This window comes from Triticum urartu, chromosome 1A (assembly GCF_056163025.1).
Source record: "Triticum urartu cultivar PI428250 chromosome 1A, HENAU_Tu73, whole genome shotgun sequence".
Taxonomy (NCBI): domain Eukaryota; kingdom Viridiplantae; phylum Streptophyta; class Magnoliopsida; order Poales; family Poaceae; genus Triticum; species Triticum urartu.
Genome location: NC_141873.1, coordinates 581,160,004 through 581,232,092, shown reverse-complemented (window position 1 = coordinate 581,232,092; position 72,089 = coordinate 581,160,004). Strand labels below are relative to the sequence as shown.

Here is a 72,089-nt window from a genome sequence, read left to right as displayed (position 1 = left end):
TCCAATTAAGCGTCTTGATCTATCTCTATAGATCTTAATGCCCAATATGTAAGCAGCTTCACCGAGGTCTTTCATTGAAAAACTCTTATTCAAGTATCCCTTTATGCTATCCCGAAATTCTATATCATTTCCGATTAGTAATATGTCATCCACATATAATATCAGAAATGCTACAGAGCTCCCACTCACTTTCTTGTAAAACCAAATGCTACAGGCTTCTCCAAAAGTCTGTATAAAACCAAATGCTTTGATCACACTATCAAAGCGTTTATTCCAACTCCAAGAGGCTTGCACCAGTCCATAAATGGATCGCTGGAGCTTGCACACTTTGTTAGCTCCCTTTGGATCGACAAAACCTTCCGGATGCATCATATACAACTCTTCTTCCAGAAATCCATTCAGGAATGCAGTTTTGACATCCATCTGCCAAATTTCATAATCATAAAATGCGTCAATTGCTAACATGATTTGGACAGACTTTAGCATCGCTACGGGTGATAAGGTCTCATCGTAGTCAATCCCTTGAACTTGTCAAAAACCTTTTGCGATAAGTCGAGCTTTGTAGACAGTAACATTACCGTCAGCGACGGTCTTCTTCTTGAAGATCCATTTATTCTCAATTGCTTGCCGATCATGGGGAAAGTCAACCAAAGTCCATACTTTGTTCTCATACATGGATCCCATCTCAGATTTCATGGCTTCAAGCCATTTTGCGGAATCTGGGCTCACCATCTCTTCTTCATAGTTCGTAGGTTCACCATGATCTAGTAGCATGACTTCCAGAACAGGATTACCGTACCACTCTGGTGTGGATCTTACTCTGGTTAATCTACGAGGTTCGGTAGTAACTTGATCTGAAGTTTCATGATCATCATCATTAGCTTCCTCACTAATTGGTGTAGGTGTCACAGAAACCGGTTTCTTTGATGTACTACTTTCCAATAAAGGAGCAGGTACAGTTACCTCATCAAGTTCTACTTTCCTCCCACTCACTTCTTTCGAGAGAAACTCCTCTAGAAAGGATCCATTTTTAGCAACAAATGTTTTGCCTTCGGATCTGTGATAGAAGGTGTACCCAACAGTCTCCTTTGGGTATCCTATGAAGACACATTTCTCCGATTTGGGTTCGAGCTTATCAGGTTGAAGCTTTTTCACATAAGCATCGCAGCCCCAAACTTTCAGAAACGACAACTTCAGTTTCTTGCCAAACCACAGTTCATAAGGTGTCGTCTCAACGGATTTCGATGGTGCCCTATTTAACATGAATGCGGCCGTCTCTAAAGCATAACCCCAAAACGATAGCGGTAAATCTGTAAGAGACATCATAGATCGCACCATATCAAGTAAAGTGCGATTACGACGTTCGGACACACCATTACGCTGTGGTGTTCTGGGTGGCGTGAGTTGCGAAACTATTCCACATTGTTTCAAATGTAGACCAAACTCGTAACTCAAATATTCTCCTCCACGATCAGATCATAGAAACTTTATTTTCTTGTTACGATGATTTTCAACTTCACTCTGAAATTCTTTGAACTTTTCAAATGTTTCAGACTTATGCTTCATTAAGTAGATATACCCATATCTGCCTAAATCATCTGTGAAGGTAAGGAAATAACGATATCTGCCACGAGCCTCAACATTCATAGGATCGCATACATCTGTATGTATGATTTCCAACAAATCTATTGCTCTCTCCATAGTACCGGAGAACGGCGTTTTAGTCATCTTGCCCATGAGGCACGGTTCGCAAGTACCAAGTGATTCATAATCAAGTGGTTCCAAAAGTCCATCAGTATGGAGTTTCTTCATGCGCTTTACACCGATATGACCTAAACGGCAGTGCCACAAATAAGTTGCACTATCATTATCAACTCTGCATCTTTTGGCTTAAACATTATGAATATGTGTATCACTACTATCGAGATTCGTCAAAAATAGACCACTCTTCAAGGGTGCATGACCATAAAAGATATTACTCATATAAATAGAACAACCATTATTATCTGATTTAAATGAATAATCGTCTCGCATCAAACAAGATCCAGATATAATGTTCATGCTCAACGCTAGCACCAAATAACAATTATTTAGGTCTAATACTAATCCCGAAGGTAGATGTAGAGGTAGCGTGCCGACCGCGATCACATCGACTTTGGAACCATTTCCCACGCGCATTGTCACCTCGTCCTTTGCCAGTGTTCGCTTAATCCGTAGTCCCTGTTTCGAGTTGCAAATATTAGCAAAGAACCAGTATCAAATACCCAGGTGCTACTGCGAGCTCTAGTAAGGTACATGTCGGGGATATGCCCCGCGGCGTAAACCGGCCGGAAGTTAACCCGGCCAGGACTTGGCGGTTTATCTGAAGACCCCGCTGACACTTGGCGAGTTACTGGCGACCCGCCCTGACCTGGCGGTTTACAAGCAACCCACCTGGTCTTATGACTCACTGGTGATCCGGCATGCGGGACAGACAGATGACAAGGCCCAAGGCCCAAAAGGCCGGTTCACGTTTAATGGTGGGCCGGTTTAAGAGGAAAGGCATGAGGAACGTTTATCTTACAAGGAGTTAAGACCTGGACTTGTATCCGGTTTGTACTAGAGATAGACTAGTCCTAATCCTAATAGGACTCCACATGTAACCCGCCCCTCCAACATATATAAGGAGGGGCAGGGCTCCTCAAAAGGGACAAGATTCACAAGTTCCACAAGTTGGACAAGTTAGGTTTAGACAATAGCTCTCGAGATAAAGCACTCTTGTAACCGTGATCATCATCATCAATATCAATGAAGCAGGATGTAGGCTTTTACCTCCACCGTGAGGGGCCGAACCTGGGTAAAACATCGCATCTCTCGTCCCGCTCAACCCCTCTCAAGCTACCACATAGATGCGTTGGCCTCGCGACTAAGTCTTGACACTAAGGACATCTGCCGTGACAATTCCACGACAGTTGGCGCCCACCGTGGGGCCTCCGCACGGTGGTGTTGAGTTCTTGAAGGGATCTCTCCCAGGAATCGGGAAGTTTGCATTTTGTCAGAAGAGCCGGTTTGAAAGGATTTACATCAACTTCAAATTCATCAATCCAGATGTAAATTTGTGAGGTTTGAGGTCAAAAGAAAATTAGGGTTACGTGTGGATGAACGTGACCCGGCGATCCGACGAATCCGAAGGTGAATCAATATCTATTACAGTGGCTATTATGCGAGCCAAGACAAACATCAAATCGCCGGGACCCTGCTGCTGCCGCATCCAAACCGGTGTTCCGTCTCGGTAAGGTCCTGCCTGCGAGCCGCTGCTTGAAGATTCAATTAAAGCAAGCGTATTAGATCAAATCGCTACTGAATAGTACTACTATTAGCACTCCGAGTCAAAATCAAAGCCATCCAAAGGAAGCATCCTGGAATAGTAAATTGCAGGCTACCATGTGGACTTGTCAACACACCCGAGATAGTACGAGCCACTCTGGACGGATCTCCACAGTCGTCGCCCCGAGAGCCGCTGCTACCTGGCCGCGGCCCGTCTTGCCGACGCCCCTCTGGAGTCGCTGGGTTACGCCTCTGCTGTTGCTACTTTTTTGGTGTAAAGACCGAGTTGTACAAGTCAAATTGCACTTTTTAAATTGGCAATTGCTACTAGGAGAGGCTGATGTACGTAAACAATACGTCTACACTGCTGCCAAATTATCGTCAGTCGGACGAAGGAAAAAACAACAAGGATTTCAGTGGACACATGGATCGAGGAGGGTTTTTTGCTCTGGCTTCTGTGTGACCACAGTGACCGCCGTGGACACCTCTGTAGCTGTTGTGGTTCACCCGCGCTGAGTTGCCAATTCTCCGGCCTATAATCCGCCATCACCATGGGGCTGCACTGAGCCGCCCCGACGAGTCTCCCACACCGTGAGCCGCCCCGGCCTACGTTGTTACTCCGGGCCGCAGAGAAACGAGGCTGCAAGTTTATCATTGCTGGAATATGGCGTTCACCTGACACAACATCAGGTTATATCTTTTCTCTGTGTTCTCTCTGTATATTAATTCATCTGAGGACAATTACTCTGGTATGTGGTATTTTTTCATAGGACCATTGTTTATCACAAAGGTCGCCGCCCCCGCTACGTCCGCACGCGTGACTGACTCATCGTCTGCGTCCGCGTTTGTTTCGCCCGAGTCCGGGCGTTTCCAACGTTGTGGCCGTCTCTTGCTACCGCACCAGTTTACAACGCCACGGATGACTCGCCCATCCACTCCCGTGGCCGGATCACGCGTCCGCGCCGGCTTATATGTCGCGACCGGATCATCTGTTGATCCCACAGCTGACTCATTCGTAGTTGACATCACAACGGATAATTTCCGGCTAAACATATCAGGTGAAATCCATCCAATATATTTTTATATTATATATTGCCTTCTTTAAAAGAGCAATTACTCTGGTTTGCAAAGTTGTTTAATGCGGGACCCTAAACCGCCATATTGATGCAAATTTAAAGGTCGTCGGAAAATTTCCGGTTTAAAAAGAAGGATTCCGGTTTAATATCCGGCTCAAGGGGAAGATGTCTCCCACAAAGCTTTGAAGCTCTCAATATCCGGTTTAAGAAATCCCGGTTCAAGAAGAATTTTTCTCTTGCAAAAAGTTAAAGGGTGCCAAAGAGGACCTGCTGCCATGATGCACGGTTCAAACATGGGTATCCTGCCTTATTGGCTTATCATATTATTGATCACTTGGGGGCTTGGTCGTATCCGAACCATAGCAACACCTTTTGATATGCGTAAAGCCACAACATCACTTGGGGACTTGTGGTCACGCCTGAACCATAGTCACGCCTCTTGATGGGCGAGAGCCACCAGATCACTTGGGGACTTAGTCACGTCTGAACCAGTCATGCCTCCTGATCGGCCTAAGGCCACATAATCACTTGGGGGCTTGCTCGAACCCGAACCATTGCCATGCCACTTGATCGGCATAAATGCCACGGTTTCATTTGGGAACCTGGCTGACTTGAACCATAGCTACACATATCGGGAGCTTGGTCGTGTCCGACCATGGTAACGCCTTTTGATCAGCTCAAATAAGCCTCCTTTTGCAAATGGTCTTATCATTGCCTTTGCTTCAATATTTTCCTTGATAACTATTTCTTTCTTTTTGTTGCTTTTTTTAACCGGCAAAATTTTAAACCGGTTCACACTGTCAATTGACGGAACACAGTCCATTTTAATCCGGAGACTATCTGCCCGGTTTGATTTTCTGTTACCATCCTATTATGGAGTAAACCGGTGTTTATCACAGCCCGGCACGGTTTTATCATAAACCGGCACATGGAAGGAGTTATCAGTACTCAAGATTGGGGTTATCACCTTTACTACAAAAAGTTGGTAAAACCAACAATGTGATTCAATGTCACAGGTATGATCTATTTCATATTTGATTATTCTTAAAGGCAACCTTGGTTATAAACTCGGGTTATATGTTGGGCATTATGACCCGTCCGGTGGTAAACCGCCAGGACACTTTAAACTTGTTGTATGCAGAAATAGGTTTGTTAAACCGGCCTGGCTTTGGACTATAAATCGCCAGTATATATATTTGGATTGCGCCATTGGAATCATGCGCTTATAAATCATTGGGTCATATTATTCAAATAGCCAAACTTGGCTGAATTTTCATTATGATATTGAATGAATAAGGTTTTCATACCGGATTATATTATCTTGAATAGCCAACATGGCTGGATTTTTATGGTTATTAATAACCGGTATTATTAAGTTTTCAAAGTCGCTTTAGCGCAATGGCTATTATTTTATCAAAGGATATGATTTATTCTACAATGGAAGGAATAGTCCCGAGTTGCTGCAGGCTTACAACCCGGCACTTGGGGGCTACATTATTCAAATTGAGATTACATGGAAGTCTCATGTCGCTGCAAGCATGCACCATGACACTTGGGGGCTAATGCAAAGTCATTTTTACTAGTCTTATGGAAGACCCGACTCATCATATTATAATAAGCCGGCCCTTGGGGGCTACCAATTGCTCCTGTCAACAATTCAAGGTACACAAGTTTTCGTCCATAATATTGAAGAATCCATTGCTCAGTTGGTAAAGCACAAAGCTCTTAACCTTGTGGACGTGGGTTCAAGCCCTACGATGGAAGCTACATTATAATATGTTATTTTCATTAAAGTATATATATCAAGTCCCGGTTCAGTATTATCTTACTAAGCCGGCCCTTGGGGGCTACACGTTGCTGTTCAAAGTTTACAAGATTATATTTACAAAGTCCCTGCTCATTATTGCATAATGACCCGGCCCTTGGGGGCTACACTGGTTGAAGTTTTTATGAGCATCAAGCAATTACAAGTCCCAGGTTGCTGCAAACATGACAACCCGGCACTTGGGGGCTACATATATGGAGTATTCAGTTTTGAGATGAACAAACCGGATTTCTTCAAGGTTGAAACACTTATTGGAGCAAGTCTTAAGTTATCACTATGTTCTCCTCTTAAGACTTGGGGGCTACAGGTATTATGCATATAAAGGAGGAACATCTTCATTTTATCAGTTTTGAGCAAATCAGGAAGATCAATTACATGACCCGGTGTCGACAACAATTATGACCCGGCGCCATCAATATTTATACACCGGCTATTTTGGTAATATTAAACCGGCAATTTTTACATCTTCAAACCGGTTGAATATCAGATAAGTATTTTTAGACCCATGTTTCTTAAACCGGCGCTTTGGGAGCTGAGTCAAAGGAGTTATTCTTCAAGATATTTCTCTGTGACAAACCAAGGTCGGCAAATTGATTATGAAGCTGGTCTGTTGACCCAGATTTCTCAAAAGGGGGAAATAACAAGGACTTAAGGATGATCAGGTACCGGTTTACAAAAATTCTTAACCCGAAGCATAACCTGTCAAATTTGTTCTTGTGTTTATTTTGCAGCATAAGTTTACCATGAATAAACCAAGCTAAACTTGGGGGCTAATGTCGGGGATATGCCCCGCGGCGTAAATCGGCCGGAAGTTAACCCGGCCAGGACTTGGCGGTTTATCTGAAGACCCCGCTGACACTTGGCGAGTTACTGGCGACCCGCCCTGACCTGGCGGTTTACAAGTAACCCACCTGGTCTTATGACTCACTGGTGATCCGGCGTGCGGGATAGACGGATGACAAGGCCCAAGGCCCAGAAGGCCGGTTCACGTTTAATGGTGGGCCGGTTTAAGAGGAAAGGCATGAGGAACGTTTATCTTACAAGGAGTTAAGACCTGGACTTGTATCCGGTTTGTATTAGAGATAGACTAGTCCTAATCCTAATAGGACTCCACATGTAACCCGCCCCTCCAACATATATAAGGAGGGGCAGGGCTCCTCAAAAGGGACAAGATTCACAAGTTCCACAAGTTGGACAAGTTAGGTTTAGACAATAGCTCTCGAGATAGAGCACTCTTGTAACCGTGATCATCATCATCAATATCAATGAAGCAGGATGTAGGATTTTACCTCCACCGTGAGGGGCCGAACCTGGGTAAAACATCGCGTCTCTCGTCCCGCTCAACCCCTCTCAAGCTACCACATAGATGCGTTGGCCTCGCGACTAAGTCCTGACACGAAGGACATCTGCCGTGACAATTCCACGACAGTACACATCAATAACATGTATATCACATATACATTTGTTCACCTTGCCATCCTTCTTATCCGACAAATACTTGGGGCAGTTCCGCTTCCAGTGACCAGTCTGCTTGCAGTAGAAGCACTCAGTTTCAGGCTTACGTCCAGATTTGGGTTTCTTCTCCTGAGAAGCAACTTGCTTGTTGTTCTTCTTGAAGTTCCCCTTCTTCTTCCCTTTGCCCTTTTTTTGAAACTTTTGGTCTTGTTAACCATCAACACTTGATGCTCCTTCTTGATTTCTACCTCCGCAGCCTTTAGCATTGCGAAGAGCTCGGGAATTGTCTTGTCCATCCCTTGCATATTATAGTTCATCACGAAGCTCTTGTAGCTTGGTGGCAGTGATTGGAGAATTCTGTCAATGACGCAATCATCCGGAAGATTAACTCCCAGTTGAATCAAGTGATTATTATACCCAGACATTTTGAGTATATGCTCACTGACAGAACTGTTCTCCTCCATCTTGCAGCTATAGAACTTATTGGAGACTTCATATCTCTCAATCCGGGCATTTGCTTGAAATGTTAACTTCGACTCCTGGAACATCTCATATGCTCCATGACGTTCAAAACGTCGTTGAAGACCCGGTTCTAAGCCGTAAAGCATGGCACATTGAACTATAGAGTTGTCATCAGCTTTGCTCTGCCAGATGTTCTTAACGTCGTCAGTTGCATCAGCTGCAGGCCTGGCACCCAGCGGTGCTTCTAGGACGTAATTCTTCTGTACAGCAATGAGGATAATCCTCAAGTTACGGACCCAATCCATGTAATTGCTACCATCATCTTTCAACTTTGCTTTCTCAAGGAACGCATTAAAATTCAACGGAACAACAGCACGGGCCATCTATCTACAATCAAACATAAACAAGCAAGATACTATCAGGTACTAAGTTCATGATAAATTTAAGTTCAATCAATCATATTACTTAAGAACTCCCACTTAGAAAGACATCCCTCTAATCTTCTAAGTGATCATGTGATCCAAATCAACTAAACCATAACCGCTCATCATGTGAAATGGAGTAGTTTTCAATGGTGAACATCACTATGTTGATCATATCTACTATATGATTCACGCTCGACCTTCCGGTCTCAGTGTTCCGAGGCCATATCTGCATATGCTAGGCTCGTCAAGTTTAACCTAAGTATTCTGCGTGTGCAAAACTGGCTTGCCCCCATTGTAGATGGACGCAGAGCTTATCACACCCGATCATCACGTGGTGTCTGGGCACGACGAACTTTGGCAACGGTGCATACTCAGGAAGAACACTTTTATCTTGAAATTTAGTGAGAGATCATCTTATAATGCTACCGTCAATCAAAGCAAGATAAGATGCATAAAAGATAAACATCACATGCAATCAATATAAGTGATATGATATGGCCATCATCATCTTGTGCTTGCGATCTCCATCTCCGAAGCACCGTCATGATCACCATCGTCACCGGTGCGACACCTTGATCTCCATCGTAGCATCGTTGTCGTCTCGCCAAACTTATGCTTCTACGACTATCGCTACCGCTTAGTGACAAAGTAAAGCATTACAGGGCGATTGCATTGCATACAATAAAGCGGCAACCATATGGCTCCTGCCAGTTGCCGATAACTCGGTTACAAAACATGATCATCTCATACAATAAAATTTAGCATCATGTCTTGACCATATCACATAATAACAAGTTAGACGTCCTCTACTTTGTTGTTGCATGTTTTACGTGGCTACTATGGGATTAGCAAGAACCAATCTTACCTACGCATCCAAACCACAATGATAGTTTGTCAAGTTGGTGTTGTTTTAACCTTCGCAAGGACCGGGCGTAGCCACACTCGGTTCAACTAAAGTTGGAGAAACTGACACCCGCCAGCCACCTGTGTGCAAAGCACGTCGGTAGAACCAGTCTCGCGTAAGCGTACGCGTAATGTCGGTCCGGGCCGCTTCATCCAACAATACCGCCGAACCAAAGTATGACATGCTGGTAAGCAGTATGACTTATATCGCCCACAACTCACTTGTGTTCTACTCGTGCATATAACATCAACACATAAAACCTAGGCTCGGATGCCACTGTTGGGGAACATAGTAATTTCAAAAAAAATTCCTACGCACACGCAAGATCATGGTGATGCATAGCAACAAGAGGGGAGAGTGTTGTCCATGTACCCTCGTAGACCGAAAGCGGAAGCGTTATAACAACGTGGTTGATGTAGTCGTACGTCTTCACGGCCCGACCGATCAAGCACCGAAACTACGGCACCTCCGAGTTCTAGCACACGTTCAACTCGATGACGATCCCCGGACTCCGATCCAGCAAAGTGTCGGGGATGAGTTTCGTCAGCACGACGGTGTGGTGACGATCTTGATGTTCTACCGTCGCAGGGCTTCGCCTAAGCACCGCTACAATATTACCGAGGATTATGGTGGAGGGGGGCACCGCACACGGCTAATAGATCAATGATCAATTGTTGTGTCTCTAGGGTGCCCCCTGCCCCCGTATATAAAGGAACAAGGGGGAGGCCGGGCGGCCCTTGCAGGGCGCGCCAGGAGGAGGAGTCGTCCTCCTAGTACGAGTAGGACTCCCCTCTTTCCTACTCCTACTAGCAGGGGGAAAGGAAGGGGGAGAGGGAGAAGGAAAGGGGGGCGCCGCCCCCCCTCTCCTAGTCCAATTCGGACCAGAGGGGGAGGGGGCGCACGGCCCACCCTGGCCGCCCCTCTCTCTCTCCACTAAGGCCCATAAGGCCCATTACTTCTCTCGGGGGTGTTCCGGTAACCCTCCGGCACTCCGGTTTTCTCCGAAATCACTCGGAACACTTTCGGTGTCCGAATATAGTCGTCCAATATATCAATCTTTATGTCTCGACCATTTTGAGACTCCTCGTCATGTCCGTGATCACATCCGGGACTCCGAACAACCTTCGGTACATCAAAACATATAAACTCATAATGAAACTGTCATCGTAACGTTAAGCGTGCGGACCCTACGGGTTCGAGAACAATGTAGACATGACCGAGACACGTCTCCGGTCAATAACCAATAGAGGAACCTGGATGCTCATATTGGCTCCCACATATTCTATGAAGATCTTTATCGGTCAGACCGCATAACAACATACGTTGTTCCCTTTGTCATTGGTATGTTACTTGCCCGAGATTCGATCGTCGGTATCTCAATACCTAGTTCAATCTCGTTACCGGCAAGTCTCTTTACTCGTTCCGTAATACATCATCTCGCAACTAACTCATTAGTTGCATTGCTTGCAAGGCTTAAGTGATGTGCATTACCGAGAGGGCCCATAGATACCTCTCCGACAATCGGAGTGACAAATCCTAATCTCGAAATACGCCAACCCAACATGTACCTTTGGAGACACTTGTAGAGCACCTTTATAATCACCCAGTTACGTTGTGACGTTTGGTAGCACACAAAGTGTTCCTCCGGTAAACGGGAGTTGCATAATCTCATAGTCATAGGAACATGTATAAGTCATGAAGAAAGCAATAGCAACATACTAAACGATCGGGTGCTAAGCTAATGGAATGGGTCATGTCAATCACATCATTCTCCTAATGATGTGATCCCGTTTATCAAATGACAACTCATGTCTATGGTTAGGAAACATAACCATCTTCGATTAACGAGCTAGTCAAGTAGAGGCATACTAGTGACACTCTGTTTGTCTATGTATTCACACAAGTATTATGTTTCCGGTTAATACAATTCTAGCATGAATAATAAACATTTATCATGATATAAGGAAATAAATAATAACTTTATTATTGCCTCTAGGGCATATTTCCTTCAATATATGCTTCCGTTTTCGGTCTATGAGGGTACGTAGACACACTCTATCATGCACAGAAGTAACAGAAGCTAGGGCTGAAGGTGAGGAGGGTGGAGAGACTGTGGTGGTGGAGGAACAGATCATGGCGGATTCAGATGGAGAGGCCGCCGTGGTGGAGGTGTCAAGCCAAACCAGACACCCCTTGGATGTTGTGGAAGGTGATCAAGTCATGACTAATGACGAGGAGTTCGCTGAGAGTCACCGCGCATGCCTCCAAGTGATGTTGGCGGATTACGATCATCTCAAGGCACGTGCCAACAAGTTGCTCACCAAGCTTGAAGCCATCCGCACCAAGCAATCTGAGCCCTCCGCACCGATCGATGTTCAAAAATCAACGTGTGTGGTATGCATACATCCGTGGGTGTGCACCAAGTGTGGTTTCCATGGCAATCGTACAATTTTTCTTTGCGTGAGATGCAGGCTGCCGACTACAAAAGAGTTGCGTTCTTGCGGCGTGTGAGGCAACCATATTCATCCCCGCAATACTTGGTGCAAAGATTGTGCAACGGTTGCGGCGTTGGATACAGCAGGGTATTGTATTCTATGTGGTCGCAACCCCACCGGATTTTCAAAGGACGATGACAACGGTGTAGTCGCGCCCAATACCGAGGCGAATTAGTATGGAGGGTCGATGAACTTATATTATCGAATTATGGATCATCTATGTTAGTTTGAGTTGAAGTGGGCATCGATAAAAGTTTGAGTTGAATGCATTATCTATGTAAGTTTGAGTTTAAGTGGATCATCTACTCTTATATAAGTTCGAGTCGAAGTGAGCAGCAATGTAAAATGGGCCATTTACATTTGTGCCCGTAACTCAAACCCACTACTCAGATTTACCCCTAATTTCGAAGCATGCTCAAATTTGCCCCTCCACCGTTAGGTGACCTTATAGAAATGCCCTTCCATTCCATTTCTATCGTGAATTTCTCACGGCAGATGTCCTTAGTGTGAGGACTTACTCGCGAGGCCAACGCATCTATGTGGTAGCTTGAGAGGGGTTGGGAGGAATCAAGAGACACAACATAAGACAAGGGTTTAGACAGCTTCGGGCCCCGGGAAACATCATCCGGTAATAGCCCTGCATGCTGTTTGTGGCTAGGTCTCATTATGCTCATGAGAGAGTCGTCGGTAAGCCGGCTCTCTTCTAGTTGTGTCTAGCCCTAGAGATTGTTTCTTCTTGCTTGTCCCTCTTGGGGAGCCCTGCCCCTTCTTATATAAGTTAGAGGGGTTTAGACAGCTTCAGGCCCCGGGAAACATCATCCGGTAATAGCCCTACATGCTGTTTGTGGCTAGGTCTCATTATGCTCATGAGAGAGTCGTCGGTAAGCCGGCTCTCTTCTAGTTGTGTCTAGCCCTAGAGATTGTTCCTTCTTGCTTGTCCCTCTTGGGGAGCCCTGCCTCTCCTTATATAAGTTAGAGGGGCGGGTTACATGTGGAGTCCTAGTAGGACTAGGACTAGTCTATCTTCTCTTACCAGTTGAATACAAGTCCGGGTCTTGCTTCCTCGTAAAGGAAATATTCATCACCCTTTCCTCTTAAGCCGGCCCATCATAACTTGAGCCGGCCTTCTGGGCTTTGGGCATTGTTGTCCATCTGACCCGCCCGCCGGGTTACTAATAAGTCGCCAAGATCAGGCGGGTTATCTGTGAATCGCCAAGCTCCAGGCGGGTCACCAGTGAGTCGCCACGCTCCAGCTGGGTCATACATCCGGCGGGTTACACCGCGGGGTATATCCCCGACATTAGCCCCCAGTTTAATTTGGATTTATCCATGTTAAACTGATCCTGTAAAATAACTCAAAAACAAATTTGACATGTTGTGGTCCGGGTTAAATATTCTTCTGAGCCGGGACCCGATCATCCTTAAGTCAAATTGTCATTTCCTTCTTCTAAAAAATCCGGGTCAATAAGAAAGCTTCATACTGAATTTGCTGACGTTGGTTTCTCCGAGAGAAATATTGTGAAGAATAATCCACTTGAGTCGGCTTCCAAAGCGTCGGCTTAAAAAATATAGGTCTTGAAATACTCATATGATTTTCAACCGGCTTAAAGATATAGATCTTGCCGAGTTATAATTTCCAAAATCTCTGGGTAATAGAAGACTGATGATGCTGAGTCATAATTGTTGTTGACACTGGGTCATGCAATTGATCTTCCTGATTTGCTCAAAACTGAGAATTTGAAGATGTTCCTCCTTTATATGCATAATACCTGTAGCCCCCAAGTCTTAAGAAGAGAACATAGTGATAACTTAAGACTTGCTTCAATATAAGTGTTGCAACCTTGAAGAAATCCAGGTTATTCATCTCAATCATTTAGTCATAAACTGAATATTCCACATATGTAGCCCCCAAGTGCCGGGTTGTCATGCTTGCAGCAACCTGGGACTTGTAATTGCCTTATGCTCATAAAAACTTCAACCAATGTAGCCCCCAAGAGCCGGGTCATTATGCAATAATGAGCAGGGACTTTGTAAATATGATCATGTAAACTTGAGCAGCAACGTGTAGCCCCCAAGGGCCGGCTCCGTAAGATATAACTGAGCTAGGACTTTGTATATGATTCATTGATAATAACATCATATGATGTAATCTCCACCATGGGGCTTGAACCTGCGTCCACAAGGTTAAAAGCTTTGTACTCTACCAACTGAGTAATGGATTTTTCAATATAATGCATTAAGGCTTGTGTACCTTGAATTTTTGACAGGAGCAATTGGTAGCCCCCAAGGGCCGGCTCATCTAGAATGTGATGATTCGGGTCTTCAATAAGTTAAGCAAAAAATGAATTTGCATTAGCCCCCAAGTGCCATGGTGCATGCTGGTAGTGACATGGGACTTGCATATTTAATGTAATCACAATTTGAATAATATAGCCCCCAAGTGCCGGGTTGTAAGCCTGCAGCGACTCGGGACTATTCCTTCTATTATAGAATAAATCATATCCAAAATAATAGCCATTGCACAAAAGCGACTTTGGAAAACCTCAATCATAATACTGGTTTATTGATAACCATAAAATCCAGCCATATTGGCTATTCCAGATTTGAATAACATAATCCGGTATGAAAACCTCAATCATTCAATATCATCATGAAAATACAATCAATTTTGGCTATGAAAAACGTAAATACCTTATCAGTTGACAAGTAAATTTGGAGTTTAAATACTCAGCGGCTCTTGGCCGATGGAGACTTTAATGCGCATTCATTGTAAGCCAGAATTTCTGTAACCCGGCGGCTTATAGCCTTTGAGAAAATCCAGAATGGATAACCCTTTTGAAGCATCAATTTTGATGATGAGTTTGAACTTAAGCATTTATATAAGTCATAGTTCTGCAAATCCTGCATAGAGTTTAAACAACATATGTCCTGGCGACTTAACATCAAAAGCCAGGGCGGGTAACCACCCAAATGTAGCCTTATCCTGCACACAAGTAGATCACAAGAACCCTTGGCGGTTAACCGCAGGGCGGGTCATAATATCTGTGATATTGAATTTGCACTGCCGGTTTATGTGACCCGCACAGTAAGGGTGATAACCCAATCTTTAGAAGCCAAGACTTCCAAATGTTTTAATGATTGTCATATGCTGGCGACTTATCGTCCAAAGCCAAGCCAGGTTAAATAGAAACCACATATATATGCTTCAGATATGAGAAAAAGATCTCAAGACAAACCCAAAAGACTGTTGTCAAAAAACTTAAATCAAACAGAAAAATTTGAGGCTTCTGGTTCGAATACGATCAGTAAACCGGACCAAAGGGATTAAGCTAGGATTCAAATACGATCATGTAGCCCCAGTGGCTTTAGCGTTGCCGATCAAGAGGGTACCGACAACTATGTTCTCTTTGGTTCGAATACGACCTATGTTTGAACAGGAAGCCCCCAAATGACCTTGAGAGTTGTTTAACGACGCTGATTCGAATACGATCCACATCGGACCCAAAAGGGGTTGAGCTATGATTCGAATACGATCAAGAAGCCCCCTAGTGAGTTTGGCATTGTGCTGATCAAGAGGGTACCGACAGCTATGTTCTCTTTGGTTCGAATACAACCTATGTTTGAACATGAAGCCCCCAAGTGACCATAGAGGCAGGGTACTTATATGTGAGTTGTGCCTTGCAACAGACTCTCTTTGGTCCCTTTAATTTTATCTGGGAACTCGAATTTTGTTAGAGATAAATTTTTGAACCGGAAAATCTTAAACCGGATATTGGGAGTTCCAAAGCTTTGTAAGAGACAAATTTACCTTGAACCGGATTTTATTCCGGAATTCTTCTTTTTAAGCCGGACATCTTTCTAACGGTCTTTAAAATTTCATCGATAGAGTAGTAACCTCCGGGGCCGGGTTATTTTTCCCTCCAATGACCCGGAGTTCTTGAATGCATTGAAACCGGCCAACTCTGCCGAGTCATACCATTGTAGCCCCCGAGTCTCAAGACGACTTGAGGTGTTGGCTTGAGATTCTCCATATTTGACCATAGCAGAAGGTGTATATCATTGGCATTGATAGCTCGATGTGAATCCACAGAAGGTTGAGGTGACTGCGGCGGGTTTATAAATGATCCCGTATGAGCCGTGTCCGCAACTCGGCCAATGGTTCCTTCCAACCGGCTGTTTGAAGTTTAACCAAACTGTAGTGGCGGCGACTTGTGCACCTGCCCATTGAGCCATCTAGTGCAGACGGCGGCTGATAATACATGATAATTTGCCTCCAATTTGTTAGAAGAAAACCGACCTTCCCAAGCAGTAACTTGCTCATACTCAATAAACAACTCATGCAGACAGGTGCGGCCCGGTGTGTTGATGTAGACCAGGTCGTGAGAGACGGACGGTAAAGACGACCACAACATCTGAGCCGGCACAGACAGATGAACCGGCCATGGCGTTGTAAGCCGGTGCGGATGGGCAAGTTGTCCTCCTTGTTGTAAGCCGGTGCAGTCGCGAGAAACGGCCACAACATTGTAAGCCGGTGCGGGAGTCCGTTGAGTAACAATGACCACCTGTGCCCAAAGATATTGGCGTGCCTCCATCTCCGCGGTTTAATATGTCATGAATAATTGCCCTGCATAAACAATATTGCAAACCAAGACAAAGACAAACTTGTTCTTTGACAAAAAACAACATGTGCTGATAAAACAAACTCGGATGGATATCACCTGATTTGTTTGGACGACGGATGATCCGTCTATCGCGACAGAGGTGGCTCAGGCAGACCAGCGACTCAATATAGTTCCGGTGGCTCAGGTAGACCGGCGACTTAATATAACCCCGACGGCGAGGGCGGCTCAACGCAGCTCCAGCGGGTTGATGTAGATTAACCTGCACGGGCGGCGACTTGCGCACACATGTTCCATCAGTAAGCGGGCACAGACGCCGGTGCATGATGGTGCTGACGTACATTTCATAGACACAATATCGCACCACCTTTGCTGCACATAAAAATATACAAACCAAAGTAATTGTTCTTTGATAAAAACAACATGTTTAATAAAATAAACTTGGATGGACATCACCTGGCTTTTTTTTGTCAGACAGACAGAGACGGAGCAGCTCGGATGGCTGCAGCAGAAGCGAAGGCAGGCGGGTCCGTGGAGGCGGCTCCAAGCGATTCAGAGCAGCGGCGGTGCCATAGCCGTGAGGAGTGGTAGTACGCCGGTGCTGCGGCGGCTCAAAGCAGCATGGCAAAAGGGCTCAGCGCGGCAAAGTACGACTCACCACAGCGGCTCATCGCTAAGACAACGGCTGTGGGACAGCGGAGGCAGCACAAAGCAGAGTTGGCAGCTCAACGAGAACGGCGACGACTCGATCCCGTTTGACAGAGGCGGAGGTGTAAGACGGCGGACTGGCGCCGGCGAGGCGAGCCTCAACAAGAACCGCAGCAGGAGGCAGGCCGGCTTGAGGAAAACCACTGTGGCGAAACCGGGTCGCAGCCGTATCCGCATCTGGGTCTTTTTTTTAAGGGTATCCGCATCTCTGTGGGATTACAGCAGCGAACACAGGGAACAGTAGCAGCAACTTTTCGGGTAGCAGATCGACGCATCGAGCCCAGTTGGAAATTATTTCTGGACTCTTTTTTTTAAAAGCCAGGTATAGTATTTAAAGCCGGAAGCTGACGTGAGCAGCCACTTGAAAAGCTTTATGTGAAATCAATTGTAAGGTAATGATTGGCCTAGGAATCTGCACCCTTGAGGGGTTTGCTTCTCCACGTGAGCTAGTAGCACCTGATTAAGGCTCGGTTAACCCGGCTATCATGGATACTTCTGTCATTATATTCCGCTGTGTATCACGTAAGGAAAAAAGGGATTTGTGGTTATTGTAGTTGTTCGTCACGTAGCGTCCGGGCCTGCAGCTTTTGAGCGCATGCTGCTGCCCCACATGGCCTTCTTTGCAAGTTTTGTCTTAGCACGTGTGGCTGTGCAGATTCAATAGTCCGCCCAACCTCATGTAGCAGATGCAGACAACGATGTATCCTTGCACTATCTCCTCAGGACTTGATACGAACTGTAGCAGGCTGCCCCCTCGTACAACAGCTCGTATCCGGTGTCGACTGTAGAAAAAACGATCTGCCCTCGGATACCCAGCGACGCGTGAGGTGGCACACGAAAACCCTAAAAATCTCTCCGTGTTTCTGATGAATCTCGCATCTGTCATCTCCCAAGTTAACCATAATTCTGATTTCCAAACGACAAATTTGCCGGCTTTCTCATGGTTGTTCGGCGGCTCACGCGATCATTCCATGCCGGCTCTTCTTCATCCGGTCAATCGCAAGTTGCTCGATCCTTGAAAGAGATCCCTCCAAGAACTTAACACTACCGTGCGCGAGTCCCACGGTGGACGCCAACTGTCATGGATTTGTCATGGCAGATATCCTTAGTGTGAGGACTTAGTCGCGAGGCCAACGCATATATGTGGTAGCTTAAGAGGGGTTGGGAGGAATCGAGAGACGCAACATAAGACAAGGGGTTTAGACAGCTTCGGGCCCCGGGAAACATCATCCGGTAATAGCTCTACATGCTGTTTGTGGCTAGGTCTCGTTATGCTCATGAGATAGTCGTCGGTAAGCCGGCTCTCTTCTAGTTGTGTCTAGCCCTAGAGATTGTTTCTTCTTGATTGTCCCTCTTGGGGAGCCCTGCCCCTCCTTATATAAGTTAAAGGGCGGGTTACATGTGGAGTCCTAGTAGGACTAGGACTAGTCTATCTTCTCTTACCAGTTGAATACAAGTCCGGGTCTTGCTTCCTCGTAAAGGAAATATTCATCATCCCTTTCCTCTTAAGCCGGCCCATCATAACTTGAGCCGGCCTTCTGGGCTTTGGGTCTTGTTGTCCATCCGACCCGCACGCCGAGTTACTAATAAGTCGCCAAGATCGGGCGAGTTATCTGTGAATCGCCAAGCTCCAGGCGGGTCACCAGTGAGTCGGCACGCTCCAGCTGGGTCATACATCCGGCGGGTTACACCGCGGGGTATATTCCCGGCAGTTTCCGTTTGGTCAAAGTTGTTTGACCGTCAACGGGGCGTCTATTGGACATTTTGCCCTTGCCTCCATGTGTCACTTACATGTGGGACCCACTCAAAAAAAACACTTTCTCTCACCCCTGTCTCACACACATTGACATGTGGGCCCCAACCAATAAAAAGAAAAAAAAACTAGATAAGGACCGGTCAAACTAGATATCCGGCCCACATGTCATTTTCTTATTATTTATTTCTAAAATACATTGTTTTAATTAACAGTGTATTAGGCCATGGGTCGTCGGCGGCTACCAAATTCTTCAGCGGACGTACGCCATAAGGCCGCGGGGATGTCAACGGAGGGGACCATGCGATATATCAGCTGTACCGCGTCCATGGATGGCTTCTTCAGACCATATAGTCGCCCGAGCAAACGGCGGCGACCATTCGCGCGGTGGCTTTGGGCGACGCAAGATGGAGAGCTACCATCTGAGGGGGATGGAGAGGGTAACCGGGTGTGTGAAATTTTGGAGATCACAATGAGCATGCTGGCGATGCCGCTGGCACTACTGGAATCAGCTACTTTGCCATCTGCCAGCTCTTTGCCGTCTGCCATCAGCTATCGAAAAGCAGACGGTAAAGAAACGGTTGACGGCAAAACATGCCTTTGCCATCTGCCTGCGGCACAGAATGACGGCAAAGAGAGAGGTGGCCCCTACCCCCCCCCCCCCCGCCCGTTTAGAAAAAAACTTAACGCCCACCTCTTTGCCGTCTGTTAGCAGACGGCAAAGAGAGAAAAGGCGGACGGCAAAGTGCGGCAGATGGCAAAGTGCAGACTAACTAACGGCCCCCACCCCCCGCCCGTTACTCTCTCTTCTCTCCCTCTCTCCTCCCCGACCCCGCCACCAGATCCCCACCCACCGCCGCCCCCGCCCCCCGCCGCCGCCCCCGCCCCGCCCCCGCCCCCGCACCCGCTTGGCCCGTCGCCCCACCACCCCTCCGCCCCCACCCCACCCGTCGACGCCCCGTCGCCCCGCCACCCGCCGCCCGGCGCCGCCCTCGCTTGCCCCGTCGCCCCACCACCCCTCCGCCCCCACCCCACCCGTCGACGCCCCGTCGCCCCGCCACCCGCCGCCCGGTGCCGGCCCCGCCGCCTGGTGCCGCCCCCGCCACCGCCCCCGCCGCCCGGCGCCCCCCCGCCACCACCCCCGTCGACCGTCCCATTGCTCCGGTGAGGGACTACTTCTTTTTTTCTATTTTTTCTATTTTTTCTGTTTAATTGTTAAGTGCTAGATTGTGTTAGTGTTAGTGTTAGAAAAGAAGTAGAAAAAAGAAGAAAAGAAGTAGAAAAAGATTATGTTAGTGTTAGTGTTAGAAAAGAAGTAGAAAAAGATTGTGTTAGTGTTAGTGTTAGTGTTAGAAAAGAAGTAGAAAAAGATTGTGTTAGTGTTAGTGTTAGTGTTAGAAAAGAAGAAGAAAAGAAGTAGAAAAAAGATGAAAAAAAGAAAAAGAAGAAAAGAAGTGGAAGAAGAAGAAAGGAAGAAAAGAAAAAGAAGTACAAAAAGATGAAAAAAGAAGAAGAAGAAAAGAAGTAGAAGAAGAAGAAAAGAAGAAATGAAAAGAAGTAAAAAAATAGAAAAAAGATGAAAGAAGAAGAAGAAGAAAGGAAAGAAGAAGAAGAGAAAGAAAGAAGAAGAAGGATAGAAGGAAACACCTCGACACCCGACCCCCTGACCCCCTGACCCCCCGACCCCGACACCACACCCCGACACCCCGACCCCGATAGCACACCCCGACACCCGACCCCCTGACCCCGACACCCCGACCCCGACACGACACCCCGACCCCGAAACAGCACCCCGACACCGACACAGACACCTCGACCCCCGAGACCTCCTGAAAAGGTGTTCTTTGGCCTTCCAGAGGCCGATGGGGTCATATATTTGTGAATTATTAGTCACAACACGCTGTTAATCCATGACAACTTCAATCCGTCACAACACGCTGCAAAACCGTCGTGCGTGGGCATCGATGACGGATTTGAAATCCGTCATGTATATCGCGTCATAATTTGACCATCGTGCAAATCATGACAGAAATATGAGCCGTCATGGATTTTGTCCCATATCATGACGGCTCATGACCGTCACAATTGACATGTGATAACGGCGTTAACATGCCAGACACATCATCATCTGACATGGCATCCAACATGGCGGCCCATGTGATAATGCCCAAATTTACTTTGGCCGATACAATAATCCGAGATTGGTCAAGATTTTGGCCCACTAAATTTAATCATGGCCCATATTACATTATGCCCGATTACATTCATAGCCCATTGGGGACAATACATCTTTAGCCCATAGATTTTAACCATATCACTAGCCCACTAATTTTGGATAGTTAACATTTTGATCCAATGTGTACTTAAAAGATCTCTGAACATATCTAACAGAAGACTTCCCTTAAAAAAATCTTAATCAAATACAAATTACAAAAAGAATAATTACAGCCAGGAACATAAGCAAAACAGTTCCAAATTTTTTTACAAACTAGCCACAAATGCTCTCTGCAACATCTCCGCTCAAACACCGTAATGCTCATTCTCTCTCAAAAAAAACACCATAACGCTCATTGGAGTTCCAGCAAACCCCGTCCTTCCATAGTGGACGTCAATGGTGGTTTATTCAATATCCAAATCTCATAAGAGATATGTGGTCATCCAGATTTGCGATGCAACAACATAACAATAGCCTACAAACAGAAGGTCCTTTAGAATCTAACAACACAAAATCATAATAATCACTACTACTTTAGAAAAAGTAGTGTAGATGCAAAAAAAGTTACATAAAAGCATTTATTACTGAAGTTAGAGCAGCACAACTGATATGTACTGAAATACAGATATGGTATGTCAAACATAAAAATAAAATTATGTTAGAATTTGTTCAGGCCTAATAAAGTATGTTTTCAACCAGCTAAATGATTTGTTTTATCATTTACTTCCTCACAATGGGATATTTTGTTTGTTCACAAATGAATAGGATCCCCAAATTCAGTTGAAAACACCTTACAATTATTTCACTACATAAGAATGCCTCCATCCTACAGGTTAATAATTTCCTTATTCCAAACCTCCTATACAAATGATCTTTTCTATACAATGATAGGGAAAAGTTGAAGCAACCATATACTTACTAAACACTCCCAGTAAGTGAAACAAAATGATAAAAGGTTAATTTTTCATTTAGTGTCTACAACTAAGATTTGAACCTTACTACTTTTCAACTAAAAAAATGTTGACAAATCAAAATGTAGTTTTAGGCAGAGTTGCATCTTGTTACGTTTTATCTTCAGATTCGTGAATCACATAACTTAGGCAGAGCACATAGCAAGCGAACTCTGTAAGGAGTACATTTCTCCATTTTCTAAGTACACACCTAGCCTGAAGGAGACACTCAAATAGACGAAAGGTATAATACATATGCATGGTCCTTAATGATCATATTCTAGCAGATAAATAATATCTGAAGAAAATATTCAGAATGTACAGTCCACCTATATAAACACCGGTATGAATAGCACAAAACCAAGCACACAAACAACAAAGTATATGTTTTTACATGGGAAATACCTACACGACCAAAGATATCATATTTGGAGTTACCACCATGGAACACAAACTGGACATTTCCAGGCAGAATAAACTGAAAACATGAATCTAAAAATTAGGCTCGCATGGAAAATTTCCAGCTCCATTTTTTTGGACGAGACCCAAATAAGGATCTTCACAAGTTGTAGCCACAAACTAAACAGTTTCGCAAGTAGTCTAACCACATTATGAAGGAACCAGTCAATATAAAATACTACTCCCTCCATTCCAAAATAGATGACAACTTTATACTAACTTTAGTACAAAGTTAGCACAAAGTTGGGTCATTTATTTTGGAACGGAGGGAGTAGTAGAAGGGAACATGAGGCCATTAGATGCTCTCCATGTTTCAGTCAGCTGTGATGAAATGAACACTTTATAAGCATGGTAATGTGTTTACTATGCATAAGACAAGTGAGCCACTAAATCTATCTCGCAGTTCTGTCAATAAAATATCCGGCCGCTCTACTTTAAGATGTCAGAACATACATCAATACATTTAATCACTTGAAAATTTCATGTATTGAAACTTGTACAGAGACTTGGACCAGTTGACAACATGTGTATATCATTCGAACATTACTAACCAGAGTAGTCACTTTTAGCAAAATTATAATTAAATAATATGAAGATACATAATCCAGCAGAAGGTGCCTCACCAAACATCACTAAATTCTTGGTTACAAAGTCAATATGTACAATAAGTTGCGTGTCAAGATGCACATCTATCTCAAGTATTCCAGGATGCATAAATATTCTTAGATCAGAGCACAGCCAAAAGGCAAACAACGTCAACGACCAAGCTTTAGAGTATTACCTAGCCAGGAGATGCAACGGAGATGGGGGCTGCATCGGCGAAGCAGAGGCTGGATCCGTGTCGGTGGCGTCCTGTACACAACATCCGTGACAGCGGCGCCGCCCTGTACCTCACCATGGCTCGCTGCCGGTCAAAGATGGACCAGTAGCCCGGAGATACAACAAAGAAGGAGGCTGCGTCGGTGAAGCAGAGGCTGGATCCGTGGCGGTCGCTGCCTGTACTCTGCATCCGTGACGACGATAGCGCCCTGTACCTCACCATGGATCGCTGCCGGCCGAAGATGTCAGCGGTGATCTGGTTGAGATGGCCAGAGCATCATGGGGTTCGTCATCCATGCGCTGGTCGACTGCGACCGAGGAAGGGCGCGTCATGGATGGCGCCGACTGTCGTCTAGCCGCAGCAGTTGGTGTCGTCCGGAGGGGGCCGATGCATAGGGTGAGTGGAGAGGGAAGCGCTAGATCGGCAGCCAGCAGGGGAAGATGGGTGGACTGCGGCGGCTGAGGGAACGGGAGAAGAGAATGGGGATTAGGGTTAGATGGGCGTGGACTGTGGGGTTAAATAGGCCGGCTCCAAATTTTTGCCATCGAGATCGGCCCGCGTTGGCAACTTGAAATTTTGCATCTCCGCCCGCGCGCTCTCCAATTTCCAGGCGCACACTCCATTTTTTTTAATTTTGTTGACTACATCCAACTGACATGTGGGACAAGTAAAGTGCCACGTACGACACATCAGCAGGAACCATCGATGACGGACCGGGTGATGTATAAGAAAAGAAAAGGCTAGCCCAATAGGTCGATACGTGACAGTTTCTGTGACGGTCCTCGATGTCTATCATGAATGGGGCTATCGTTTTGGGTGGCCACTTACATCTTGCTGACCCATGACGGTTTTCAAGAACGTCATCAGTAATCTGTCATGGATTAATAGGTTTCTTGTAGTGCGTCCCATTGCTCCGGTGAGGGACTACTTCTTTTTTTCTATTTTTTCTATTTTTTTCTGTTTAATTGTTAAGTGCTAGATTGTGTTAGTGTTAGTGTTAGAAAAGAAGTAGAAAAAAGAAGAAAAGAAGTAGAAAAAGATTATGTTAGTGTTAGTGTTAGAAAAGAAGTAGAAAAAGATTGTGTTAGTGTTAGTGTTAGTGTTAGAAAAGAAGAAGAAAAGAAGTAGAAAAAAGATGAAAAAAAGAAAAAGAAGAAAAGAAGTAGAAGAAGAAGAAAGGAAGAAAAGAAAAGAAGTACAAAAAAGATGAAAAAATAAGAAGAAGAAAAGAAGTAGAAGAAGAAGAAAAGAAGAAACGAAAAGAAGTAAAAAATAGAAAAAAGATGAAAGAAGAAGAAGAAGAAAGGAAAGAAGAAGAAGAGAAAGAAAGAAGAAGAAGGATAGAAGGAAACACCCCGACACCCGACCCCCTGACCCCCTGACCCCCCGACCCCGACAGCACACCCCGACACCCGACCCCCTGACCCCGACACCCTGACCCCGAAACAGCACCCCGACCCCGACACGGCACCCCGACACCGACACAGACACCCCGACCCCCGAGACCTCCCGAAAAGGTGTTCTTTGGCCTTCCAGAGGCCGATGGGGTCATATATTTGTGAATTATTAGTTATAGGTCATATATTTTTCGATTTTGTTATGAAAAACATCATATATAATTGTGTTGATCGGGTAGATTTAAATGTGCAGTTGTTTCATCATTGCGAGGTTTGGTGTTCGACGACCTCGCCGTGCAAAATCGTTGGTGCTACCCAACTGAGAGGATGCAGAAGACGCTTCGAGAAAAATGTAAAAATAAACGTAGAATTGAAGCATCGATGGCTGAGGCATTCATCACTGAGGAGGCGGCAAACTTCGTGACAGCACACTACGAAGCCAAAAATCGTCATTTGCATAATCCGAAGCCTCGGTACAATGCTGACGACCCTAAAAACGGTGGATCCAACCTCAGCCTATTCAAAGGGAATCTCGCACCAGCCAGTGTTTCAAATCCAGTATCTTTGGATAATGAAGAATGGTGGACCATTTCATTGTATATCTTCAACCAACTGATAGAAGTGCGGTCGTACATCGAGTAAGTTCTCGGTACATTGTTTCGCAACTTCTATTTCCTTTGAACTGCTCTTATTCCTGGATATTTAATACAGTCGATACGTCGCCATATTCTCGTATGGAGTGGTGATCCAAAAGGATTCCGTCGAAGAGTATGAGCTTCTCGCAAAGCAAGGAGGCGGCTATCCCGGTTTCATCTCTTGGTTCAAACAAACGGTAATTTCTATTAGACAATTTCATTTCATTCGCTAATTTATGCATAATGCAACAATCCTTTCATATTAAACTTGTAGGCTAATTCAGAGTCTATGGACGCCAAATTGAGACAAGTCACTAATGGTTTTGACTATAAGGTCCGTTCATTTGACAAATACAACATCAACGGGTATTGCTTTCGTACCTATGGCAAAGAGCTATCTATGGCCGACCAAAAGTCTACAAATTGTTGTGTATCTGCTATCGGCGAAGGAGGTACCGAGTATTATGGGAGAGTTGAAGCAATTTATGAACTTCTATTCTATGGTGAAAACCCACCGAATGTTGTAGTCTTCAAATGTTATTGGTTTCAGCCGAAGGAGACTAGAAGGACTCATGAACATATAGGGCTAGTTGAAATCAACCAAAGCACCCATTTAGATGTTCCTGATGTATATATCATGGCTCAACAGGCGACCCAAGTATTCTATCTACCGTGGGCCTACCAAACTAATCCAAATCTGAAAGGTTGGGATGTCGTTTATGAAGTGCCGCCACGTGCTAGACTTTCTCCCCCAAAGGAAGAGGATTATGAACCTCACATTAACCTAGACACATATGAGGGAGAATTCTTCCAAGAGACACGTCTTTCCAAAAAGTGTTTCAAGAACCGCTATACTTCACCCCAAAACATTGAAGTAGACAGCGACAGTGAATCCGATATCACCCCAGAGAAGGAACAAGAAGAGCCGGAACAAGAAGAGGTTACTGCTGCGGATGACCTGTCAATGCTTGACCGATTACGTCAAGGTGGCCTTACACATGTTGATGCCACTAAATCCTATGAGCCCGTCATTGATTATAGTGATGATGATGATTATGCATTTATTGATGATACTGATTGAGATTATTAGTAGTGTCAGGTATTCAATTTTTTTATGTTGTACTTGATGATGATACACTTAAGTGATATACATATTATTATTCATGTCGGTATTTTTTATGTTGTACTAATTTCGTTTATTCTTTGTCATGGCAGGTGTTGAAAGATGGTTGGCGCTGGTCGGGAGCGCGCCGAGGCCCCTTCTTCGTCGGCGCGTGGTGTGAGGTCTTCCATTCCACACGCACCTCTCCGCCGAGCGTTGCTAGACAGTATGGCGACACCGCCGGGCCCTTCTTCGTCGACCGCGGTACCCAGCAGGGGACGAGGTAAGAAGAAGAGAGGAGGTGGAGCACGTGGTCGCGGGAGAGGAGGTAGGGTGACTGCTACGGCGCCTTCCTCGCCGCCACCCCCAGTTGTTTCACCCGAGCACGTGACTGCTAGGGTGGACTCATCCGAGGAGGAGGCTACACGGACTCCGGTCCACGAGCCTCCGGTCCACAGGTCTTCGGCCCACGAGCCTCGGGTCGACGGGCCTTCGGCCCACGAGACCCCGGAGGAGCACACGTCTGGATGGGGCACCTGACCAGATCAGCCTGAGGAGCCGAGTGGCCATGCTGATGATGGCGGGGAGCCGACCGATATTAAGGAGGAGGGGGGCACCGTCTACTAGCGTGGTTGTACACGGCTCCCGTCCGTGCCGGCGACCCGCGAGCAGAGGTGGTTGATTTTCCCTGATGGCGAGAGGTAAGTGCATTTAATATTTTTGTACCTTCCGCATTCACGTTTCTTCAAATAACTAATGCGTTGGCCTTGTCATGCTGCAGGGGTTGGGACCACCATCATAGTGTCCGCCGGCCCAAGTTCGTCCTTGGAGCTCTTTGTCGACAGAACTTCCCGGGGTTTGTCACGTTGCCTGGTGAGGATCGGCTTCCAGAGCTTGGGTTGAGTTGGGAGCACTACTTGGCTGCCTTGGCCCCGCCGGGTGAGATTATTGACGGTGTCTTGTGCAAGACGAGGGCAGACGTGGTGATCAGAAAGTTCTGGGTAATTTCTCCTTTACACAATTAAAAATCTTCAACTAGCTAGTTATTAATTGTACTAATCAATATTGTCTCATTTGATTGCAGACATTCTACAAGTGTGAGGAGGGATACGAGGAGGAAGCGGCAAATGTTATCGATAATGTCTGCAAGCGCCTACTACAGAATTTACGACACGAGGCTCGGGTGCAGGCTGTTCGAGACTACTACGCCTCGCGTGGTATCAAGAAGACCAAGCCGGTGTGCCGCGAGAAGTTCTTGAGTAAGGAGCAGTACATGAAGGTAATTCTTAAGGCCTTGTACTTACTTGCTTCATTTAGTAATTCATAGCTGTAGCGCTCAAGTTTCTATTTGCTAACTTAGGCCCCTCCGAGATGGTGTGCGGATCGGATGGATTGTTGGGAGGTGTTGGTCAATGAGTGGTGCTCAAATGAATGGCTAGCCCTCCACAACGAGGCCAAGGACAAATGTGCCCAAATGGAAGGTGTGCCACACCATCAAGGCAGCCCCAACTTATTTCAGTTCGGGCGGAACTGGGTATGTGGTTTGCTTCATGATTCATGCAATTCATTCATCATGCTAGCTTTAGCCCTTTAATTACTAATTAACTTTGTTTCTCTCTTTCATGCACGCTACAATAAGGCAGATAAGGTTCCAGAGGTGTACGACCTATATGCCATGGCCCACACTGTCCCTTACAAGATAGTCAAGGCATTCTTTGTGTCTGACCTGGATGATCCAAAGAACTTCACCAACATCTCCTCCCATGACAAGCTCGTGCAATATAGAGATCAGGGGAAGGCGAGGAAGGGGGAGGACTTTAACCTGAGCCAGGATCCCATTGATACAGCGCTGCCGATGATATCTGGTGGCGGGAGGTCCCATGGCTCCATAGCCATGGGAGATGGACTTATCCGTTGTCCTAGCACTCTCCCGGAGATCAAGGCGCGCGAGTCGAGCTCCGCTCCTGAGATAAGGCCTCGTGAACGGCCAGTCCAACTAGCCTTCAAGGTTAGTTATACGTACTCAACTATCTTTCTCCATTACATTGTGTGCGCTTCCATCAATGATTACAAATGGTCATGTGAGTGGTGTTGCAGACTGCTATACAGAGTGAGAGAGATAGAACGGAGAAACTTCTGGCGGAGGCGGCGGAGAGGCAACGAGAGTTGGAGGAGAGGACGACAAAGATGTTGGAGGAGGAGAGGGCACGAAATGACATGCAGGCAAGGGCCATGTACGAGCTCCTTGTGGTAAGTTTCTTCTGCAGATTAGCCAAAACATTCATGTAGTGTTTCTCTCATTTCTAACTAGTATGACTGTGTTTGTCAAAACCAAATGTGCAGTCTGTGTGTGAGAAGTCCGGTCAGACCGCTCCGCCGATGCCAGTGATTGCTCCTGGGACCACGGTGAGTTTAATTTGAATGGACATTACTTGCTAGTCTTAACATTTGAGTGTTATCATGGTAACGAGACATTGGTAATGCTCATTGGTGCAGCGTAACTCTAGACAAGCATCGCACGATCCTTCTCCAGCTACCGGCGCGAGCCAGCCCGCTCCTACACCTCCTGTTGGAAATATGCCCTAGAGGCAATAATAAATTAGTTATTATTATATTTCCTTGTTCATGATAATCGTTTATTATCCATGCTAGAATTGTATTGATAGGAAACTCAGATACATGTGTGGATACATAGACAACACCATGTCCCTAGTAAGCCTCTAGTTGACTAGCTCGTTGATCAATAGATGGTTACGATTTCCTGACCATGGACATTGGATGTCATTGATAACGGGATCACATCATTAGGAGAATGATGTGATGGACAAGACCCAATCCTAAGCCTAGCACAAAGATCGTGTAGTTCGTATGCTAAAGCTTTTCTAATGTCAAGTATCATTTCCTTAGACCATGATATTGTGCAACTCCCGGATACCGTAGGAATGCTTTGGGTGTACCAAACGTCACAACGTAACTGGGTGACTATAAAGGTGCACTACAGGTATCTCCGAAAGTGTCTGTTGGGTTAGCACGAATCGAGACTGGGATTTGTCACTCCGTGTAAGCGGAGAGGTATCTCTGGGCCCACTCGGTAGGACATCATCATAATGTGCACAATGTGATCAAGGAGTTGATCACGGGATGATGTGTTACGGAACGAGAAAAGAGACTTTCCGGTAACGAGATTGAACAAGGTATAGGGATACCGACGATCGAATCTCGGGCAAGTACAATACCGCTAGACAAAGGGAATTGTATACGGGATTGATTAAGTCCTTGACATCATGGTTCATCCGATGAGATCATCGTGGAACATGTGGGAGCCAACATGGGTATCCAGATCCCGCTGTTGGTTATTGATCGGAGAACATCTCGGTCATGTCTGCATGTCTCCCGAACCCGTAGGGTCTACACACTTAAGGTTCGATGATGCTAGGGTTATAAAGGAAGTTTGTATGTGGTTACCGAATGTTGTTTGGAGTCCCGGATGAGATCCCGGACGTCACGAGGAGTTCCGGAATGGTCCGGAGGTAAAGATTTATATATAGGAAATCCTGTTTCGGCCATCGGGACAAGTTTCGGGGTCATCGGTATTGTACCGGGACCACCGGAAGGGTCCCGGGGGTCCACCGGGTGGGGCCACCTGCCCCGGGGGGCCACATGGGCTGTAGGGGGTGCGCCTTGGCCTACATGGTCCAAGGGCACCAGCCCCAAGAGGCCCATGCGCCTAGGGTTTCAAGAAAGGAAGAGTCCCACAAGGGGAAGGCACCCCTAGGTGCCTTGGGGGGGATGGAAACCTCCCTTGGCCGCCGCCCCCCTAGGAGATTGGATCTCCTAGGGCCGGCGCCCCCCCCTTTGGGCTCCCTATATATAGTGGGGAAGGAGGGCCTCTCAAGACACACCTTTTGCCTTTGGTGCAGCCCTCCCCTTCTCCCAAGTACTTCTCCTCTCCCGTGGTGCTTGGCGAAGCCCTGCAGGATTGCCATGCTCCTCCACCACCACCACGCCGTTGTGCTGCTGCTGGATGGAGTCTTCCTCAACCTCTCCCTCTCTCCTTGCTGGATCAAGGCGTGGGAGACATCGTCGGGCTGTACGTGTGTTGAACGCGTAGGTGCCGTCCGTTCGGCACTAGGATCTCCGGTGATTTGGATCACGACGAGTACGACTCCATCAACCCCGTTCTCTTGAACGCTTCCGCTTAGCGATCTACAAGGGTATGTAGACGCACTCTCCTTCCCCTCGTTGCTGGTCTCTCCATAGATAGATCTTGGTGACACGTAGGAAAATTTTGAATTTCTGCTACGTTCCCCAACAGTGGTATCAAAGTTAGGTCTATGTGTTGTTTCTATGCACGAGCAGAACACAAAGTAGTTGTGGGCGTTGATTTTGTTCAATATGCTTGCCGTTACTAGTCTTATCTTGATTCGGCGGCATCGTGGGATGAAGCGGCCCGGACCGACCTTACACGTACTCTTACGTGAGACTGGTTCCACCGACAGACATGCACTAGTTGCATAAGGTGGCTAGCGGGTGTCTGTCTCTCCCACTTTAGTCGGATCGGATTCGATGAAAAGGGTCCGTATGAAGGGTAAATAGCAATTGGCATATCACATTGTGGTCTTTGCGTAGGTAAGAAATGTTCTTGCTAGAAACCCATAGCAGCCACGTAAAACATGCAAACAACAATTAGAGGACGTCTAACTTGTTTTTGCAGGGTGTGCTATGTGATGTGATATGGCCAAAAGGATGTGATGAATGATATATGTGATGTATGAGATTGATCATGTTCTTGTAATAGGTATCACGACTTGCATGTCGATGAGTATGACAACCGGAAGGAGCCATAGGAGTTGTCTTTATTTATTTATGACCTGCGTGTCAACTTAAACGTCATGTAATTACTTTACTTTATTGCTAAAGCGTTAGCCATAGTAGTAGAAGTAATAGATGACGAGACAACTTCAAGAAGACACGATGATGGAGATCATGATGATGGAGATCATGGTGTCATGCCGGTGACAAGATGATCATGGAGCCCCAAGATGGAGATCAAAGGAGCTATATGATATTGGCCATATCATGTCACTATTATTTGATTGCATGTGATGTTTATCATGTTTTTGCATCTTGTTTACTTAGAACGACGGTAGTAAATAAGATGATCCCTCATTAATAATTTCAAGAAAGTGTTCCCCCTAACTGTGCACCGTTGCGACAGTTCGTTGTTTCAATGCACCACGTGATGATCGGGTGTTTGATTCAAACGTTCACATACAACGGGTGTAAGACAGATTTACACATGCAAACACTTAGGTTGACTTGACGAGCCTAGCATGTGTATAGACATGGCCTCGGAACACAGAAGACCGAAAGGTCGAGCATGAGTCGTATAGAAGATACGATCAACATGAAGATGTTCACCGACGTTGACTAGTCCGTCTCACGTGATGATCGGACACGGCCTAGTTGACTCGGATCATGTAATCACTTAGATGACTAGAGGGATGTCTATCTGAGTGGGAGTTCATAAGATGAACTTAATTATCCTGAACATAGTCAAAAGGTTTTTGCAAATTATGTCGTAGCTCGCGCTTTAGTTCTACTGTTTAGATATGTTCCTAGAGAAAATTTAGTTGAAAGTTGATAATAGTAATTATGCGGACTAGGTCCGTAAACTGAGGTTTGTCCTCATTGCTTCATAGAAGGCTTATGTCCTTAATGCACCGCTCAGTGTGCTGAACCTCGAACGTTGTCTATGGATGTAGCGAACATCTGACATACACATTTTGATAACCACGTGATAGTTCAGTTAAACGGCTTAGAGTTGAGGCACCGAAGGCTATTTGAAACATCGCGAAACATATGAGATGTTTCGAGGGCTGAAATTGGGATTTCAGGCTCGTGCCCATGTCAAGAGGTATAAGACCTCCGACGATTTTCTTAGCCTGCAAACTAAGGGAGAAAAGCTCAATTGTTGAACTTGTGCTCAAATTGTCTGAGTACAACAATCGCTTGAATCGAGTGGGATTTGATCTTCCAGATGAGATAGTGATGTTTCTCCGAAGTCATTACCACCAAGCTACTAGAGCTTCGTGATGAACTATAATATATCAGGGACATATATGATGATCTTTGAGATATTCGTGATGTTTGACACCACGAAAGTAGAAATCAAGAAGGAGCATCAATTGTTGATGGTTGGTGAAACCACTAGTTTCAAGAAGGGCAAGGGCAAGAAGGGATACTTCATGAAACGGCAAATCAGTTGCTGCTCTAGTAAAGAAACCCAAGGTTGAACCCAAACCCGAGACTAAGTGCTTCTGTAATAAGGGGAACAGCCACTGGAGCAGAATTACCCTAGATACTTGGTAGATGAGAAGGCTGGCAAGGTCGATAGAAGTATATTGGATATACATTGTGTTAATGTGTACTTTACTAGTACTCCTAGTAGCACCAGGGTATTAGATACCGGTTCGGTTGCTAAGTGTTAGTAACTCGAAAACAAAAAGGCTACGGAATAAACGGAGACTAGCTAAAGGTGAGCTGACGATATGTGTTGGAAGTGTTTCCAAGGTTGATATGATCAAGCATCGCACGCTCCCTCTACCATCGAGATTGGTATTAAAACCTAAATAATTGTTATTTGGTGTTTGCGTTGAGCATAGACATGATTGGATTATGTCTATCGCAATATGGTTATTCATTTAAGGAGAATAATGGTTACTCTGTTTATTTGAATAATACCTTCAATGGTCTTACGCCTAAAATGAATGGTTTATTGAATCTCGATTGTAGTGATACACATGTTCATGCCAAAATATAGTAATGATAGTACCACCTACTTGTGGCACTGCCACTTAAGTCATATCGGTATAAAACGCATGAAGAAGCTCCATGTTGATGGATCTTTGGACTCACTCATTTTTGAAAGGATTGAGACATGCGAACCATGTTTGTTGGTAGATATGCATGAAGAAACTCTATACAGATGGATCATTTGGACTCACTTGATTTTGAATCACTTGAGACATGCAAATCATACCACATGGGCAAGATGACTGAAAGCCTCGTTTTCAGTAAAATGGAACTAGAAAGCAACTTGTTGGAAGTAATACATTTTGATGTGTGCAGTCCAATGAGTGCTGAGGCATGTAGTGGATATCGTTATGTTCTTACTTCACAGATGATTTGAGTAGATGTTGAGTATATTTACTTGATGAATCACGAGTCTGAATTATTGAAAGGTTCAAGTAATTTCAGGGTGAAGTTGAAAGATCGTCGTGACAAGAGGATAAAAGATCTATGATATGATCACAGAGATGAATATCTGAATTACGAGTTTGGCACAGAATTAAGACATTGTGGAAATTATTTCACAACTGATACAGCCTGGAACACCATAGTGTGATGGTGTGTCCGAACATCATAACTGCACCCTATTGGATATGATGCATACCATGATGTCTCTTATCGAATTGCCACGATAGTTTATGGGTTAGGCATTAGAGACAACCGCATTCACTTTAAATAGGGCACCACGTAATTCCAATGAGATGACACCGTATGAACTATGGTTTAGAGAAACCTAAGCTGTCATTTCTTAAAAGTTTGGGGCTGCGATGCTTATGTAGAAAAGTTTCAGGCTGATAAGCTCGAACCCAAAGCGGATAAATGCATCTTCATAGGACACCCAAAACAGTTGGGTATACCTCCTGTCTCAGATCCGAAAGCAATAAGGGATTGTTTCTAGAATCGGGTCCTTTCTCGAGGAAAAGTTTCTCTCGAAAGAATTGAGTGGGAGGATGGTGGAGACTTGATGAGGTTATTGAACCGTCTCTTCAACTAGTGTGTGGCAGGGCACATGAAGTTGTTCCTGTGGCACCTACACCAATTGAAGTGGAAGCTTATGATAGTGATCATGAAACTTCAGATCAAGTCACTACCAAACCTCGTGGGATGACAAGGATGCGTACTACTTCAGAGTGGTACGTGATCCTGTCTTGGAAGTCCTGTTGCTAGACAACAATGAACCTATGAGCCATGGAGAAGCGATGGTGGGCCCGGATTCCGATAAATGGCTCGAGGCCATAAAATCCGAGATAGGATCCATATATGAAAACAAAGTGTAGACTTTGGAAGAACTACTTGATGGTCGTAAGGCTGTTAGGTACATATGGATTTTAAAAAGGAAGACGGACAATGATGGTAAGTATCACCATTAAAAAGGCTCGACTTGTCGTTAAGATGTTTTCCGACAAGTTCAAGGAGTTGACTACGATGAGACTTTCTCACTCATAGCGATGCTAAGAGTCTGTTGGAATTATATTAGCGATTACTGCATTATTTATGAAATCTTGCAGATATGATGTCAAAACATTGTTTCCTCGACGATTTTCTTGAGGAAAGGTTGTATGTGATACAACCGGAAGGTTTTTTCAATCCTGAAAGATGCTAATAAGTATGCAAAGCTCCAGCAATCCTTCTAAGGACTGGAGTAAGCATCTCGGAGTTGGAATGTATGCTTTGATGAGATGATCAAAGATTTTGGTGTATACAAAGTTTATGAGAAACTTGTATTTCCAAAGAAGTGAGTGTGAGCACTATAGAATTTCTGATGATTATATGTTATGGATCAGAAATGATGTAGAATTTCTAGAAAGCATATAGGGTTATTTGGAAAGTGTTTTAATGGAAAGCCTGGATTAAGCTACTTGAACATTGAGCATTAAGATCTATAAGGATAGATCAAAACGCTTAATGGTACTTTCAAATGAGCACATACCTTGACATGATCTTGAAGGTGTTCAAGATGGATCAGTCAAAGAAGGAGTTCTTTCCTGAGTTGTAAGGTATGAAGTTAAGACTTAAAGCTCGACCACGGCAGAATAGAGAGAAAGGACGAAGGTCGTCCCCTATGCTTAAGACATAGGCTCTACAGTATGCTATGCTGTGTACCGCACCTGAAGTGTGCCTTGCCATGAGTCAGTCAAGGGGTACAAGAGTGATCCAAGAATGGATCACAGTACAGCGGTCAAAGTTATCCTTAGTAACTAGTGGACTAAGGAATTTTCTCGGTTATGGAGGTGATGAAGAGTTCGACGTAAAGAGTTATGACGATGCAAGCTTAACACCTATCCGGATAGCTCTGAGTAGAGATACCGGATACTATAATGGAGCAACAATTTAGAATAACTCCAAGTAGAACAGTTATTTGAAATGGCTCCAAATAGAGCGTGGTAGCTGCATCTAGGAGATGACATAAAGATTTGTAAAGCACACACGGATCTGAAAGGTTCAGACCCGTTGACTAAAATCTCTCTCATAAGCAACATGATCAAACCCAGAACTCTTTGAGTGTTAATCACATAGTGATGTGAACTAGATTATTGTCTCTAGTAAACTCTTTGGATGTTGGTCACATGGTGATGTGACCGGTGAGTGTTAATCACATGGCGATGTGAACTAGATTATTGACTCTAGTGCAAGTGGGAGACTGTTGGAAATATGCCCTAGAGGCAATAATAAATTAGTTATTATTATATTTCCTTGTTCATGATAATCGTTTATTATCCATGCTAGAATTGTATTGATAGGAAACTCAGATACATGTGTGGATACATAGACAACACCATGTCCCTAGTAAGCCTCTAGTTGACTAGCTCGTTGATCAATAGATGGTTACGGTTTCCTGACCATGGACATTGGATGTCATTGATAACGGGATCACATCATTAGGAGAATGATGTGATGGACAAGACCCAATCCTAAGCCTAGCACAAAGATCGTGTAGTTCGTATGCTAAAGCTTTTCTAATGTCAAGTATCATTTCCTTAGACCATGATATTGTGCAACTCCCGGATACCGTAGGAATGCTTTGGGTGTACCAAACGTCACAACGTAACTGGGTGACTATAAAGGTGCACTACAGGTATCTCCGAAAGTGTCTGTTGGGTTAGCACGAATCGAGACTGGGATTTGTCACTCCGTGTAAGCGGAGAGGTATCTCTGGGCCCACTCGGTAGGACATCATCATAATGTGCACAATGTGATCAAGGAGTTGATCACGGGATGATGTGTTACGGAACGAGTAAAGATACTTGCCGGTAACGAGATTGAACAAGGTATAGGGATACCGATGATCGAATCTCGGGCAACTACAATACCGCTAGACAAAGGGAATTGTATACGGGATTGATTAAGTCCTTGACATCGTGGTTCATCCGATGAGATCATCGTGGAACATGTGGGAGCCAACATGGGTATCCAGATCCCGCTGTTGGTTATTGACCGGAGAACGTCTCGGTCATGTCTGCATGTCTCCCGAACCCGTAGGGTCTACACACTTAAGGTTCGATGACGCTAGGGTTATAAAGGAAGTTTGTATGTGGTTACCGAATGTTGTTCGGAGTCCCGGATGATATCCCAGACGTCACGAGGAGTTCTGGAATGGTCCGGAGGTAAAGATTTATATATAGGAAATCTTGTTTCGGCCATCGGGACAAGTTTCGGGGTCATCGGTATTGTACCGGGACCACCGGAAGGGTCCCAGGGGTCCACCGGGTGGGGCCACCTGCCCCGGGGGGGCACATGGGCTGTAGGGGGTGCGCCTTGGCCTACATGGGCCAAGGGCACCAGCCCCAAGAGGCCCATGCGCCTAGGGTTTCAAGAAAGGAAGAGTCCCACATGGGGAAGGCACCCCTAGGTGCCTTGGGGGGGATGGAAACCTCCCTTGGCCGCCGCCCCCCTAGGAGATTGGATCTCCTAGGGCCGGCGCCCCCCCTTTGGGCTCCCTATATATAGTGGGGAAGGAGGGCCTCTCAAGACACACCTTTTGCCTTTGGTGCAGCCCTCCCCTTCTCCCAAGTACTTCTCCTCTCCCGTGGTGCTTGGCGAAGCCCTGCAGGATTGCCACGCTCCTCCACCACCACCATGCCATTGTGCTGCTACTGGATGGAGTCTTCCTCAACCTCTCCCTCTCTCCTTGCTGGATCAAGGCGTGGGAGACATCGTCGGGCTGTACGTGTGTTGAACGCAGAGGTGCCGTCCGTTCGGCACTAGGATCTCCGGTGATTTGGATCACGACGAGTACGACTCCATCAACCCCGTTCTCTTGAACGCTTCCGCTTAGCGATCTACAAGGGTATGTAGACGCACTCTCCTTCCCCTTGTTGCTGGTCTCTCCATAGATAGATCTTGGTGACACGTAGGAAAATTTTGAATTTCTGCTACGTTCCCCAACACCTCCATGATCACGGTAAGTTTCTCTAGTGTTTTGCTTAACAAATGCATAAAGACCTAGACTTAGCTTTATTTCCTCCAATATGCTTACCATAATGACCTAGAGTTAGCTTCTTTTCCACCAAAATAACTTAATAAGCTTACTGACCTCCAAAACCATCCATTTTACCTAAGTTAGCTCTAAAACGATTTGTACTTAGCTTACTTATGTCAAAAATTGCATAATTAGCTTAGTTAGCTCATAAACGATCCATTTTACCTAAGTTAGCTCTAAAATGACCCATTTTACCTTAGTTAGTTTATAAATGATCCAGTTTATCCAATTAGCTCTAAAATGACCCATTTTACCTAGATTAGCTCCTGAATGATCCATTTTACCTACGTTAGCTTTAAAATGACCCATTTCACCTAGGTTAGCTCCAAAATGACCCATCTTACCTAGGTTAGCTCCAAAATGACCCATCTTACCTAGGTTAGCTCCAAAATGACCCATCACACCTAGGTTAGCTCTAAAATGATGCTTTTTACTAAGTTATCTCATAAATGATCCATTTCAACTAAGTTAGCTCATAAACGATCCATTTCACCTAAGTTAGCTAAAAAACGATCCATTTCACCTAAATTAGCTCTTAAATTATCCATTTAACCTAAGTTAGCTAAAAACGATCCATTTCACCTTAATTCGCTCAAAAACGATCCATTTCACCTTAGTTAGCTCATAAACGACCCATTTCAACTAAGTTAGCTCATAAATGATCCATTTCACCTAAGTTAGCTCAAAAACGATCCATTTCACCTTAGTTAGCTCAAAAACGATCCATTTCACCTTAGTTAGCTCATAAACGACCCATTTCAACTAAGTTAGCTCATAAATGATCCATTTCACCTAAGTTAGCTCAAAAACGATCCATTTCAACTTAGTTAGCTCAAAACGATCCATTTCACCTTAGTTAGCTTATAAACGACCCATTTCAACTAAGTTAGCTCATAAATGATCTATTTCACCTTAGTTAGCTCATAAACGATCCATTTCATCTTAGTTAGCTCATAAACGACCCATTTCAACTTAGTTAGCTCATATATGATCCATTTCACCTAAGTTAGCTCATAACTGACATATACTTCTTGTTCTAGTCTTCTTCTTGTTCTAGTCTTCTTCTTCTAGTCACCTATTTCTAACTTTCTTATTTGCCATTTTGTAGATTTCATTCACTTCATGGAAGCTAGCTTGTTATGATGGAGTGCTTGTTTTTGCTTTGATGAAACTTTGCATTGTATCTAGCTTGCTATGATGGAACTTGCTATCTTGATGATACTTTCCATTGTAATATGTATATGGATGGAACAATGTGTATGGATGGTGATGATGATACTTGCTTATGTATGAATGGATGAAACTTATGTGCTGGATATGTGATATGTTTGCTGTTAAATAGCCCTGTGAAATATATCTATATATGTCATATATATTTGCTGTGAAATTGTTGGATTAAAAAAACAGAAAAAAGAGCCAATATGCAGGCTCTTTGTCGTCTGCCACCGACTGCAACAGGCTCTTTGCCGTTAGCCGCGGACGGCAAAGAAGCCACGTGGCAGCCAACTGTGCTTCCTGGGAGCTGACCCATTTGGTCAGTTTGCCTACAGTGGCGGACGGCAAAGAGTAAACAATTTTGCCGTCAGCGGCGGACGACAAAGGCCTGCCATCTAGTGACGTATAGCTGACATCATACGGCGGATGGCAAAGGCAGACCAAATTTTGCCGTCAGCGGCGGACGGCAAAGGCCTGCCGTTAGCCACCTAACAGACTAACAGCGCAATTTTTGCCGTCAGCATTCTTTGCCGTCAGCTGCTGATGACAAAGGCCCCTTTGCCGTCAGCCGCGTAAAGCAGACGGCAAACACTACTAGGAAAAGGGCTATAGATGGACTGGACACTAATGGCGCACCTGTCATGTGGTGCGCCACTACTATATAGCAGTGGCGCACCATGTGCTAGTGCGCCATTAGTGTGGAAGACACTAATGGCGCACCAGGCACACGGTGCACCACTAGTAACAAAATGTTTTTATTTTATTTTTTCAAACATACTAATGGTGCATCCGGGCAGAGTGCGCCATTAGTAGTTAGAACTACTAATGGCGCACCAGCCATAGAGTGCGCCACTACTGTATTTTTTTTACTTTTTTGCAAAACTACTAATGGCGCACCGTTGCATAGTGCGCCATTAGTATAATTTTTTTTACTTTTTTGCAAAACTACTAATGGCGCATGTCTGTGTGGTGCGCCATTAGTATGTTGGGTTACTAATGGCGCATGGCTGTGTGGTGCGCCATTAGTAACCTGGGACCAGCTAGATATTTTTGGATAGCCACACCTACACACTCACTTTCCCCACTTCATTCCCCCCACCTCCTTCTCTAAGCTTGTCGGCTGCCTCCTCCTCCTCACCTCATTTGCATCATAGATTCATCAAAATTAAGTGTTGAAATTACCTTTTTGATAGGTAAGTAAGGGGAAAGCTATCTTCATGTTGTAGATCTACTTTTTTTCTCCCTAGCTCGCTGCAACAACGTGCACATGCACTTTTTGTGGCCTAGCTAGATCTATATATGTTTGTGGTGTTGCATATATGTTTGTGTTTGCAGGTACCGGTATTTGAAATGCGATAGTTGCCAATATTTTGCCGGAATGTTGATTCATTTCCGTTTCGGCGAGAATTTTGGCACTATGCATTCTTTTTGGTCCTATTTTTAGGGAAAGTCATGCCAAATTTTTTCTTGGTTCTAAAATATCGTTTTGCTCTACCCCGCAGACGACCATGGTCCGCACAATGACCGAAGGCATCGTGAATAGGTTTTTGAGCTCCGCGAAGGCCGAGATGCTTCAAAAGAACGAGACGGAGATAAGATGTCCGTGTCGAAGATGCAAGCTGAAGAGCCTTATTGCGGACCCGGATTCCGGGCAGGTGCGGGACCACCTGCTCTTGCGTGGTTTCATGGATGGCTATCGGTGGCAAGGTGATGAAGATGACTATGAAGTCGTCCATGGGGGGCGGGCAAGAAATGAGGAAGGGAAGCAAGACAACCACCGCGGCTCGGGCGGGCGAGAAGGCGAAGAATCTCCAGGACATGATCACGACGGTGATGCTGTACACAGTCATCATGTAGAAGATGTCGGACATGATGATGAGGAAGATGCCGGAGCAGACGAAGGGCATGATCATGAAGATCAAGATGCCGGAGGAGCAGACGGCGATGGACCATCGATGGGCTGGGTGCAGGACCCTCATATTTTCCCTAGAGAAAGCCAAGCTGGATCAACTGGAGATAGACGCGGTTACTCCATTGTATGAAGGATGCAGACCCGAGGATACCCGCCTGAAAGTAACGCTCATGGCTTTGGAGATGAAGGTAAAACACAAAATGACCGACGCATGCTTCGACGAGAACATGTCATTCTGGCACAAACGTCTTCCCAAGGGGAACAAGTGCCCGACCAGTTTCGAGGAGGCGAAGAAAGTCATGTGTCCTCTGGATTTACCGCACATGAAATACCATGTGTGCATGAACAATTGCATCATTTATCGGGGCGAGCACGCGGAGTCTACCATATGTCCGGTGTGCGGCGTCACTCGATACAAGAAGAGGAAGAAAGCTCCTCGAAAAGTGGTGTGGTACTTTCCGATCACTCCTCGTCTGCAGCGGTATTTCGCGGACCCTAAGGTAGCAAAGCTCCTACGTTGGCACGCGGATAGGGAGGAGAAGAAGCGAGAAGATGACGCAAATGATCCGGAGATAAATAAAAAAGACAAGATGCTGAGTCACCCTAAGGATGGGAGCCAGTGGCAAGCGTTGAACTTCGAACACCCAGAATTTGGGAAGGATCCAAGGAACATCGTGCTAGGTGCGAGCACCGATGGAGTCAATCTGTTTGGAAGCCAGAGAAGCACACATAGCACCTGGCCTGTGTTTGTGCGGATGTACAACCTTCCCCCCTGGTTGTGCATGAATAGGAAGTACATTCACATGAGTATGCTAATTGAAGGGCCGAAACAACCAGGGAATGACATCAATCTGTATCTGGGGCTGCTGAAAGAGGAGCTAGACACGCTGTGGAAAACGCCAGCCAATACGTGGGACGCCGCAGAGAAAGAATATTTCCCTATGAGAGCCGCACTGCTCACGACGGTGCCAATACGTGAAGGCAATGATTGACAAAGGTGATAGTTATGAGAAGATCAAGGCAAAATATCCTTTGATTAGTGAAGATGACTACAAGGAGTTCAAGATCAAGTGCAAGAGCCCCGCAACCTCCGAATCAAGTCAGTGGGGGGAAGAAATGCGGCAGTTAAACATAGGGGTCCACCAACTCGGTCCCGGCGGTTACAGAGTGGCGGAGCCTATATGGGACAAGGAAGACGCGGAGCGTGCCGAGCAAGGCCTACCGCCCCGCTTCGAGAAATACCGTGACAAGCAGACGAGGAACTTTCCCAGGGCCCGGTACAAGGAGGACCCGGTAACAAAGGAGCTTACCACGGATCCGAAGACCAGGGAGCTTGAGCTTGTTCTCGTAAGGAATACACCCCCGCGTAATTAGCTCCATATGGTTGCATTCTAATTAATCCCCAATATTTTTAAATGGTTCACGTTCCTTCCGCAGGACAAAGAAAGCAGTAGCGCGGGTTCGTCTCAGAGCTCCCCTTTCGACACCCCTTTGAATAGGGCGTTGACCGTAATGAAAAACAAGGATAAGCTTAGTAAGCCAACGTCAGCTGGTCGTGTGGCCGGCAAAGGCTTGTCCACAAAATGGTCGTCATACTATACCGCTGGTGGGCGAAAGGAGAAAAAGACCAACTCGGAAAGCCAGTCGCGCGAGGTTGAAGCACTCAAGGCGCAAGTGGCGCGGATTTCGGAAATGGTCCAAGAGCAAGTGCAACAACAACTGGGATCGACGCTCACCGGCATTATGCCTACCTTGATTCATGTGATAACGACGTGGATTGCGGGTGGCCAACAGGGGCCGCCCCCGATTGCCAGCTTCACGGCCAGCAACTCGCACAACGCGCAGGCGGCGCCATTGGTGTGTCCGGCAGTGGCGGTATTGGTGTCTATGGCGGCGGCGCCATTGGTGTCTCCGGCGGCGGCGGTATTGGTGTCTCCGATGCCGGCATTGGAGCTTAATGCACCCGGGTGTACGCCGGCCGGCACCTCGCCAGCAAGCGGCCCCTCCGTCAGTTGCACGCCCGCCGTTGGCGGTGCCTCGACATTAGCCGAGCTTGACGGCATCACGGTAACTAAGCCTCTCGGCCGAGGACTTCATCTCCTTGCCTTTGACTGGGCATCCCTGACGCCCTACATGTTTTCGCAGGGTGCCGCCGACGTTCCTTGCACTCTCCTGCACTTCGTGGGTGGCAAGTTGGTCGATGTCGCCATGGGCAGAATCGTTCAACCAGGCAACCCCGTGTTCCACGGTAATCCGATGCCACCCACAATGTATAGGGTTGAAGTGGTTCGGGTGCTGCCAGCTGCGACGAGCTGTTACCTCCGATTCGACCCGCTGGGGCTGACGAAGAAGATGAGATGACCCTCAGCGCCTGCGTAAGTTGGCCCCTGCTTTGGCCGAAGAGCCAGATTCGTTTGGGGGCGGGGGACACCACCCCACAGACAAGACCGCCAGTCGTGCCGGCGCCAAGCCATGGCAAGAATGCCGCAACGCTACCGGACATGCCGGACATCCCTATGGCACAGGATCCGGACATGCATATGGCACAAGATCTGGACGACGACAACGATGACGGTACATTTACCAACGTCGATAAGTACTTTGTCGAACATGGGTACGGTGACGAGTTATGCGGGCCTCCTTCTCAAGAACCCAACCAAGACGACCGTGATCTAGCTGGTACGGTGGAGAAACCCAGTTGCAACAGGCGTCGTCTGGCGTTTAGTTCTTAGGAGACGCCTCCAACGACCGCCTTCACCAAGCCTCAGATAGCTGAGGTGCCAAATATTATCAGCCCCAACACGCTCAAGAAGGCGGTCTGTGAGCAGAACTCGATCCCATTACAACAGATCAAGAAGAAGGGACGGAAACGGCAGACTAAAAAGGGCGCCGGTGCGAGCCAGCCGACACCGAGTACGATCCGTGCTCAGAACGGGCCACCTTCACCTAAGGATATCTCGAGGAGGGTGCATGTGGCGGGTAGGGCGATGCTACCGACAAATATGCTCAATGCTGCAACCGGTGCTATGCGGAGTCGGCACGACAGTGTTCTTTCTTTGGAGAAGCGGCGTCTAAGAGAGAATGATGTGGCATAACCGGTTTTCGTGGCCAAGGTTCCAGAGGGCAAGGGCTTTGTGGATGGCGACATCGGGGGTATGATCGTCCTGCGGTTTGATGACATCTTTGCTATGTTTAACCTTCATCCGCTGCACTACACCTTCGTTCGGCTGTTTTCGCTGAGTATGGAGATGCGGATCATTAGAGACAAGACCCCGGACATCGTGATCGTCGACCCCTTCTACATGCGTGCCAAGCTCTTGAGCAGCGCTGGGGACCGCCAAGTCACGAGTTCACACCTCGAAGACGTCATTCTGGCAAACCCAGATAAGGATAACTTCCTTGTGGCTTACTTTCCCGAGTAAGTCATCCCTTAACCGCCCCGTAACATATGATTTCTTAGATTTTGATCATTCTTTTTTTTCTAACATTCCGTGTTCTATGCAGTGACAAACATTGCACACTCATCCTCTTAATCCCGAAATATTCCATGGCCACGTATTTCGACCCGAACCATAACTCCAAGATAGACTACACAAATATCAAGAAAGTTCTTGATGATGTTCTCCCCGACTACGCCAAATCTAGAGGCACCTTCACCAGGGCAGTTCCTAAGTACGGGAAGCACGTGTTCGCCCACAATACGATGTTCTGCTGTGTCAAGCAGCCGCCTGGCGGTCAGAAGGATGCCTACTACGCCCTCCATCACATGCGGGCGATCGTAAGGGACCATCATCACCTTCTATTACCAAATAATCTCAAAGATTGGGCCGCGAGCTTGTCGGAAATCCAGGACGCGGACATCAGACAAGAATTCTTTCGCATCCAGTCGGAGTTTGCGGACATCATCCATCAAGATGTCCTTCATACCTCGGGGCAGTTCTACCTCAGATATCAACCGTCCAACAGGGAGATAGACGGAACGCTACAAATGCAGGCTGACAACGCTCGCGATTTCATGACCATCACGACAGACGGCGGCTTCATCCACGCTCCGGTCCCATGAGTCGAGTCGACAGTAGTGATGCTATGTGTAGTTCTGAAACATTGATTGGCTCAAATTCTAATTCAACTTTAATGAACTTGTATGTCTCTTTGGTTTGGACAGTCGTTCAACTTAGATGTAATCGATGCTATTTATTAGTAGGACCATGAATCGTGCTATTAATGTCATGTCTTGCTTTTCTCTTCCGATCCTTTTGTTGCATACTTATATATTGCTTATGTATGTATTGTCTGTTGTTTGGCTTGTGCATAGAGATGCCGTCGTATGTCGTGTACAAGGGTAAGGTTCCCGGAGTCTATGACGACTGGGAGGAGTGTCGGAGACAGGTTCATCATTTCAGCGGTAACAGTTACAAAGGGTACACCACTAGGGCGGAGGCAGAATCTAGATACGCCCGCTATCTAGCGGGAGAGAGGAGGGAGCGTTGGAGGAACCGGATGAAGACCAGTTTCATCGCGATGATGCTCATCGTGATGACCGCAGCTCTCTTCTATGTGATGGTAGTTTAGATGATCGATATTGACTTGTAATGTGAAGACAAACTCGATACTCGCGGTCTCGAGACTTGTAATGTTTTATCTTTGTTCGATCTTTTGAATTCGGAGACTAATATGATGAATTGTATTCGGAGACTAATCTTCTATTGTATTCGATGAATCTGCTATTGCTGTGTGCTACTGTCTATATTCTATCAAATAATATATTTTGTAACCTGTGCAAAAATCAGAAAAGTAAAAAAGACTAATATTCATACTAATGGCGCATCACTACAGAGTGCACCATTAGTATGCCAAAGTATACTAATGGTGCATCACCAAACAGTGCGCCATTAGTATGCCAAGTATACTAATGACGCATCCATCCGCAGTGCGCCATTAGTGTGCCAAAGCACATGGTTAAACACTGGTAGAAAAAGGGCCTATAGTCCCGGTTCGTAAGGGCCTTTAGTCCCGGTTCAGGAACCGGGACTAAAGTGTCGGTACTAATACCTCCCCCCTTTAGTCCCGGTTCAATCCAGAACCGAGACTAAAGGCCCTCAGCATGGGCAGTGCGCAGAGCCCAGTCAGGAGACCCTTTGGTCCCGGTTGGTGGCACCAACCGAGACCAATAGGCATCCACGCGTCAGCACTTCTGTGGCTGGGGTTTTTGTTTTTTTTTAAAAGGGGGGGGGGGTTGGGGGTTTTGGGGGGTTAATTTAGGTGTTTCATATATTGTGTTAGCTAGTTATAATTAATAGAGAGAAGTGTCCTCTGTTATGTCCGTGCTTGGTCGACGCTACGTACTATACATACGTATATAGAGAGGACTAGACACGCTAGCTAGCTAGTAAGCAAACAGAAGATCGTCATGAACATATATGCATATATACAGAGAGAAGTGATATCGACCACCTCTCCTTCTCCGAGAGATTGGTCGAACAACAAGTTCTCGTATATCTATCTGACACTACCGGCTACATATATACAATAATTATCTCTTACAAATATAATCATACGGACTCAGGGTCCACATAGAATTCTCCGTCTTCAGGGATCACGTGGTCAAGAAATAATGCCGCCAATTCCTCTTGAATTGCTCGCATGCGAGCTGGTGCTAGGAGTTCATCCCGCTTCCGAAACATCTAATTTGAAGAAGGGGGTCAATACATATATATATATAAATGAATGAAACTCAACACAAATGATGGTAATAAAATAAAATTGTGAATGTTGTTATTTACGTACTTCATATTGTTTGTTAGAGTACCCGCCCCGCTCACAGGTCGTGTGGCGGATGAACTCGCAGATGTAGTATCCACAGAAATCATTCCCTTGTTCCTGCCACAACCACTTTACAAGAAATAGAGGTCAATCAAACTGATAAGCAAGAATGCTAAATGGTATTGATGAAACTAGCACTTGAATCACTAGGAGATGCGCGGAACATGCTACTATAGTACTTACTTTCGGGTGTCTAAATTCCAGCTCCTTCAGCAGTCCCGGAACTGTTTTGGTGAATTTTCTCCAAACCTTGCCGGACAAAGAAAACAATTACTTGATATCAGGAAATGAACAAAGTTGCTGATATGGTGGATAATGATCGATTTAACTTACTTCTTGAGGATTTCAGTCATGTCCCCATACTCCTTGGGATCTTTTCGTTTAGAGTCCAAGACGGTTACTACTCCCTACTCAAGCCTAATCTCTAGGAGAATATAGTGGAAACTGCACACACATGCATAACTCATGAATTACATTACTATAACCTTGACTAATATATAAGGGAAACCGAATACGCACAAGACAGTAACACTCACCTGAAGTTGTAAGGAAAGAGTATTATATCTTTGTTTTGATTTATTAAGAACGATCGTAGCAAGCTGGCCTCGGTAGCTGCGGCATGAAGTTTAACCTGAGTTGCATCTATGAGATATGTGTTAATGAACCCAATATCACCGACTTGTCTTTTCTTCAATTCGGCGATCTTCAATCTGCATAATATAGTGAGGATGATTATAAATACATGCAATGAAAGAGCTAAGCTATATAGAGAAACTTAATGATAGAAGTAGTACTACTTACAGACAGTAGCAGGCGACCGTTGTTTTATCGAGGGCCAATTGATTGAAAAACTGATAGAACTCCTCAAATGGAACAGGCAACAGATCAATTCCAACGAGGTCATGCTCCTTTTTAACTTTCACATACAAAGTACTCCTCCCCCCAGAGTCTCTGCAGATTTTCAAGTACCAATCATGCAATCTTCGCATCATCGTTGATAGAGATCTTTCATCTTTGACGAGAGGCTTCCCGTACTCGTATCTTTGTATCTGCACCTCCATGGGTTCATAATGTACTTCGTCGGGCAGGTAATCTGCAAGATTGCTATAACCGGGCACCATCCTCGGATCATTATCGACGTTGTGGCTAGGCACCTTGAGCGGGGGGCACGATTGCTTCGCTTGTTCGCCGAGCTGGGAAATTTGTTTCCCAGCTCGTCATTATTTCAGCCTTTGATCACTGACAGTACTTCCCGACCGCTCCGCTTCGGCAAATTCCTTTCCAATAATGCGGTCATAGTTTCCTTTCGGCGGATCAGACTTCGGTGGTTTTGTCAGGGCAGCCAGAGTGCGCTTCACTTTCACCCGATCTACCTTCTCCTCCGGAGGTGGATGTTTCTTTGCTTTCACCCCCTTAAAGAAGCTCATCACTTCTTCTCGCGCGATCTCGGCGTTCTCCTCCAGGGTCCTCTCATATGGTAACTTCTCTGGAGTCTTCAGAGAAGGACCGAATCTGTATGTCCTCCCGCCTCTGGTTGTACTGCTAGACGCCGACCGAGCAGACATAGCGGTTGTCTTCTTTACTTGCTTAAGAGGCGGAGGAGAAGGACTACGGCGCCCCGGAGCAGCTGGAGCGGCGGCAGGTCTCTTATGCCCTTGCTGACGAGGCGGAGAAGGAGGAGGCTGGCTGCTCGAGCGCGTCGGCGCAGGCGGAGAAGGAGGCGGAGTGCCGCCGCGCGCTAGAGAAGGAGCCGGCCGATGGCCCTGATCATCACTCGCCGGAGGAGGAGGCGGTGGAGGCGGAGTGCCCTGACTCGCCGGAGGAGGAGGAGGAGGCGGTGGCGTCCAGTTTGGAAGGTTGATGAGCTCCTTCCGCCATAGGCATGGAGTCTTCAGAGCAGACCCCAGTCGAGTCTCCCCTTCACCGGTAGGGTGGTCAAGCTGGAGGTCTCAAATCCCTCCGTTATCTCATCCACCATCACCCTAGCATATCCTTCTGGAATCGGCCGGCAGTGAAAAGTTGCACCGGGTTCAGTAGGAAAAACAGAGCCAACAGCCGCCTTGACCTTCAAATTCATCCATTGCGTCATAAGGTGGCAATTTTGAGACTCCGTTATACAATCCACGGGATAGCTGGCAGGAGCCGTCAAGGCATGCTCCGGCTGAAGCAGCTCGGTGGAAGCCATGCTGCTTCTGCGTTGAGATGGCGGGGTAGCTTCGGGGGAGGCTTCGGCAGTACGTTTGCTGCGATTTGCTTCTCGTTCCTCTATCGCGTCTACCCTTGCTTGCAGCGCCTGCATTTGGGTCTGCTGCACTTTTTTCCTCCTCTCATGGGATTTGTAACCGCCTGTGTCCGGAAACCCAACCTTCCACGGAATGGAGCCTGGCGTGCCTCGTGTCCGTCCAGGGTGCTCAGGATTCCCGAGGGCCATTGTGAGCTCGTCGTTCTCTCTGTCTGGAAAGAACGTCCCTTCATGCGCTGCTTCGATATACTGCTTAAGCTTACTGACTGGTATGTCCATTTGATCGTTCGTCCAAATGCACTTCCCTGTTACAGGGTCCAGTGTTCCGCCAGCCCCGAAGAACCAAGTCCGGCAACGGTCTGGCCAGTTAATTGTCTCTGCTTCGATCCCTTTATCAACCAGATCATTCTCAGTCTTGGACCACTTAGGCCGGGCTACCAGGTAGCCACCTGACCCCGTGCGATGGTGAAGCTTCTTCTTCGCAGCATTTTGCTTGTTTGTCGCCGACATCTTTTTACTCTTTTTCGATGTCTTGTGGGCCACAAATGCGGGCCAGTGATCTCTGATATTCTCATATCTGCCCTTGAATTCTGGTGTCTCATTATTTTCGACAAACTTATTCAGCTCTTTCTTCCACCTCCTGAATAGTTCTGCCATCCTCTTCAGAGCAAAAGACTTGATTAATTTCTCTTTAACTGGGTTCTCTGGATTATCCTCAGGCGGTAGGGTGAAATTTGACTTCAGCTCAGTCCAAAGATCATTTTTCTGCATATCATTGACATAAGAGACCTCAGGGTCTTCTGTAGCCGGCTTAAACCATTGCTGGATGCTTATCGGGATCTTGTCCCTAACCAGAACCCCGCACTGAGCAACAAATGCGCTCTTTGTCCGGAGGGGTTCAATAGGTTGGCCGTCGGGCGCGATTGCTATGATCTCAAACTTTTCATCCGAGCTCAACTTTTTCTTCGGGCCTCGTCTCTTTACCGAAGTTGTGCTCGATCCGGAGGGCTAGAAAAAAGAACAAAGACTTAATTAATATGTGTACATACCAAAACAATGAATGCATCAATCAGCTAGTCAGCATAGGCTTAACTAATATATATACCTGGCCGGACTCGGTTCGGTCACCGGAGCCGTCATCACGGTCTCCTTGCACCGGCATTGGGTCACCGGAGCCGTCCTCATGTTCTTCTTCTTGCACCGGCATTAGGTCACCGTAGCCAGCTTGTTCACCCTCTCCTTCCAGACCATCGGTTTCGTTGAGAAACAACGAGATGGCATCACTTCCTTCTGCGATTATGTCCCTCAACAACATTTTTTTTGTTACTTCGTCTAGGGCGATGTCCATAGTTTCTACAAATATTTACAACATGGCAATTATTATTCAAACATGACAGATGGATATATTAGTGCCAAACGTAGAACTAGCTACCTAATCATAGTAAGCTATCGGGAGGGGGTATATATCGACAACGACGACACTACATCTATGTCCCTCGACGACCCTCGTTCCCGATAAAAAAAAGAGGAAGAAGAAGAAAAATAAGAGGACAAGAAAGAATAGAGGAGAAGATCTCCTCTATTCTTTCTTCTCCTCTTTTTTTTTCTTCTTCCTCTTCTTTTTTTATCCTCTTCTTCCTCTCATGTTCGATAGGATCGCCGAGGGGTCGGGAGGTTGCCTAGTGTCAAGGGATTCAACAAAACCATGTCTTCATCATTAGGCGAAAGTAACATGGGCATGATGGTACGAAGCTCTTCAAAGTTGTTCTTGAACGGAATCCCAGATAGGATAATTCGCTTTTTGGTACAAAGTTCAGCAAGAGCCTTCCGAATATCGCTATTTGGAAGGTCTTTGCTGAATTCGTACCAAAAGGCGGATTATTCTATCCGGGACTCCATTCCAAAACAACGTTGCAGAACTTCGTACCAACATGCCCTGGTTACTTCCGGCTAATGATGAAGGCATGGATTTCTTCAATACTTTGACACTAGGAAACCTCTCTCTACTTTCGGCTAATAAGAATAAGAAGAAGAAGAAGAAGAAGAAGAAAAAGAGGAATAGTGGAGAAAAGAGAAAATAGAATATATTCTATTTTCTCTTCTTCTCCACTATTCCTTTCTTCTTCTCCTCTTCTTTTTCTTCTTTTTTCTTCTTCTTATTTATTTCTCCTCTTCTTTTCGGTAGAGGAAACCCTAAATAGCTAGCAAGTATCGTGGGTGTGAGATACATGTGGCCTTCGGTGTCGGACACTACATCCACGTCCCACAAGTGACGTGGGCGTCGAAGCCCGCGCCACTTGTGGGATGTGGGTGTAGTGTCCAACACCGACGGTACATGTATCTCACACCGACGATACTTTCTATTTAGGGTTTCTCCTCTACCGCTCCTCGACCTCTCGACAACCCTCGTTCCCGATAAAATAAAGAGGAAGAAGAAGAAGAAAAAAGAAGAAAAGAAAGAATAGAGGAGAAGACTTCCTCTTCTTCCTCTCCTCTTCTTCTCCCTCTTCTTCCCCTTCTTCCTCGCCTCTCTCATGAATGTCCGACGTTCTCGACCCCCCCCCCATGTGTCGAAGAAAAAAAAGAAGAAGAAAAAGAAGAGAAGAAGAAAGCAATAGAGGAGAAAAGAGAAAATAGAATATATATTCTAATTTTCTCTTCTTCTCCTCTATTCCTTTCTTCTTCTCCTCTTCCTTTTCTTCCTCTCCTCGTCTTCTCCTTCTTCTTCTCCTTCTTTCTCTACTCATTTTCCTTTTCCTTATTTTACTTTTTCCTCTCCACTAACATCATCATATATATGAAAAAATGCATATATGAAAAAAAAACATCATCATATATATCATCATCATATATATCATCTATCATCTATGAACAAAAATATTCCTAGATACATAAAAAATTTCTACAAATGAAAATAACCTAAAAAAATCATATGATCATCTATGAACAAAAAAAACATCATTTGATCATCTATCATCTATGAACAAAAAAATCATCATTTGATCATCTATCATCTATGAACAAAAATATTCATCATTTGATCATCTATCATCTATAAACAAAAATATTCCTAGATACATAAAAAAATTCTACAAATGAAAATAACCTAAAAAAATCATATGATCATCTATGAACAAAAAAACATCATTTGATCATCTATCATGCATCTATGAACAAAAAAATCATCATTTGATCGCTATCATCTATGAACAAAAATTTGCAAAGGGATGGCGCCGGCGGCCGGACCAAGCTAAGGAGAGGTCGGCGGAGAGGATGGCGTCGGGGCAGGGGCGCGGGCGACGGCGAGGGCGGGCCGGGGCGGCGCGCGGGCGACGGCGACGGGGGCGGGCCGGGGCGGCCGCGTCGGGGCAGGGGCGGGCCGGGGCAGGGGCCCGGGCGACGGCGAGGGCGCGGGCGACGGCAGGCGACGGCGAGGGCGCGGGCGACGACGGGCACGGGCGAGGCGATGGCGACGGCAGGGCAGCCTGGCGGCGTCGGCGTCGGGGCAGCAACTGCGAGAGACGGGAGTGAAAATTTCCAAAGTCTGAACTTATATAGCAAAGCCTTTAGTCCCGGTTCATGGCACAACCTGGGACTAAAGGTGGGCATTCGTCCCGGTTGGTGCCACCAACCGGGACCAAAGGCCAATTTTCGGCAGCCCAAAGGGCGGGAAGCGGCGGCCTTTGGTCCCGGTTGGTGGCACCAACCGGGACTAAAGGGTGGCAATGGTCACGGTTGGTGCCACCAACCGGGACCAATGCCCCCTTTAGTCCCGGTTGGTGCCACCAACCGGGACCAATGCCCTTGTGCGCCCCGCGCCCAAAAGTTTAGTCCCACATCGCTAGGTTAAGGGCGCCGGCACTGGTTTATAAGCGCTGCTCTGCCTCCCCATTCGAGCTCCTCTCTAATGCAGGCTTTCGGGCCTAAACCTGCTACTGCCTGTGGGCCTATTGGGCCTCTTCGGGCCTGAATCCTGGCCCATGTAGGGTTTCTAGTCGTATTCAGGCCGTGGAGGCCCAGTAGGTGGCATTTTTTTGGTTTTTTCTTTTTTATTTCTACATTTTTTTGGTTTTTTATTTTTTTATTTCTACTTAAAACAAAATACTTACAGTTTTTTAGTGATTTCTTTTTGCTTTTAGGTCACAAAAATTATAAACTTTCTGTTAGTGCCATTAGTTTTAAATTTTAAATAGTTTAAATTTGAATTTTTAAAAATTTGTGTGAATCACTAGTTTATGAATAACTTTACTATAAAATTAGAATTTTTTTCTATTTATTTTTTATTTCTACTTACAACTAAATACTTACAGTTTTTTAGTGATTTCTTTTTGCTTTTAGGTCACAAAAATTATAAACTTTCTGTTAGTGCCATTAGTTTTAAATTTTAAATAGTTTAAATTTGAATTTTTAAAAATTTGTGTGAATCACTAGTTTATGAATAACTTTACTATAAAATTAGAATTTTTTTCTTCTTTGCTATTTATTTTTTATTTATACTTACAATTAAATACTTATAGTTTGATTTTAGGTCACAAAAATTATATTCTTTTTGCTATTGAAGAATATTATAGTTTTATTTTAGTTGATCATAACATAATATTTTAATTGATTGTTTTTATTTTCATAAAAGTTTTGTAGTTCATTCTATTTGCTATTAATTCATTCTTTGAGCTAAATGACTCTGAAATTGGAAAGCATTTCAAAATGAACTCTGAAAAGGTTGAAAGTTGGCATGGTATCATCATTTCACCCACATAGCATGTTCCAAAAAGTAGAGAGGGTTACGACAAAAACTTGATGCACTTCGTGTACAAAATGGACAATCACTTTCAAAGTATCAAAGTTTCGAACCATAAGACATGAAAGCATTTCAAATGAACTCTGAAAAAGTTGAAAGTTGGGATGGTATCATAATTTCACCCACATAGCATTTGCTTATTGCGGGAGAAAGTCTTCACTTTTTCTTCGCTTGTGTCATTTGCTTATTGCGCCGTAACCATGGATAATCTTCATTGTTTATCAGGATGCTTGGGTCAACCTTGACATTGAAGGGAGGAATTTCATGAAACTTTTCATAATCTTCAGACATGTCTGTCTTGCCGTCCACTCCCAGGATGTCCCTTTTCCCTGAAAGAACTATGTGGCGCTTTGGCTCATCGTATGATGTATTCGCTTCCTTATCTTTTCTTTTTCTCGGTTTGGCAGACATGTCCTTCACATAGATAACCTGTGCCACATCATTGGCTAGGACGAACGGTTCGTCAGTGTACCCAAGATTTTTCAGATCCACTGTTGTCATTCCGTACTGTGGGTCTACCTGTACCCCGCCGCCTAACAGATTGACCCATTTGCACTTAAACAAAGGGACCTTAAAATCAGGTCCGTAGTCAAGTTCCCATATGTCCACTATGTAACCATAATATGTGTCCTTTCCGCTCTCGGTTGCTGCATCAAAGCGGACACCGCTGTTTTGGTTGGTGCTTTTTTGATCTTGGGCGATCGTGTAAAATGTATTCCCATTTATCTCGTATCCTTTGTAAGTCAATACAGTCAAAGATGGTCCCCTGGACAACAAGTACAACTCATCACAAACAGTGTTGTCACCTCTGAGACGTGTTTCCAACCAACTGCTGAAAGTCGTGATGTGTTCACATGTAATCCAGTCGTCGCACTGCTCCGGGTGTTTGGAGCGCAGACTGTTCTTGTGTTCATCGACATACGGGGTCACCAAGGTAGAGTTCTGTAGAACTGTGTAGTGTGCTTGAGACCAAGAATATCCGTCCCTGCATATTATTGAGTCTCTTCCAAGAGTGCCTTTTCCAGTCAGTGTCCCCTCATACCGCGATTTAGGGAGACCTATCTTGTTAAGGCCAGGAATGAAGTCAACACAAAACCCGATAACATCCTCTGTTTGATGGCCCATGGAGATGCTTCCTTCTGGCCTAGCGCGGTTACGGACATATTTCTTTAGGACTCCCATGAACCTCTCAAAGGGGAACATATTGTGTAGAAATACGGGCCCCAGGATGACAATCTCGTCGACTAGATGAACTAGGACGTGCGTCATGATATTGAAGAAGGATGGTGGGAACACCAGCTCGAAACTGACAAGACATTGCGCCACATCACTCCTTAGCCTTGGTACGATTTCTGGATCGATCACCTTCTGAGAGATTGCATTGAGGAATGCACATAGCTTCACAATGGCTAATCGGACGTTTTCCGGTAGAAGCCCCCTCAATGCAACCGGAAGCAGTTGCGTCATAATCACGTGGCAGTCATGAGACTTTAGGTTCTGAAACTTTTTCTCTGGCATATTTATTATTCCCTTTATATTTGATGAGAAGCCAGTCGTGACCTTCATACTGAGAGGCATTCAAAGAAGATTTCTTTCTCTTCTTTCGTAAGAGCGTAGCTGGCAGGACCTTTATACTGCTTCGGAGGCATGCCGTCTTTTTCGTGCAAACATTGCAGGTCCTCTCGTGCCTCAGGTGTATCTTTTGTCTTCCCATACACGCCCAAGAAGCCTAGCAGGTTCACGCAAAGGTTCTTCGTCACGTGCATCACGTCGATTGAGGAGCGGACCTCTAGATCTTTCCAGTAGGGTAGGTCCCAAAATATAGATTTCTTCTTCCACATGGGTGCGTGTCCCTCAGCGTCATTCGGAACAGCTAGTCCACCGGGACCCTTTCCAAAGATTACGTAGTGTAAATCATTGACCATAGCAAGCACGTGATCACCGGTGCGCATGGCGGGCTTCTTCCGGTGATCTGCCTCGCCTTTGAAATGCTTGCCTTTCTTTCGACATTGATGGTTGGTCGGAAGAAATCGACGATGGCCCAGGTACACATTCTTCCTGCATTTGTCCAGGTATATACTTTCAGTGTCATCTAAACAGTGCGTGCATGCGTGGTATCCTTTGTTTGTCTGTCCTGAAAGGTTACTGAGAGCAGGCCAATCGTTGATGGTCACGAACAGCAACGCCTTAAGGTTAAATTCCTCCTGTCTGTGCTCATCCCACGTACGTACACCGTTTCCATTCCACAGCTGTAAAAGTTCTTCAACTAATGGCCTTAGGTACACATCAATTTTGTTGCCGGGTTGCTTAGGGCCTTGGATGAGAACTGGCATCATAATGAACTTCCGCTTCATGCACATCCAAGGAGGAAGGCTATACATACATAGAGTCACGGGCCAGGTGCTGTGATTGCTGCTCTGCTCCCCGAAAGGATTAATGCCATCCGCGCTTAAAGCAAACCATACATTCCTTGGGTCCTTTGCAAACTCATCCCAGTACTTTCTCTCGATTTCTCTCCACTGCGACTCGTCAGTGGGTGCTCTCAACTTCCCATCTTTCTTTCGGTTCTCACTGTGCCATCGCATCAACTTGGCATGCTCTTCGTTTCTGAACAGACGTTTCAACTGTGGTATTATAGGAGCATACCACATCACCTTCGCAGGAACCCTCTTCCTAAGGGGCTCGCCGTCAACATCACCAGGGTCATCTCGTCTGATTTTATACCGCAACGCACCGCATACCGGGCATGCGTTCAGATCCTTGTATGCACCGCGGTAGAGGATGCAGTCATTAGGGCATGCATGTATCTTCTCCACCTCCAATCCTAGAGGGCATACGATCTTCTTTGATGCGTATGTACTGTCGGGCAATTCGTTATCCTTTGGAAGCTTCTTCTTCAATATTTTCAGTAGCTTCTCAAATCCTTTGTCAGCCACAGCATTCTCTGCCTTCCACTGCAGCAATTCCAGTACGGTACCGAGCTTTGTGTTGCCATCTTCGCAATTGGGGTATAACCCTTTTTTGTGATCCTCTAACATGCGATCGAACTTCAGCTTCTCCTTTTGACTAATGCATTGCGTCCTTACATCGACAATGACCCGGCGGAGATCATCATCATCGGGCACATCGTCTGGTTCCTCTTGATCTTCAGCAGCTTCACCCGTGGCAGCATCATTGGGCACATCGTCTGGTTCCTCTTGATCTTCACCAGCTCCCCCCGTTGCAGCATCATCGTATTCAGGGGGCACATAGTTGTCATCGTACTCTTCTTCTTCGCCGTCTTCCATCATAACCCCTATTTCTCCGTGCCTCGTCCAAACATTATAGTGTGGCATGAAACCCTTGTAAAGCAGGTGGGAGTGAAGGATTTTCCGGTTAGAGTAAGACCTCGTATTCCCACATTCAGTGCATGGACAGCACATAAAACCATTCTACTTGTTTGCCTCAGCCGCATCGAGAAACTCATGCACGCCCTTAATGTACTCGCGGGTGTGTCTGTCACCATACATCCATTGTCGGTTCATCTGCGTGCATTATATATAATTAAGTGTCCAAATTAATAGAAGTTCATCATCACATTAAAACCAAAGTGCATACATAGTTCTCATCTAACAACATATAGCTCTCCAGAGCATCTAATTAATTAAACCATACATTCAAACTATGTAAAACATTTCAATGCGAAAACAAATGCGATCATAATCGCAACCAAGGTAACAATTGATCCAACGGCATAATGATACCAAGCCTCGGTATGAATGGCATATTTTCTAATCTTTCTAATCTTCAAGCGCATTGCATCCATCTTGATCTTGTGATCATCGACGACATCTGCAACATGCAACTCCAATATCATCTTCTCCTCCTCAATTTTTTTATTTTTTCCTTCAACAAATTGTTTTCTTCTTCAACTAAATTTAACCTCTCGACAATAGGGTCGGTTGGCATTTCCGATTCACATACATCCTAGATAAATAAAATCTATGTCACGTTGGTCGGCATAATTTTCATAAACAATAAATGAACCAATAGTTATAAAGATAATATACATACCAAATCCGAATCATAGACAGGACGAGGGCCGACGGGGGCTGATACCAAAACCATCGCACTATATAAGATGCAATAATAAATGTAAGAAAATGATACAAGTATCTATCTAAACATACAAGTAAGAATATTTTTCCTTTCAGAAAGAAGATAAGAACAAGAGGCTCACCACGGTGGTGTCGGTGATGAGATCGGCGCGGGTGATCGACGACGGTGAAGATGGGGACGGGGCGTGACGGACCGCTAAATCTAGACAAATCTCGAGGAAAATGGAGCTTGGAGGTCGAGCTTCGAGAGGAGAAAGCTTAAGTAGTGTGGCTCGGGCATTCCATCGAACACCTCATGTGCATAGGAGGTGAGCTAGAGCACCACAAAGCCCTCTCCCCCTCGGCCAGAAAAAACAGAGCACTGTGCTCTGCTCTTGCGCGAGGGGGTATATATAGGCACCTCATTGGTCCCGGTTGATGACATGAACCGGGACTAAAGGGAAGCCTTTGGTCCCGGTTCAAGCCACCAACCGGGACCAATGGTGGTGGGCCAGGAGCGAGGCCCATTGGTCCCGGTTCGTCCCACCAACTGGGACCAAAAGGTCCAGACGAACCGGGACCAATGGCCCACGTGGCCCGGCCGGCCCCCTGGGCTCACGAACCGGGACCAATGCCCACATTGGTCCCGGTTCTAGACTGAACCGGGACTAATGGGCTGAGCCGGCCTGGACCATAGCCCTGTTTTCTACTAGTGAAATATGGCCCCTGAGAGGCATACTAATGGCGCATGGTGTTATATACTAATGGCGCACTGGGTGGTGCGCCATTAGTATACCAGATACTAATGGCGTGATACTAATGGCGCACCAGTGATGCGCCATTAGTAGGCAAAACTGGTGCGCCATTAGTAGGCCTTTTCCTAGTAGTGAAAGTAGCTGTTTGTCGGACCTTGCTTTGCCGGAGCCTTTTGCCGTCCGCCATTCATGCCTTTGCCGTCCGCCGTGGCAGACGGCAAAGTAGCTGATTCCTGTAGTGTGGGGTTCGGGGAAGACCGCAACGAGGACTTCAACCATGGCAGACATGGCAGAGCTCAGAGCTCGCTAGGAAGATGACCCGAGGTCATGGGGCTTGCTATGGAGGACACCCACGTCTTCTGTTGTACACCATGATGCCCTGGGAGCGGTTGGGATCCGCCGGCGTGCTTCAACGACATCAAATCGAAGGCGGCGGTCCGAGGATGGAGGCGGGGAAGATGCGTCCTGGCGCTCGGTCCTGGACTTCTCTGGTCAAATTCGTCGTCTAGGGCGATGATGTCATGTCGTAAGAGCACCCTGGCGAGGTAGCGACGCTTGGGGTTGCCGTTGGCCATGTGCTGGACAGACGACGGCGACGGGGCGGCCTCCGGTTGGCTTGCGGGAGAGGGCTAGAGGACGGGATAGAGAAAAAGGGCGAGGGGCAGAGAGAGAACGAGGGCGAGAGGGTAGTGGTGTCAGGAGGGACCAGCGAAGGAGGCGGCACCAGTTCAACACCCCCACTGGAGTTGAGAGAGAGAGATTGGTCGTCTGCCCATCGTTGGGCAGGGAGAGAGACGTGAGAGAGAGAGAAATAGTTTTTCCTTTTTCTTTTTTATTATTTTTTCTACTTGGGTCCACCTGTAAGTGTGTGTGAGAGAGAGGGTGAGAGAAAGGGATTTTCTGTTTTTATTTTTTGAGAATGGCCCCGCCAGTAAGTGAGACATCGAGATAGGGGCAAAAATGTGAAGGAAACGGCCAGATAGCAGTCAAACGGCTTTGACCAGACGGAAACGGAACGGAAGGGCATTTCTCTAAGGTCACCTAACGGCGGAGGAGCAAATTTGAGCATGCTTTGAAATTAGGGGTAAATCTGAGTAGTGGGTTCGAGTTAGGGGCACACATGTAAATGGCCCATGTAAAATTTGTTTGTGGTGGATAATTTAAGTTTAGTTCAATTGGACCATTTATAAAAGTTTTCATGTTTTGAGAATCTATGTATATATATTTTTGTAATGCCATGAAATAAATTTTCATGTACAACAATATATATATAAGTTGTCCACTACAAATTAACTCAACTTAAGTTGTCCACTACAAATAAACTTTTATAGATGATACAATTGAACTCAACTTAAGTTGTCCACTACAAATAAACTTTACATTGATGCTCACTTCAACTCCAACTTATATAAGAGTAGATGATCCAGTTAAACTCAAACTTACATAGATAATGCATTCAACTCAAACTTTCATTGGTGCCCACTTCAACTCAAACTAACATAGATGGTCCATAATTCGATAATATAAGTTCATTGACCCTCCATACTAATTTGCCTCACTATCGGGCACGACTACGCCATTATCTTCGTCCTTTGAAAGTTTGGTGGGGTTGCTACCGCATAGAATACAAAACCCCAGTTTTGTCCATCGCCGCAACCGTTGACAATCTATGCACCAAGTATTGCAGGGAAGAATGTGGTTGCCTCACATGTCGCAAGAATGCAACTCTTTTGCCACCGGCAGCCTGCATCCCATGCAAAGAAAAATTGTACGGTCACCATGGACACCACACTTGATGCACACCCACTGATGTATGCAGATGTCTTCAAGCTTGGCGAACAACTCGTTGACGCATGCTTTGCGATGATCGTAATCCGCGGACGTCACTTGGAGGCGTGCGCGATGACTCTCAATGAACTCCTCATCATCAACCATGACTTGATCACCTTCCACAAAATCCAAGGGGTGTTTGGTTTTGCTCTCCACCTCCACCACGACGGCCTCTCCATCTGAATCCGCCATGATCTTGTCCTCCACCAAAACCTCTCCACCCGCCTCACCTTCAGCCATCGCTTATGTTCCTTCTAAGCAAGAAGAGGAGTCAAAAGGAACGAGAGGAGCATGCAGAGTGCCAAACGTGTTCACACCTACCAAAAGTAAATGTGTTCGCACCATGCATGGAGCTTTTCCATCCCGCGTACACTCCTACGAAGGAAAATATATGTGAGAAAATTGGGAGCTTGATTCCCGTTACCACGTCCTAATTTATTAACCAAACACGACTAAAATTCCTCCGGTGGTGGAAATGCATGAGAATCAAACCACACCGAGTAAACTGTGACGAAGGGAGTACTTAAACCGAAGAGGCGTGATGCATTTATTCAGTTATTCACGCAAAAAAAAATGGCCACCAATTGCATTTTTATTCAATAAGAACTTGGTATGTCAAGGTAAATTAACATAAACCAGATTACTAAAAAAATGTTTGCCAACTCTTCTGACAATGCAACCTAACAGACCATTGGACATATGAAAACTAGTAAGCTGAAATGTACAGCGTGCAAAGATTAGTTGCCGAGTGCAGATATTACTGCAAAGAATGACACTTTTGGAGTAATACAGACATGATAATGTTCATGCTTCCAAACTAAGCAAAACAGCACCAACGTTTGTATCTTCACTGCCAACCCGCAAATTTCCTCCAACATTGTCTGCACCAACAATTTGTGCCAACCAGATGACATTCGTGTAAACCGGATGGATTTTGATATAAACCGCAAGTTATTCATGCAAACATAGCGGATTTCATATAAACCAGAAGTAGCGATGGCCTTCTTGGCACTCGAGCGGCGACGACCTACCGTGCACTACTCTTCCTCACGATCGGCGACGCCCGCGAACGTGCCGGCTTCATGGTCATGACAGCGGGGTGCGGCCTCGCCGGAGCTGGCGATGTCCTCCTCCTCGTCGGTCTTGCCCCACACCTCGTCTCCCGCCTCGTCGAACTCCTTGTAGGTGACCTCTAGTTCCGTCTGACGCTGGCGGTACCGCCAATGGGCGAAGTAGTAGGACTCGAGCAGCGTCGCCTGCTCCACCACATCTGCGTCAGGCGCGATCTCCCTGCCGGCGTTGACCTGCTTCTCCACCTGCTGGTGCTCCTAGAGCAGCTAGAGGTTGTAGGCCACTCCTCCCGCACCATGTCCATGTAATGGGCACGGACCTTGCCGATGGTCACGGCGCAATGCACCGGCGAGGGTGGCGTCGGCTCGTCCTCGACCGCGTCCTCTATTGAGACGTTGTCAACCTCCGGCTGCCTGCCGCCCTGACAACCGGCAGCAATGTCAGCCATCTCCTTCTGCTCCGGCGATAGTTCATACCAAAGAGCTTCGGTTAATTTAGTTATATGGATAGCCAATCTTTGGGCTGACTTGGTTGACATTGGTATATACTCCCTTTGTTCCTAAATATAAGTGTTTTTAGAGATTTCAATAAGGCCTACATACGGATGTATATAGACATATTTTAGAGTGTAGATTCACTCATTTTGCTCCGTATGCAGTCCACATTGAAATCTCTAAAAAGATTATATAGACATATCTTGAGTGTAGATTCACTCATTTTGCTCCGTATGTAGTTCGCATTGAAATCTCTAAAAAGACTTATATTTAGGAACGGAGGGAGTATATTCTATGTTATACTGTTAAATAACAAGCCTTCTGTTATCTATATTCTAGTTAATACGTGCGCTTGGGAGTCTTTGCATTTTGAATAAACCAAGATCTTACCATGACTGCAATTTTAGAGAGACGTGAAAGTACAAGCCCGTGGGGTCGTTTCGGCAACGGGATAACTGGCATTGGAAATCGTCTTGACATCGAATGGTTTGGTGATTTGATGATCCCTACCTTATTGACCGCAACTTCTGTATTTATTATTGCCTTCATCGCTGCCCCTCCAGTAGATATTGATGGTATTCGTGAGCCTGTTTCTGGTTCTTTACTTTACGGAAACAAATATTATCTCTGGTGCTATTATTCCTACTTCTGCGGCTATCGGATTGCACTTTTATCCAATTTGTAGCACGAGGAGGTCATGGTGTGGGAGTGGTGTGGAAGAGGAGAAAGTGACCGGAGGAAGATGAATGCGGCTATGGCCGGGATTGCAGTTTATATGGCGGGCGAATGGCAATGGTGGGCGGCAGAGGGACGGACAGGTGGTGCCGGAGTAGGTACCTCGAAAATTGCGTGTCATTAATGTGGGCGTCGAAAGAATGGACATGGTGTCACAGTCGCGTGCACTGGGAAGCGGCGCGGGCGGTGCAGTCTCGGCCGGCGCGTCGCTTCAATGCTGGCGCCAGTAAGAGGTCACGTCCGCTCTGGCGGGCATGAATGCGGCACTGAACCGTTTCGGGTGGAATGGCGCGGAGGCAAGGGAGGGGGGTTTGGGTGGGCCAGGGCGGTCAGATGCGGGCGTGGTGGCGGTCCAGACACCAGCAAAGCCTTCTAGTTTGTCTCTGGTTTGCGGGAAAAACTGCGTCCGGACCTTTCAGCGGACGGATACATCCCCGCATTGGATGGCACAAGACGTCCGGACTGCACAGTCCGCACGTATGGCGGTTTGATTGTCAGCGTTGAAGATGCCCTAACTGATAGTTATACATGTTCTCTCCTAGCAACTATATATACATGTAATTGCCAAATCTGTCATTGTTTAGATATAACAGAAATGCAGCTATACATATTCTCTCATGGCCTCTATATATGTAATGGACAAATAAGTAACAGTAATACAGAGGGTAAATATAACAGATACGCAACAGAAGAGTTTCGCACCATTACCAGGGAAAGTGGAAGGTCCTTTTTGCTTGGAATTTCGGAGTAGCCATAGTGGAGGAACCTCGTCTGTTGCGTATGTGCATATGTGGACACTGGTAGATAACTCCATGTCATATAAGATGATCTCCGCGTATATACTGTAACCCCTGCATATCATCTCCACGCACAGACCTATGAGGAACAAATCCGGCAGAATACAAGTGAAAGCAGTTTGAATATTGCGATGATATAAACATCTCAGACGAATACATGGATCTATTACATATTACTACATGGATCTACCCAGCTCTTGGATCAATCCATCCAGATTACTACATGGATCAACCCATCTTTAGTAAGGAAAATTAATTCTTGGATCGACCCATCCAGATTGCTACATGAGAGCGGTTTTCAGTAGCACGAGCTACACGATACCCCCTATCAAAGCCATCCAATTTGATCTCCAATGCATATGGATGTGTGCATGGATTTCAAAATAAGCAGCTACCATAGACGCTAAATACTCTGGCAAGGGGTGAAGGCCCGTGACAGCAATTTCCAAGAAAAGCTACAGTGTCTGCCACTATCCAGCACTAGCATTGCGATGGTACAGTTCTACACAATTAAAAAACACTCTCTCTCCAACGGATGACATGCTGTCAAACGAACCTCATACTAGTTGACTTGTTGGGGACAGGGCGTTTTGGTGCCCGAGCCCAGCTGATCCCGATATCTGTGCCTTCCCTCCCGCGCTCGGGATGGGTGAATAACGAGCTGGCGTGTCAGACGCGAACCGCAGATAATGAGGTGTGAGGCGAAATACGGTACAAAACAGTGCGCGCAAGGTGGGCCCAGAGCGTATGGGCGAGCAGGCGGAGACGCGGGTGTGGCCTGAGCCGTGGGCGTCCGCGGAACACGGCGTTAACCAGGACGTCTCATCTTTTCCTGAGCGAAGGTCCATGACGACCGCCGCTTATTCCGAGCCCCGTGCGTGAGAAATCCTGAATGGAACGGCGATGGTGAGGCGACGCGAGGGTGCGCAGGTGATGCGAGGAAGGGGAGCGGCGACAGGTTTGTCCTCCGCGCATCAACCGACGGGGTGAAGGCCGGCGGGATGGAGATCTTGATGGATCCTGTGGACAAGTGAGTTCCCCTTTCTTGATCCAAACCTCTACTGATCATTCAGCCCATCTGCCGTCGATGATTGATGAGTTCGGAACAGGTTTCCGCTGCGAGAGGAGTTCGCCGACAGCCTGAGCACCCAGATCTGATGGCCCTTGTCGTGCTGCGGCGTGGAGGACCGGGGCACAAGCGGCCAAGGAGTCGAATGTCGCTTCTGGGGGCGCACAGGCGGTGAGCGTCAACGACGACCGACGCAAGAGGAAAAGGTTCTCCTATACATTCTGCGCAGTCGACTGGGAAGGTAAAATCGGAAGGGCCCGGTTAGACAACATGGTGATTTCCTTGAAATGCAATTTATAGTTCTGATTTTAGATGGCTTGAACTAGAATGTTACGCATGAAGCTCTCAAGTTTAACGAACGGGTAGGAACTGAATAATTTTGTGAACGCATGACCAATGATTTAGCTGTTTGAGGCATGCACGAGAACCTCAAAAGGAAGCGTCTGCATTTAGGCAAAGTCGGCAAGGATTTTGTATGGCTCATAGTAAATGGTCTTAGAGTGAAATGCTTCTGATGTATATAAATATGCAGAAAATGTAAAATAGATAGTGACATGACTATAACGACTGAATGTTACTGAAGTTTTTTGAAACCGGGTTGTTTACAGGTTGAGGCTCGGTAGCGCCTCACCAGACAGAACCCCATGCGTGTCTAGGATGGGTGCGCTCGAGCAAACAATTAGGAAATTTGCGAAGGAACCATCGAGAAGTCTGATCAAACTTGAGCTGGGACTAAGCTCCGAATCCCTCGGAGAGGCGTACGACTTCTACAACTTGTACTCGTTGGAAGTTGGATTCGGCATAAGATATGGTAAAAGTAGGTTGAACGCTGTGAGGATGAAATCAATGCAGGAAATTGTCTGTGGATGCCCGGTGAGAGTCCTGATCCGAACTTCATAAAAATGCCTGCTTCCGTTGGTTTAATATGCTGAAATGTTTGTGGCTGAATGCTTATGTTTTGATTGTCTTTGCATGGGAAGCCTGAAGCAGAGAACAGTTGGACTTGTCAATGTGAGTGCCCGGCACTGATCAGACTCTTGAGGGCTGCAGACAGCCAGACACCACTCAGTGTCTCCTACCATGGGGGGAGAGAGTGCACTGGCAATCGCAGAAGCACATAGATAGATGTCATCATTTGTAGTTTCTTCGGGTCTATGGAGAAATTACCATTAACAAAGAGGACTTTGGGAAACATATGTGGCAAGATAAGTTGCTAGCAGGCATGCAGATGATGACTTCTGGGAAACGTTGGAGGTTTCCACGGACCCAGATTTCACTTACTGCGTACTTGCTTACAGTCAGATGAAGATCAAGAATTTGATGTGGACTAACGGTAGCAGCAGGATGCCGAACGGGTTCTATGATGTGGTCACTTTTGACACGACGTAAGGATGAATATATGACATGCCTTTCGGGCTCTTCATGGGTTTTCAGAGTGTGATACTAGCAGTGCTAATGAGAAACGAGAAAGTCGAGAAGTTTGAGTGGGGTTTTGCCGAGTTCCTGGGAATGATGGGTGGACCAGTGCCTGAATAATATTGACAGATATTTTAATCAAGAAAACATCAGTTCTCTACATTTTACTGGAGTGAGCTAATGTTCATGTGTTAATCAGTGCAGATCAGAACAGAGCTATGGAGGTGGCTATAAGTTAAATCAATCCTGAGACTGTGCATCGGTGGTTCAAATGGCACATATTGAAGAAATCTAAAGAGTTCTTGGGACCTCTGTACACGAAGAAGAATGAGTTCAGGGCGGAGTTCCACGACGTTGTCAACCACATGCTTACAGTGGTCGATTTTGAAAATGCCTGGGCTATGTCGCTGAAAAAGTACAATCTGAAACATCACCTGTATATGACGCAGATTTATGAGGTACGGACAAAGTGGGCAAAGCCTTATTTCAATGGTGTTTTCTGGGCAAAAGTGGCAATCACATGGTGGACTGAGAGCGCCAATCATACGCTGAAGACCGATGCATATGTTTGTAAGTCAGTATATTGAGGTTGCAATTCGACCGTGAACGGGATGGAAACGAGATGAGAGCTACGAGGAAAAAAGAACAATGATTGTAAGTCCCGGTTTTCATTTCATTGACGAGCATTTCTAGAGTGATGATTGATTCGAGATTGTTCTAACACTTGCCCCCTTGTGTAGAGTGGAGTTGAGGCAGACAAACCTTGCGATCCGAACACATACACGCGACCACTTGGTGGTGTGCAAAAATAGATGTGTCATTTGAGTTAAGTTGTGTAGCTTATGATCCGTGGATTTTTTGATGTGTTTCAGTGAGCAATGCTCCATGCTTGTTCCTCCAGTGCATGAACTGTGTACCCCTTGTGAACGTTGAGTAAAATATCTTTGAACTGGTTTGCATACTTGGCTGACTTATGTAGAACTGATGCCAAGATGCAGATGACAAATGTTTCTGATGAGCTTGCTGTTGGTATCTCTGTAGAATGATCTGTGGCTTTGTTGCATTGATGTTTTTTCATGTCGTGGTGGTCTTGCATGCAGAGAACGAGGCACTATGTCACGACCTGATGTGAAAACATGTCTTTCTCCTGTCGCTTAGCACGGAAATGTAATGGTAGTAGGTGGCCATTTTCTTTAAGGGCTAGGCAGCCGTTTGGTTATTCGGCGTAAGCTACGGTCTAGCATGGCCCAGGATTAAAAGCAAGGCCGTTTCCTTGTTCTATGGACCCAAACGGGGCTTTCTCCAACTACCATAATAAATGCGATGGCCTGGTTAGTGTTTTTTTGCAAATACACAGAAGATACGAGAGAGAAATACGGGAATAGCGCTGCCATCCCAAGAAGAGTCGATGGCAGGGATAGCGAGAGCATCTGAGCTCGGGCTCAGAATCGAATTTCCCACTTGTTGGCTGGTATAAAAGAAAATATCTCCTGACAAAACGAACTGTCTTTCCTCACATGCAAATCGAATCCACATGCAAAGATTTTTTTTCTTTGAGTCTCCAACGAATTCACTTTCTCTCTCTCTCTAAAAGAAATTTTCTCAATGATATTTTCTCTCACTCTCACATGCTACCTCTCTCTTCAAAATTCTGCAAATATTTTTTTCTCTCTTTGAGTCTCCCACGAAGGCACTTTCTCTCTCCCTCTCAAAGAAATTTTCTGAACGATTTTTTTCTCACTCTCACATCTACCTCTCTCTCCACTTTTGCACTAGCGGTACTACACTTTTCTATTAGCTGTCGCACTCTTTCACTCTCTTCCACTGTTGCAGCAGTGAGCCTAGACCCTGTAGCCATGCAGCGACCACATGTGACATCGCTGCGCGCCACTGGCACCATTCTGCCACAAAGCCCATGCAGCGGACTGCATGTGATTAGATGGACAAGACAGCACCTGCTAATGACGAATTGTTGCATGGCTCGTGATGCTCCTTTCTAGCACAAATCCCGAGACGCACCAATGGTCCAGATAAGAGGCACCGTGAAACTTTGTGTTGCTAGGATGAAACTTTGTGTTGCTACATGGATCAACCTATCTCTATAGCAGGCAAATATTAGAGCATAGATTAAGCAAAAATAATAGTACCTGACGTCGTCAGACCATAGCATCAAAGCTGCAGAGGTAGCCGCAATGTCTTACATGCCGCTGTTCAATGGGGCGACGAGGCCGGCGTGTCCGCGCAAGGAGTGGCGTGCATCAAGGCCAACAGATCTGCGCGATGGCGGACATCATGCATCGATGGTTGGCGGAAGTTTTCGGGCGATAGAAGCGGCCAAGCCGGCGTGGCGGCGCTGATTTGCTGCCTTAGGGACCGATGTGAGGGACCATGAGGTGGAGTGAGGGTAGGCCGTCGTGAGCGATGCGTGTTGCCAGCGGAGGGCATGGGGGATGGGGATGCCAATTTGTCATGTTGCCTACTCATTGATGGAGCTGCCAGTGTGCCATGGTTGATAAGCGCATCGCCGCCGCCGCCGAAGCCGGCCACAAAATAGAGGGAGATGGAGTGGCGTCATGCCAAACCTGTCGGTTTGTCATGTGCAGCCTTATGCGGTGTGCGGGCGCCGGCAGGGTGAGGAGGAGCGGGCTGCATTGGATGGCGTCGGTCGGTTGAGCGAGGCGAGTGCGTTGGGGTTTAGGGAGGGTGGTGTGCGGCGAGATCGAGGGCGTGCGTGATAATGCTAGGTTTTGGTGGGACTCTGGTTAAGGGAGGGCGGTGTGCGGCGAGATCGAGGGCGTGCATGCACTCGCCCTTGAACTAGGAGGTAATTTTATTTTTCTTCTTTTCAATGGCAAGGGCTGGCTTGTGGGACAGCCAATGAAGACATACCTCTAAGAGGGCTATGAAGAAATGATTGACTACACAATATGCATTGTTTGAGAAAAAATATTTCATGTCCACTAGAGAAGTTGAAGAAAAGCGTTAATATTTACCTCCTTGTGACAGGACGAGGGCTGGCTAGTAGGACATCTCCTGGCATTGTACATTCAACATCAATTTCGGTGTTTGGCTTCATCTTTCTAGATTTTGGGTTCCTGTCAACAAATTCAACCAATGTTACAAACAAACAATAGAGCAAATGTGAATCAATAGAAATTGCCTTTTCTTCACTCCATTAGTCGTGCAACCGGCTTGCCTATGTCCCAATTGCTTACACTTCTTACACTAGCAAATCTTTTTCTTCCCATCTCTCAACAAAAGCTGTTAGCAGCTTCCAATAATTATCAATCCTCCCAACTGATTCAAAGTGATTGTCTTGCACAAAATATGGACCTCTTGCCTACTTCCCCAAATAATTTTGGACCGAATGAGTTCTACCATTTTTTCAACCGTAAAATGTTTCATGTTAACCTCAAACTCAATATCATGCTCGGCAACCTGATTCTCGCTGCCATCGTCAAGCTTTGCGACAAATTGGAGAAGGAGAACTCTAACAGTTAATTTATAAATGACAATGCACGACTCTGCACCTTCTTCCCTACAAAATTACACAGATTTTTAAAACACAAACAATGGTTAGGTTAACTATTCATAAAAAAACTGACGTTAACAATTCACAGGGTTTATGGCTAACCCTTCTGGAACTGCACGGTGGCTAAAAAAATTACAGTCGTGAAGCCAACACACTAGCTGTCCTCCACAAAATCTCCATGATCCAAGGTTCCTGGATGACTCGGCTTCCTGATTCCACATGTGAGATCAGATTAGAGGAAGACAGATATATAGAGATAAGGGGGAGAAAGAGAGATCAAGAGAGAAGATGGGAGACTCATGGCAAGATGAGGCGGCGGCGGCAGAATGGGTGGAGCGACGGGAGACGAGAAGAAGCGAGGCGAAGCAATGGGTGATGACGGCAGCACGTCGGTGCAGAGGCACGGCGAGGCAACGGCGATGGAATTCACGACGCGTGTGGGAGGAAGCCGGCGAGGCGGCGGCCCGTCTTCCTCTCTGCCGCGCTTGCGTCGCTTTCCTCTGTCTGTTTCGATTGAACCTATTGACCGGGCAGAAAAGACCAAAGGGAAAATTTGTCCAAAATATTATGAAGCGTAGGTCCATACCAGAAATCTGAGGAAAAAAGGTCAGTTTGTGCCATTTTATCCAGACATGGAGGAAAAGTGTGCCATTTAATCAAACAAAAAGAAAAGTGTCCTATTTTATCAAGGTACGAGGAAAGATGTGCTATTTTATCAAATTGCTCGGATTTTAGGGTGGCGCCGCCAAATGTATCACAGGGAAAGGGCAATGGTTTCGCTGCAAATTTAACATGGGCCGAGCCCACCATGCGAGGTACGGGCTTTCACATTTCTTTTTTTTCTACTCTATATTAGGAAAGAGGCCATCACAATGCGAAGTAATTATATTTCAAAGTTTTTTTAAAAATATTTACATGTTCACTAGGGATCAGTAAAATTGTGTTTCAAATAATATGGTGATTGGTAAGCTAACAAAAGGTCTTGGAACAACAACAAATCTTCCAATTTTGATATAGGCATTTGCCTTTTTGTATGCCACGCATGAAAGTGTATTATTATAAAAATTCATATTTATGCAGTATGCACATATATGCGTATGCACAATTTGTTTTTGAATTTATTAGGAACATAAATACAATAGTTGAATACCGGCGACCGTGGAGCCCATCCTCCAATAGACCTGTTGGAAAGCCATCATGACTATATTTATTAATTTAAATAATAGTTACAGCATCAATCAATAAAATGAATTCCTAACCTCTCCTTTCTCTGAGGAGGAAATTCGGACTGCGGTATTTCAAATGGAACATAACAAATCTCCGGGCCCGGATGGTTTTCTGGCGGAGTTCTATCAATATTTTTGGGATATGTTAAAATCTGACTTGGTTTAGTTGTTCAATGAACTGCATGCTCATAGACTCGACATTTCCCGTCTTAATTTTGGTGAAATTATTCTTGTACCCAAGACGAAAGATGCTAGTCGGATTCAACAATACAGACCGATTTGCTTATTATATGTAAGTTTTTAAATCTTCACTAAAGTTGCGACTAACCGGCTGAACGGGGTGGCAGACCATGTAGTCAAGCCAACCCAAACAGCTTTCATGCAAGGACGGAACATTTTGGACGGTGTTGCTGTCCTACATGCACTACAACAAGAACCCCCCTTCAACAACACATCGATGCGTTGTCGTATGTCCATATAATCGTTGCTAAGGTATACACCAACGGATTATTATGCGTTGCCGTTGGTGGCGTTGCAAGGGTCTACAACAACATATATACATGCGTTGGTAAATGATGTGAATAAGCGTTGCCGGGTAGCTACATATAAAGTTAGAACCTAACAACGCTTCATATGCGTTGGTGACTACCCTGCACAAAATGTTTTTCAAATGGGCATAAATGGTCATTACAATGCCTAGAAGCATTCCTTCATAGCATGAAAATTAATGGTACTTCATATATTGCCATCTAGAGTTACCATGTCAATGCTGATAAAGCACATATATGAACCACAATATAATAAGCAAAAAAAGTCTCATTTATTAATTTGACTGTTGCATTACAAAGAACGCGATCCAAAGATTACAAGATGTGAACTATCTAGTAGCAGCAGCCTAATTCTCGACCTTGCAATTAACATCTCAGCCATTGTAAAAACACAATGTTTGAAGCATTGATCTTGCAAAAAAAATTCTAAAACATCAAGTGGAACTATCTAGTAGTAGCTTCATTCTCGACCTTGCAATTAACATCTCAGCCATTGTAAAAACACAATGTTTGAAGCATTGATCTTGCAAAAAAAATTCTAAAACATCATGTGGAACTATCTAGTAGTAGCTTCATTCTCGACCTTGCAATCCACACCCGAGCCATGCATAT

General features: G+C 45.8%; 1 long non-coding RNA gene across 1 annotated transcript; it reads right to left on the bottom strand.

The window, feature by feature from the left end:
- Positions 1 to 46,646: 46,646 nt before the first annotated feature.
- LOC147993033 (uncharacterized) lies at positions 46,647 to 47,140 on the bottom strand. Its single transcript, XR_015615441.1, has 3 exons — positions 47,072 to 47,140; positions 46,853 to 46,957; positions 46,647 to 46,749 (listed from the first exon to the last, which is right to left on the bottom strand). It is a non-coding gene; the product is annotated as an uncharacterized LOC147993033 (long non-coding RNA).
- Between the last annotated feature and the right edge of the window lie 24,949 nt (positions 47,141 to 72,089).